Consider the following 72089-nt stretch of genomic DNA (forward strand, 5'->3'; position numbering starts at 1 on the left):
GCAGGAATTAGGTATGGCCAGTCTAGAGAAAAGATGGACCGGGGGGGGAACATAATAGCAATTTTCCAGTATTGGGGGGGCTGCCATAAAGAAGAGTAGGGGGGGTCAGTCTATTCTCCAAAGCACCAGAAGGCAGGACAAGAAGTAACAGGTGGAAACTCATCAAGGAAAGAAGCAACCTGGAACTAAGGAGGAATTTCCTAACAGTGAAAACAATTAACGGGTGGAACGGCTTCCTTTCAGAAATTGTTGCTGCACCATCACTGGAGGTTTCCAAGAAGGGACTGGACAGCTATTTGTCTGGAATTGTACAGGTAGGCCTTGACTTACGACCACAATTGAGCCCAGAATTCATGTTGCTAAGTGAAACATTTTGTTTGGCCCATTTTACAACCTTTCTTGCCCCATTTGTTAAGTGAATCATTGCAATTGTTAAGTTTGTCACACGGCTGTTAAGTGAATCTGGCTGCAAAAACATGACTCTGGGACACTACGGCCATCATAAATATTTATTTTATTTTTATTTATTTGTCAATCATATATAAGATAACAGATAAAAGTATAAACATAATTTGGATACATGAAAAGAGTAAGTAAAAAGGAATATTAGGACAGGGACGGTAGGCACACTTATGCACGCCCTTACAGACCTCTTAGGAATAGGGTGAGGTCAACAGTAGACAGTTTAAGCTTAAAGTTTTGGGGGTTTGGGGAAGAAACCACAGAGTCAGGTAGTGCATTCCAGGCATTGACCACTCTGTTACTGAAGTCATATTTTCTGCGATTGAGTTTGGAGCGGTTTACCTGAGTTTGTATCTATGATTTGCTCGTGTATTGTTGTGGTTGAAGCTGAAGTAGTCATTGACAGGTAGGACATTGTGGTAGATAATTTTATGTACTATGCTTAGGTCAGACTGAAGTCTGCGTATTCTATGTTGTCTAAGCCCAAAATTTGGAGTCTGGTGGCATAAGGTATTTTATTGCAAGCAGAGGAGTGGAGAAATTTCTTGTGAAATATCTCTGGACTCTCTCGATTGTATTTATGTCCGATATGCAGTGCGGGTTCCAGACAGATGAGCTGTATTCAAGAATTATTCTAGCAAATGTTTTGTATGCTCTAGTTAGTAGTACAATATTACCAGAGAAGAAGCTACACAAGATTCTGTATAACAACTCTTAGTGCCTTTTTATCGATGTTGTTACAGTGGGCTCTGACACTTAGATCTTTAGAAATGAGTACAAGGTCCTTGACAGAGTGAGGGTCATCTATAAGGTCATGTTCATCTAATTTGTATTTTATGTTTTGATTTTTTTTTGCCAATGTGCAAGACAGAGCATTTGTTGGTTGAGATTTGAAGTTGCACATAGTCGAGGTCTTTTTGATGGTAGTTGCATTGTCAATAGTGTTGAATAGTTTAACATCATCAGCGAAGAGAACACAGATGCTTTTAAGATGATTGCAAAAGTCATTTATGTAAAGTATGAAGAGTGTTGGACCTAAAACACTGCTTTGGGGAACATCGCTATTGACAGGTACAGGATTTGATAGAGCGCTTCCTATTTTGACCACTTGTTGCCTGTTTGAAAGGAAGGCAGCGATCCATTTATCTAGGAGTCCAGAAATTGCATAGGATTTTAGTTTCAGAAGTAATTTGTCATCTACCACTGAATCAAAAGCTTTACAGAAGTCTTTGTAAACTGCATCTATTGCTTTGCCCTGATCGAGATGTGTAGTCCATATGTTTTTGCAATGCAGTAGTTATAGATTACAGGATAATTTTTTTCAGAAATCAAATTGTTTGATAGAAAGTAGATTGTTTGTCTCTTGGTGGAGGGTAATAGGTTGGTTAATGATTGATTCCATGACTTTGCAGGTGACGCAACATAAAGAGATTGGGCTGTAATTTTCAACTAGGCTGGGGTTTCCCTTTTTGAAGATAGGGATGACCTTGGCTTGTGATCATTGCTAGGGGCTGGTCCTGGGGCTGGTCCTGAAAGATTTTTCAAAGATTATGCTTAGGGGTTCTGCAATTGCAGTGGAAAGCTTTTTTAAGAAGTATGCGCATAGTCCATCAGGTCCAATAGATAGAGGTGGTTTTAGATTGCGTAGAGCCTTTTCAACGTTGTTGAAAATGAGTTCGGTTGTCAAGCATCCCTCGTGACTGTGAGGCTGCTGCAACGGTAGTGAGTGTGAAAAATGGTTATGAGTCACTTTTGTCAGTGCCACTGTAACTTCGAATGGTCACTAAACGAACTCCTGTAAGTCAAGGACTAGCTGTGTAGGGTCTCCTGCTCGAGCGGAGGGTTGGACTAGAAGACCGCCAGGGTCCCTTCCAACTCTGTGATTCTGCTTTTGGGATATCCTGTCCAGGGTGGCCCAAAGCAGATTCCCAGGCCCAGAAGCAGAGCACAGTCCCCTTTGCAAGGCTCCTTCTGTTCCAGAAGGCTTGCAAAAGTCCCAAGTCTCGTATTTCAAGCCGTGACTGGAGGCGCCTTGTTCTGCTGGCTTTTTCCCTTCCTACCTTCCTGAAGGAGCTCCTTGGCTCCCTTTGTGGAGCTGGGTCCTGTCAGACTCACCGACTCCACTTCATCAACTCCGATAAAGCAGCGCTTTCTTAGGTAACAGCCTTAAGCGCGTCAGGGCGGCCGGTTGTTCCTGCATTAAAACAAACACACTTTCCCATCACTTTCCCTGGCTCACCTACTTCAGCGGCCAGGAAGCCAAGTGGCTGATTAGCTGGGAAACAAAGAGAGCATTGGGGAGGCCAGGAAGACCAAGCCAGACCTCCAGATAGAAGGGCCCAGGCACCTCCTTTGCAGGGTTGGTATATCTGATGATTTATTTCATGCCTTTTAGCCCTGTGCCACCAAAAAAAAAAAGAGAGAGAGAGAAGAGAAATGACTCTTTGCAGAGGTTTGCAGAGGTCAGTCGACTCAGCAATAAAGAGTCCCTTATGGCCTTGATGCTGAAGTCAAGGGAATAAATTCAAAGTGTGCGTGTGTGTGTGTGTGTGTGTGTGTGTGTGTGTGTGTGTGTGTGTGTACACCCCACATCCAAAACATCATGCTTGGATGGAGTGAAATGAGCTTGTGTCTTTTTCAACAGGCAGGAAAGGATCTCCCCACATCTCCGTGGTATTTTCATAGTATCATGTTTACTTGTTTGTTTTATTAATTCAGATTATATACGCTGCCCATCCCACTCACATATCACAGTTCATAGTTCTAGCATGTGTCATAGGGCTGGAAGGGACCTTGGAGGTCTTCTAGTCCAACCCCCTGCTCCAAGACAGGAGAGCTCAGGGCATCCCAGACAAAATGTCTGTTCAATCTTTTCTTGAAGACCTCCAGTAAATTAGCTCTTTTCTCCCTGTGGGTATCTAATTATTTGGCAGCCTGCAGAGCAGTTTAAATTAAAATTAGGGAGGGGAGAAGCAGCCAAGAAAAGATCAGGGAGCCTGTGACAAAAAGAGATCTATGTAGAAGCTGATACCGGCCACAGAGAAGGGTTGGGTTTCATGGACCTTCCAATGTGGTCAAACAGATCAGACTTTTTGAATGCCTGTAACAACAAAAACCAACGTCTTGGTGGTGAAGCACAATAACTCTCACGTCCTTAGAAGGTTTGCTGGGACAGGGTTGGATTGAAAACCGGCATTTGTGTCTTCCGGTGTGCAGAAATCAGGGTTGTCAGATGGAACTTCTTTTCTATCCTGCTCTACGGAGTGGAGAGTTGGTCTCTGACAGAAGCCACTTGAAGAGACTAGAAGCATTTGAAATGTGGATTTACAGGCTGCTGCTACGTATAAACTGGCTTGACAAAATCAGAAATGAGGAGGTGATAAGCCGCCTGGGAAAGCCCAGGGAAATCACCAAAACCATAAAAAAGCGAAAGTTAGAATATTATGGACATGGGATGCAACACCCAGAAAAATACGCCATACTTCACTTAATCCTCCAGGGAAAGATTGAAGGCAAATGAGGTCCAGGCAGAAGAAGAACATCATGGCTTCAAAATCTAAGGGACAAAACTCCAGCAGCACTTTTTTGTGCAGCTGTTGATAAAAATAGGATCACCAACATGATTGCCAATGCCCAATGATGGATATGGAAGAAGAAAGAGAAGGAGAAAGAGGAGAAGGAGAAGGAGGAGGAGGAGGAGAAGGAGAAGGAGAAGGAGAAGGAGAAGGAGAAGGAGAAGGAGAAGGAGAAGGAGAAGGAGAAGAGCAGTGCAAAGAGATGAGATTTTAAAAACATGGAATAAGGATGTCTAACTCCAGGCTGAGGATAAGGTGAGCTTGCATCGTGTGAATACAGGCGTATATGGAAACATATCAAGGAGACATGCATTCTAGAACTAAGGAGAAATTTCCGGATAGTCAGAACAATCGGTCAGCGGAAAGGCTTGCCTTCAGGAGTTGTGGGTGCTCCATCGCTGAAGGTTTTTAAGAAGAGATTGCACAACCGTTTTTCAGAAATGGGATCGAGTCTCCTGCTTGTGCAGAGGGTTAGAAGGACTAGAAGACCTCCAAAATCCCTTCCCAATCTCTTATGCTGTATTTTTGGTGCTACTCTGAGCTATCAGTGACTAGGGTGCAAAATCCAGAATAATTTCCATTCGTTTCCTATTGTTAGAGGGAGGCAGACTTGCCATCTGGAAACAACTCTCAGAAAATTAGCTGAACTGAAGTTTTCCCAGCTCAATATTCTGGTCAGATATGGCTGAGGAGTGCCTGCAAATGGCCACGTCCGTCAAGTCAGGTTTTTAGCCCACAGTGTTTGAAAAGTCAGGAGCGCTTCCCTCTTACAGGCAAATTTTGCCTTTGGTTCAGGGTGTGTTCAGTTGAGGTGGTTTACAGTGTAAAAATAAGAGCAAATGACCAAAATGTAATTTAACAAAAAAAAATCAAACGCATTAAAACCGAATTAAGCAATGCTCTGTTGTTTTCTATGCCTTAGTCCCTTTACAAAAGCATCCTGGGACAGTTTTATTGTTACGAATTTATGTCTTTCTTAACAAACACGGAGCTGTCAGGGAAGAGCCAAGACTTTTCATAAATTAAAAGACAGAAGTGCTTCTGAGCCACACAGACCTTTTTCCATATTTGCAAAAGCAGAAGAAAATCCGGATTTTAAGGGGAAGAAGAGATGAGGGTTTGAGAATCACACAATAGAGTTTGTGCTTGACTGACAAACCAATTGTTTAGTGACTGTTCAAAGGTAGAGCTAGGGTTAGGGTTCACATTACAACAGCCCTGGGAGGCAGTGTTTTGTTGGAGGAGAGTCTGCTCCCCTGTGGCCTTGAAAATTAATAATTGGGCAGCAGTGTTACTATCTACGGCCCATGAGCTTTCCTCAGGACCAAGAGCTCTAACTTTTTCATTGATCCTTTTGGCTACTTGGTGGTAAAGAGTGAGTGGGAACTTACCCTCACTCTTCCCTTTAGTAAGGTGGGTTTCTCAAATCCTAGAAGAGAACATTTGTAGCTCAATGTAGAACCATGTAGAACAGGGGTCTCCAATCTTGGTCCCCTTAAGACTTGTGGGCTTCAACTCCCAGCAAAGCTGGCTGAGGAACTCTGGGAGTTGAAGTCCACAAGTCTTAAAGGGACCAAGCTTGGAGACCCCTGATATAGAACCATGGGATCCTTGGGGCTCTCTGATCTTGTTTGCTTTCTTGAGGACATTTCATGACCCAACTAGGTAACATCATCAGTGCTAGATGTTGGGGGGAAATTAGTTTGATTCCTGCACGATTGAACTTCTTTGGGGTTCCATTTAACCCTCTCAGGACCGATTCAGTGAATCAGTTGGTGCATTTTAGCTGTTCCCACATTCTCTTCTTACTGAGCTAGTTTGATGCTGGAAGGCCTTCCTTACAGCTGGGAAGGAGCCCAGAGCTCAGCTAACAGGAAAAGCATTTAGTTTCTCTTTAACTATGCTGAATGCTGAACTCCAGAAGCCCTCAGGAAAATACATCTTGTTCCCAGTTCTTGGCTTGCCTTCCGGTGTGTAAATTTTCATGATCTAGAACAGCCCTACCCAATCCTTAAGAAAGACCCAGCATGTCAGAAACGGCTAATGTGAATTGACCTGCAGGGCATTCTTATCTGTTGAATGTAAAGGTCTTCCCTAGGGCTGGGGTAACTAGTGTAGGCTGAAAACTGTGAGTGAGTAACCAGATGGCAGCAGCCAAGATCTAAGGCTTCTCAGTGTTTGCAGCCCAGGCCTAGATTTTTAGACTCACTGACCATCGTCATTCGTGGTGCAATTTGTTTCTTAGAAAAAAGAAAGAAGCAAATATTTGAAAATAGAGATGTCTGCAAGCTTGGTTTGGAACAGGGTTCCAAAAATTGTACAGCACTGCAGTTTCAGCATAGGCACAAATAACAATTTATCTCACTCCAAATTAGAAAGCTGGGTTTACTGATTTCAGTCCAAATCAGAAAGGAGACCTGAGTAACGGTGGCAGCCTGCAAAACTACTGGTCATTTGCTCCTCAGAATCTGAGCCCTCCCCTTAATTCCCGGGGGCGGGGGGATCGTTTTACGAGGCAGGAGTGGTCCGCTCGGCGTCATCCGTCCTGAAGTTGATTTAGAGAAGCTGCTCTGTGTGTTTCAACAAGTTCAAAAGTGCAAAGCTCAGCTCGTCTGGACTGAATTCCTACCCCTGGAAAAGGCCCTGGAAGCCAAGCTGGTAACTAGGAAAACAAAACCAAAAACAGCGGTTGCTGACACCCAGAAGGACAATCGCTCCCTCCATGGATTGCGGCATCCAGTTTAGACCTAAGTGACAGAGGAATGGTGGGTAAATTAGCACTGTCTTCCTTTACGATATTATTATTTTTTTCATTACATATTTCATACATACATATCTGGCTTATCTACACTTGGAAGGGTTCCATATCTATCTATCTATCTATCTATCTATCTATCTATCTATCTATCTATCTATCTATCATCTCTCTCTCTCTCTCTCTCTCTCTCTCCATCTATCCATCCATATCTATCTATCTATCTATCTATCTATCTATCTATCTATCTATCTATCTATCTATCTCTATATGGCTGGCTCAGGAATTCTGGGAGTTGAAGTCCATAAGTCATACAAGGGCCATGGTTCCCAACCCCTGATGTAGAAGGACTAGAGCAGCAAAGAATGAAGGCACCCCATCAGGCAAGGTTGCAGACGATGGTGATGCAAAGGTGGCCTCAAGTCTTCTGAGCTTTGGTGCTCCAGGCTGAGGAATTCCTTCTTGATGTGGTCATCAACCTTCAGCAACGAACTGGCATTCATGAGCAAAGTTCTCCTCCAGGGTAAACCAACTTCTTCCCCGATTTCCAGGACTTCGGTGACTTAGACTGCCACTTAATAAACATCATCATTAGGAAATTCCACCTGTTCTAAAACTTATCCTAGTTTGCTCCTGTAATGAAATATCTGCAAGCAAAGAACCAAATTCAGAGAGTCCTAAGGTTCAACCCTGAGCTACAAATATTGTCTTCTATGAAAATTCCAGCTAGTTGTCCACTGAAGTTTTTTTTTTTTAATTTCATCCTTGTCTTACACTTCTGCTGGCTTCTCCTCCATGTAACATGCACATTGGAAGAGGAGGAGGAGGCAATTCCCACGGAGGAGGAACATAGGAGGAGGCAATTCCCACGGAGCCATGGATTACTAAAAAAACCAAACGACGGAAATGAAGGAAAAGAGGTAAACGATCTGGGATCTTAAACAGATTAAGAAGTCGCATTAAAACTCCTCTGCCTTCAATTTTCCTAACAAATATACGCTCACTTGCAAATAAGATGGATGAAATACTCCTCTTAAACAAATACTATTCTGATTTTCGCAATTCAGCAGTCCTATGCTTCTCTGAAACCTGGTTAAATGAATCAATTGAAAATAGCAGCCTGAACATTCCAGGATTTCAAATTGAACGATCAGACAGGATTCCAGAAACATCTGGTAAAAAGAAAGGAGGAGGCTTATGCCTATATATTAATTCAACCTGGTGTCAAGATTTTAACATAATTTACAAATTCTGTGACAACAATTTAGAGACTCTAATTATCAACTGCAAACCTTACTATTTGCCTCGTGAATTTTCCTCATTTCTTCTAATTGCTGTTTATGTCCCACCACAAGCCTGTGTAAACAAGGCATTATGAACTCTAGCTGACCAAATCATGGAGGCTGAAGCCAAACACCCTGATTCACTGGCCATTGTTTTGGGAGATCTAAACAAGGCAAACTTAAGGAAAGAACTACCAAAATACTTTCAGCATGTCAATTGTCCCACCAGAGGCAAGAATACTCTAGACCACTGCTACACAACACTAAAAGATGCCTATCGGTCTTTACCACGTGCAGCTGTAGGACACTCTGATCATTGCATGATTCACCTTGTACCTGCTTACAGGCAAAGACTTAAAGCCATAAAACCAATAATTAAATCAGTGAAAACCTGGACGGAGGAATCAGAATTAAAGCTACAGGCATGTTTTGACTGCACTGATTGGAATATTTTAAAGATACCTCTGCAGACCTGGATGAACTCACAGATACTGTAACATCATATGTCAGCTTCTGTGAAGACCTATGTGTACCTACAAGGAACTTGCGAATACACAGTAACAACAAACCTTGGTTTACACCTAAACTTAAGCAGCTACGACATTCCAAAGAGGAAGCCTACAGAAAAGGTGATAAAATGCTGTACAATCAGGCCAGAAATGCACTAACAAGGGAGATAAGAGCAGCAAAAGAAGCTACTCTGAAAAGCTAAAGAATCAATTTTCAGCAAATGAACCAGCAAACATGTGGAAAACTCTTAAAAATATCACCGGCTATGGCAAACCTCCTTCCCAGGCTGAAGGTAATCAACAACTGGCAGATGACCTGAATGAGTTTTACTGCAGGTTTGAAAGGAAACTACAGCCACCTATCTCCACAACCCCATCTCAGACACACCAACAACAGCCAAGCCTCCTACAACTGACCCCATTTCATTGGGTTCACAACCCTAGTGATCACAGAAAAGGAAGTGCAGGACCTATTTCACAGACAAAAGCCAGGAAAAGCTCCAGGCCCAGACAAGATAACTCCTTCTTGCTTAAAAGTCTGTGCTGACCAATTGGCCCCATCTTCACCCATATTTTCAATAAATCACTAGAGATGTGTTATGTTCCTTCTTGCTTCAAACGCCTACCATCATCCCAGTGCCAAGAAGCCCACCATCAAGGAACTGAATGACTACAGACCAGTTGCTTTAACATCTGTAGTCATGAAAACCTTTGAAAGGCTAGTGCTTTCCTACCTGAAAACCATCACGGATCCGCTGTTAGACCCCTTGCAATTTGCATACCGAGCAAATAGATCAACAGATGATGCTGTTAATATGGCTCTGCACTACATCCTACAACATCTTGAGTCTCCAAAGACCTATGCAAGGGTCCTTTTTGTAGACTTTAGTTCAGCATTCAATACCATCATTCCAGACATTCTTCTAACTAAGCTAAACCAGCTACAGGTACCGGAACAGGCTTGTAAGTGGATCACAAGCTTCCTAACAAACAGGAAGCAGCAGGTGAAGCTAAGCAAGATCACATCAAATACCTGTACAATTAGCACAGGGGGCCCCCAAGGCTGTGTGCTCTCCCCACTTCTCTTCTCTCTGTATACCAATGACTGCATCTCCAATGATCCATCAGTTAAGCTACTGAAGTTCGCAGATGACACAACAGTGATTGGTCTCATTCGAGACAATGACGAATCCACATATAGACGAGAGGTCAAACGACTAGCCTTGTGGTGCAACCAAAACAATCTGGAACTGAACACACTCAAAACCGTAGAAATGGTGGTAGACTTTAGGAAAAACCCTTCCATACTTCCACCTCTCACAATACTTGACAACACAGTATCAACAGTAGAAACCTTCAAATTTCTGGGTTCTATCATATCGCAAGATCTCAAATGGACAGCTAACATCAAAAACATCATTAAAAAAGGACAACAAAGAATGTTCTTTCTGCGCCAACTCAGTAAGCTCAAACTGCCCAAGGAGCTGCTGATCCAATTCTACAGAGGAATTATTGAGTCTGTCATTTGCACCTCTATAACAGTCTGGTTCGGTTCTGCAACCCAACAAGAAAGACACAGAGTTCAGAGGATAATTAGAACTGCAGAAAAAATAATTGCTACCAACTTGCCTTCCATTGAGGACCTGTATACTGCACGAATCAAGAAGAGGGCCATGAAAATATTTGCAGATCCCTCGCATCCTGGACAAAAACGACACTATAGAGCACTGCACACCAGAACAACTAGACACAAGAACAGTTTTTTCCCGAAGGCCATCACTCTGCTAAACAAATAATTCCCTCAACACTGTCAGACTATTTACTGAATCTGCACTACTATTAATCGTTTCATAGTTCCCATCGCCAATCTCTTTCCACTTATGACTGTATGACTATAACTTGTTGCTGGCAATCTTTATGATTTATATTGATATATTGATCATCAATTGTGTTGTAAATGTTGTACCTTGATGAATGTATCTTTTCTTTTATGTACACTGAGAGCATATGCACCAAGACAAATTCCTTGTGTGTCCAATCACACTTGGCCAATAAAAAATTCTATTCTATTCTATTCATTGCTTGGCCCTGGGGACACGGAGATGCTGAAGAAAGCAAGGTGTTGGCCTTGAGAAGCAACTCTACACTCCACTCTTCTTAGTTATGTTGGAAAGACCATCATCTCTTTGGAGAGAAGGTGGCAATTCTTCTCTCCATGGTTCCGCAACCTTCTCTGTGCAACAAATCAACAGCCTCCTTGATTCTTCTTTAATCTGAACATGCTTCCCTCTCCGTCTCATTATAGGTTTTTTTTTATTTGCATTTATATCCCGCCCTTCTCTGAAGACTCAGGGCGGCTTACACTATGTTAGCAATAGTCTTCATCCTATTTGTATATTTGTATGCAAAGTCAACTTATTGCCCCCAACAATCTGGGTCCTCATTTTACCTACCTTATAAAGGATGGAAGGCTGAGTCAACCTTGGGCCTGGTGGGACTAGAACCTGCAGTAATTGCAAGCAGCTGTGTTAATAACAGACTGTCTTACCAATCTGGCCACAGAGGCCCTAGTCTGCATTCCTTGCCACCTTTATCTTCTTCTGAGTTTCCTGTCTTCATCCCTACAGCTGCCCTACAGCTGCCCTTCATCCCTTGAGCTACCAATCGGCCCTCCTCCTCCTCCTCCTCCTCCTCCTCCTCAGTTATTCTCCTGCACCATTCCGTCAACATCTCCTTTTATGTCTCAGAGATGCTCGCTGAGCTTGTTTCCTTGCCGATGTTTCATTACCCAAACCAGGTACCATCATCACTACTAGTCAGAAAGTCTCTGCAGTTTCTTGCCAAATGTGGCTTTCCCTCTTCTAGTAACATCTTCTGGTGCCCTCTACATGAGTTGGATTCCAAGTCCCATAATCCCTCACCAGCACCGTTAGATTAAGGAAAACTAGAAATTATGAGAAGTGAATTATAACCTATCAAGAGGTTCCTAGATTGGAGGTTGCTGATAAGTCAGAAGACACAGATAGTACATAACAGAACAGCAACCTTTCTGGTCAACATCTCCTTCTCCCTGTCTGGTCTTGTTTTGTGGAGATTAGGTTCAGCTCACGGAAAGTGAAGCTCTGTTGCTGCACCTCTCCTCCCCACCCACCCCCAATCCCCCCCCCACTCCCAGCCCACCACCCCAGAGGGCAGCCACTGGCCGGAGAACGGAGGAGTGTTTGCAAAGCCGCATTTCAAAACCATGAGCTCAGTCTGTTTTCCATGGAGAGCACCAACTGACCCTTGAAACACAAACAGAAGCCACGGAATGGCTCTATAAGCAAACTGTAAAGAATGAATCAGTCAGCATTCCACATGAGGACTTGCTTTCAAAAGTGGGGAGGGGGAGAGAATGAAAGCATCCTGCTGATTCTGGGCCTGTGGTCTTTTTGCCCAAGTGCTGATCAAATCCTCTTTTCGTCTGGATGGCAAGAAGGCAACCAGCAGCAACCTAGAGGAAACAGGTCCACGGGCTATTAGATCCATTGGAAGCTGGTTGGTGCATTGGGATGGGAGACCATCAGGAATTTCCAGGACTATGGGTTGAGAAATTCAAAAATGATTAAGGATTTGATTAAGGATCAATGATTTATGGATCAGGCGGCATCAGGTTGGTGTCAACTTTTAATGAAAACATATGTAGATTTTCCCCACGAGGATCAGTTACCCACAATGGTCTTAAGTGTGAAAAATGATCAGAAGTCACTTTTTTTCAGTGGAACTTTGAATGGTCACTAAGTGAACGGTCATAAGTTGCTGCCTACCTGTCTAGCCATCTTGCTGCTATTCTTTCCTTCCCTCTTTCCTAGCATCAGTGACTTCTCAAGAGAGATAGTTCTTCACATAATGGGTCTGAATATGGTGATGATTTGAACTTGGGCAGTTGTGCCTCAAGGGATCAACTCTGGGGTTGGTGAAACCTTGTTTGTTCCCCTGGCTGTCCAAGGCATGACACGTGGACGGGTTGATATGTTGATTGATCATCAGGAATCAGGACACTGTTTGCTTTCACTGCCCAGGTTTGCACAGTGGGAAATTCAAGCCAGCTGCTACAAGCAGGATTTCTTTAGAGTGGTCTTCTCAACCTTGGCCTGTGAACTTCAACTGTTGCTCCTGGCCAGTTACCGCTGAGAATCCCTGTGGCCCTTTGAGTGGCTGGATAGATGTGACTTGGAAGAAGAGCAGCATTGCTAGAAGAGGTGGCAGACCAGGCTGTCTATCAAGCAACCTGGTGTAGACAGAAATGCCCCCAACATTTAAGAGGTGCTGTGAGGCGCTGCAGCTTCACTGAGATGATGGTCTACCTGCTATTCTTAGAGAAAGCAGCAGATGAGGACTGCTACAAGCGAGCTGCTTGTAAAACCCACAGGGCCCTAAAGTAGGGTGAACTGTGACAACAGAACCCATTGGACATTCGAGTATGTCTAGTTTAATGAAAAGAAGGACTAGGGGTGACATGATAGCAGTCTTCCAACATTTGAAGAGCTGTCCCAGAGAAGAACGGATCAACCTATTCTCCAAATCACCTGAAGGCAGGACAAAAAGTAAGAGATGGAAATTTATCAAGGAGAGATCCAATCTAGAAGTAAGGGGAAATCTCCCATCATTGATCACAATTAATCAATTGCCTCACTGGAGGTTTTGAAGAAGAGCCTGGACAGCCACTTGTCCAGAATGGTATAGAGTCTTCTGGCTTGAGCAGGGCTTCCACTAGATCTCCAAGGTCCCTTCCAGCCCTATGATTTTATTTTCTATGTACCGTGTTTCCCTGAAAATAAGACCTCCCCGGATAATAAGCCCTCCCTCGAAAATAAACCCTCCCCCAAAAATAAGGGCCCCCCCGAAAGTATTTAAACACATATGCAGCCGATCCCCACCATTTCCTCTGGTTGGGGTTAGGGAGACAGAGCTGGAAATCAGGTAAGACAGCAAGAGGAGCCCCATCTTGCTCCATGCACCCCAAAATAATAAGACCTCCCCAAAAATAAAGCCAAGCACTTATTTCGAGACTCAAAAAATATAAGACAGGGTCTTATTTTCGAGGAAACATGGTATGTATGTGTGTATTTATACATACAGACGTGTGTGTGTACTTCCTTCAGCCTGTTTTCACAAGATGGACCCACTCAAAGAAGAATCTGAGGTTTTAGTTCAGCTAAATGACATTCCTTCTCTACACCAATTACTATATTTTAACTGCGGGTTGGTAAGATTTGACTTTAAATCCTGACCAAATGCCTTAGTCCAGAAGATGCCTGGAGTAGACACAGCAGCCATCCAGGGACTTAGTGGTTGTGACCACAGATGACATTTATGGAAACTTAGGCAAGGAGCTTTCTTTAGCATCGATTTTTGGTTTGGGTTTTTTTATTTTCTTTGGGTTTTTTGCAGTCCTCTTGAAGAAAAATCTCTTACTGCACTGCTTGTTGACTGGGAAAACAATCACGGACAATTCAATGAATCCCAACCATCTTAAAATTGTCTGAACGCAGAGAGATCTAGTGCCTAATAGGCTGGCGACAATGGACGATTCCTTTGGACGAAGAAGACGCCTCTTTGCAGAACGGCATGCAAAGATGAACTTCACATATTTAATGTTAAAAACGATGTCATTTAAAATAAAAACATTTTTATAAGTATCTCTCAACCCAACCCTGTGCAGCGCTAATGTTTGCAAAACCGAAAGCTGTTGCTAAACCTTTGAGGCTTTGCGGCCTTTTCACCTTCTCCCTTTCTACCAAAGTTCCTCCACTGAGTAATGTACACACACACTCAGGTCTTCAACCCCCTTGTCGCCCTACCGACCAAGATCAACAAAGGTGTAAACTCCAATGGGGCCTTTTGCTCATGGGCTTCAAAAGTGGGGATGACGTCAAAACAGCCCACCAGGAGAAGGGGAAAAAATGCCCTAGGAATATTTTTTTCTGGAACATAAAAACAAAGTCCTATTTTAGAAAAAAGAAGAAAACTTGCAGGAAAGGATAAAAATATTGCAATAGATTTTCATTTTTTGTTCCTGGGGATCTGTTCTTTGGTCTCTCGTACGTATTGCTAAACACATGACAGAAGGACAGAATTGGGAGGGACCATGAAGGACTCATCCAATGCCCTGCTCATTGCAGGAGACTCTATACCAATTCAGACAAATGGCTGCCCAATCTCTTCTTGAAAACCTCCAGTGATGGACCAGCCATAGCTCCTGGTGGCAAGCCTTTCCGCCAATCAATTATTGTTGATTAATTAATTATTCCCACAGTCAGGAAATTTCTCCTTAGTTCTAGTTTGTTTCTCTCCTTGATTGGTTTCCATCCATTGCTTCTTGCCTTTCCTTCTGGTCCTTTGGAGAATAGGTGTATCTTTTCCTCTCTATGGAAGCCCCTCAAATATTGGAAGACTGCTATTTGGTTCTGCAACCCAACAAGAAAGACACAGACTTCAGAGGATAATTAGAACTGCAGAAAAAACAATGGCTACCAACCTGCCTTCCATTGAGGACCTGTATACTGCACAAGTCAAAAAGAAGGCTGGGAAAATATTTACAGACCCCTCACATCCTGGACATAAACTGTTTCAACTCCTATCCTCAAAACGACGCTATAGAGCACTGCACACCAGAACAACTAGATACAAGAACAACTTTTTCCCAAACGTCATCACTCTGCTAAACAAATAATTCCCTCAACGCTGTCAAACTATTTACTAAATCTGCACTACTATTAATCTTCTCATCATTCCCATTACCCATCTCTTTCCACTTATGACTGTATGACTTTAACTTTGTTGCTTGTATCCTTATGATTTATATTGATTATATTGTTTCCTGATTGCTTATTTGTAGCCTATGTCATTAAGTGTTGTATCATTAAGTGTTAAATTTGTTCCCTATGACTATCACTAAGAGTTGTACTTGATGAAGGTATCTTTTCTATTATGTACATTGAGAGCAGATGCACCAAGACAATTTTTTTTTTGTCACAGTATACCCAAACATCATCATACAAACAAGATATCATGAAAGAAATATATGTATATATAAGTAAAAACATGCAACAACTATGTTAATTTGATATAATGAAGGGAACAATAGGACAGGAGCGGTAGGCACTTTTGTGCTCTTATGCACGCCCCTTATAGTCCTCTTAGGAATGGAGTGAGGTCAATAGTAGACAGTTTTTGGTTGAAGATTTTGAGATTTTGAATAGAGACTATGGAGTCAGGTAATGAGTTCCAAGCGTTAACAACTCTGTTGCAGAAGTCATATTTTCTACAATCAAGTTTGAAACGGTTGACATTAAGTTTAAATCTATTGTTTGCTCTTGTATTATTGCAATTGAAGCTGAAGTAGTCTTTAACAGGAAGGATATTGCAGTAGATGATTTTGTGTGTTAAACACAGGTCAAGTCGAAGTCGGCGGAGTTCTAAGTTTTCTAGTCCCAGGATTTCTAGCCTGTTGGAATAAGGTATTTTGTTATTTTCAGAAGAGCGAAGAACTCTTCTAGTAAAATATTTCTGGACGTGTTCGATTGTATTAATTGTATTAATTTCTTGTGTTTCCAATCACACTTGGCCAATAAAGAATTCTATTCTATTCTGTCTCCCCTAGTCCACCAAGACATAATAAAAGAGTAGTAATACTTCACATGATCTTGATACAAACAAGTGGAGAGAGAGAGAGAGAGAGAACATGTACACATTTTGTTTCTCCACCACTCCCTACCCCCTCAGTTCTTGAAGCAACTGGAAAGCCAGTGGATGTGAAGATGTGGAGCCAGAAAGAATATTTCCTGGGTCGCCATGATCCAGACACCAAAACTACTGGATCCTTATTCCATCCAGTCAATCCCCACTCACACAGTTGTTGTTGCTCCTTGGAATTGGTGACCTGGACATGGAGCCCTTTGCTTGGCAGGTGGGTTTTGACAAAGAGCTCTTGGAAAGAGGGGCACCAAAGAAACAGAAAACAATGTGATTAAGCACCCTCCCCTATTTTGGTGGTCAACAAGGATAAATTGTTTCATTTCCATATGAAATGATTTATACGTAGCTATCCAGTTTTTGCAAATAAAAACTCTGGGCAGCTTACACAGGGCTTCAGAATGTAAAAATAGCAGACCCGATAGCGACAATCACAAAGGCCACCCCATTGTCATGGTTGGAGTCTGACCTTCCAGTCTGAAGATCTCCTCATCCTGCTTCCTTCCCACAAACAGGGCAAAACTAAGTCTGCAGTGTGTCTCCAACTCAACTTGGAGAGTCTGGCCAGGAGGATATTGAGCTCAAGGGCGCCCAAAGCTCCAGAGAGATCAGATGGCCAGTTTTTGTCCATTCCCCTGTCACTAAAGGTCATCCACAAAGTGAAGTTCTCCTCTGACAACATGAAGCTTGCATTGGTTCATAGATCTATATACTCCAAGATTTCCCACCAAGAGTTGCCTTTGGATCCTCAGGCAGATTAACAGCTGGATTCCCTTTTGACTTTAATCCTTAATAAGCACCGACCCTACTTTTACTTGTCCCAAAGTTGCTTTCTCAAGAGGCAACTGGACTTTTTTGTTTTTTTCTTTGAAGAAGTTTCGCTCCTCATCCAAGAAGCTTCTTCAAGCTCCGACTGGATGGTGCGTAAGGGAAGGATTTATATTCCTTGCAGACAGCTGGTCATTTGCATCCTTTTAGAGGGTCCTTGAGGCCACTTGGAGGTTTATCTGTGTCCTCTGGGTCACCTGAGTGGTGCAAATGGTTCCTTTAGTCTGCAATTTTTTCTCTGGAAATCCATTCCTACTCCCACACCAAAAACACAGACTTCAGAGGATAATTAGAACTGCAGAAAAAATAATTGCTACCAACCTGCCTTCCATTGAGGACCTGTATACTGCACGAATCAAGAAGAGGGCCGTGAAAATATTTACAGATCCCTCGCATCCAGGACATAAACTGTTTCAACTCCTACCCTCAAAACGACACTATAGAGCACTGCACCCCAGAACAACTAGACACAAGGGCAGTTTTTCCCTGTATGCCATCACCCTGCTAAACAAATAATTCCCTCAACACTGTCAGACTATTCACTAAATCTGAACTACTATTAATCTTCTCATCTTTCCCACCACCCATCTTCTTCCACTTATGACTGTATGACTGTAACTTCTTATGATTTATATTGATATATTGACCATCAATTGTGTTGTAAATGTTGTACCTTGATGAAGGTATCTTTTCTTTTATGTACACTGAGAGCATATGCACCAAGACAAATTCCTTGTGTGTCCAATCACACTTGGCCAATAAAAATTCTATTCTATTCTATTCTATTCTATTCTATTTGAAGGGTGTTCATCCCAAATTGTGTTGCTAAAAGTCTGTAGAGATTCAAAACTGTCATTAAATGAACCGTTGTAAGTCGAAAACTACCTGTAACTTGCTCATTTTTTAAAGCTCACAAATCTTTACATACTTCGAAATTCCTCCTCCTTTGAAGCTAAAGGCCTAGACAACAATCTGACCCATCAGCAGTCCAGTCTGTGCAGACCCCGTCCCTACGAAAGCTCTTCAGCCCAGACCCTAATGAACACCACCAGTTCTCTTGAGGTTCAAAGAGAAATTTTGCAGCCTCAGAGTTCAGCTCAGCCCCATATCATTCCTCTGATCCTCACCCGTTCCTGCCATCAACTCCATTTCCATTTCTAGGGAGATGGAACTGCAAGGAGGAATCCTGCTCCTTCTCCTCCTTGGGGGGCGAGATGGGGGGCCGGGGGGGTTGAGCCAGTGTCTCCTGGCCAAGACTCCTATTATCTCCCTTGGCCTAGCTGCAGGCTCCCTACAAGGACAGGACTACTCAATTGGAATTTAAATACTGGGCGATTGTTGTCTTGGAGAATGGAGAAGGCCGCGTTAAATAGAGTAAATGACAGCTGAGAAGTAAGCAGTTTAGAAAGAAGAATGAATGGACAGAGGAAGACATTCCAAGCCCTCGTCCAGATGATTCTCAAAGATTTCCCAATTACGGAAAGATCATAGAGATTGATTCTGTCCAGGACTTTATTGGCTGTATCAAGTTGACCTTTGACTAATTAATTGAGCTGATTAAGAGAAGTTTGGACCATTATGTGCAGGCACATTACTGGCCCCCCTCCTGGTTTAGAGAGTAATTATCCAAAGACATTGACTTGTGAGGGAGAAGCAGAAGAGACAGAATAAGTGAGGGATCCTGGCTGCTCTCTGAGCTTGCTTGTTTTCTTGCAGAGGTTTCATTACTTCAACTAGGTAACATCCTCAGTGCTAGAAGGGAGAGGGGTTTGCAGAGAGGAGGAGGAGGAGGAGGAGGAGGAGGAGGACTGTGGGATGCTGGGTGCTCTCTGGGCTTGGGTTTGCTTTCTTGCAGATGTTTCATTACCTAAACTAGGTAACATCCTCAGTGCGGGATGTGGTGGGAAATTAGTTTGATTCCCGCATGACTGAACTTCTTTGGGGTTACATTTAACCCCCTCGGGATCAAGTTACGAGTTCCCGAAATGGGTATTGCAAGGTAAACTACGAGATCCCAAAATCCTTTTTTTTTTTTTTTTTTGCATCACCCTGTCATCGCCCCATGTTCTTTGTGATGTCATCTCGATTACAAGTCCTGATAATGTACCCCACTGTCTCTACATGCTGGAACATTTTTCTAGGAGCCACCACCTCGTCTGTTACCGATGGAGGCTGGCCGTTCCCCCCCCCCCCCGCCCCCAGGCTTGACTGAAAACAAACCGCTGAGAACAATCCCTTCTTCCTGTAAATCTCAAGTTGCGTTTCTTGGCTTGTCCCACAACCCTTTAACCCCCATTGAGTTCAGTTGATTGTTTGTTAATAAAGCAAAGAATGGCAGCCTTCAGCATCTGCTCTGTGGGCTCTTTCCGTGGTGGAAGAACGCTTGCAGGCAGCTCCAGTTTAAAAGGCCTCTAAAAGCCGCCAGAGGAAGGCAGGAAGGGTGTGAATCCCCTTCTCAGAATCAAACGTGCCTGTTTTGGTTTCCTATCCTTCCCCTCCTGCACTGAGAATCTCTGCGCTTTGGGGAAAACCTGGTGTGATCATGCAAGGTTTAATCTGTTTACTAGAGTGTTAATAATGTCGTTTAAAAATATTATCACTGCTTTTATTCTCTTCTTCTTTTAATCCCAGATGGATTTGGTTCATCTTTTTCCTCCCTTTTTGAATCTCTGGAAAGAGGGCAGAGAAGAGCAACAAAGGTGACTAGGGGGCTGTAGGCTAAAATGTCTGATGAACGGTTGCAGGAATTGGGGGTGACTAGTTTAATGAAGAGAAGGGGTGACACATTTCTCTTGTTTGGGGCAGCACAAAGAACTCGACTAACATCTTAACACTCAACAACCGAAAAGGGTTAGATGCAGAGAAGGATTTTTGGCATTGTGCAGATCGGGTTGTGGTCCGTTCCTGCTAAAACTCCTGTACGTTTCAAAGCAAGCACCGCTGAGACATTTGTAGCTGACTCCGATTCACAAAGTCCTTTAAAGGATTGTTTTGACTCCCCTCCTTAATCTGACCGCTCTCCATTCTTGCCTTCTGATCCCTACGTTTAAGCTTAGAGATCTTCTGTAGATAAACCTAGAACACTCGTGTAATCCCTAGATTTTAGACTAGACAAATAAAGTCACTGGAAGTGATTTAAGGCTGCACATTCTTCTTCTTTTTGTAAGTCAGGGGTCTTTTTTCTTCTTCTTTTCTGTTTCCATCGACCCACATATGCTGCGGGAGACAGACGCCACTGTATTTTCATTTCTTACTCGAATGTCAGTCCATTTTAGACATAGCAAAAGCATTAATAACTTACCACACACACATGCACAGACCCATACTGGCAGACACACTTTCTGTAACTATGTGGAAATAGTCAAAATGGATTTCAAAGCCAGCCTTTTGCGACATCTGGCATGTGACATTAATATAATGTTGTTTTTGAGGCCATTCACTTTGCTGTTTGCTCTGCCTTTAATTCAAGAAGGAGGCTTTGCTAAACATCTGATTCCATGAAGTAGTGAATGTAATTCCTGCCACATCTGTCTTGGTTCTGCAACAGAAAACTGCATGTAGAAATTGCTGCCCTGAATGTGTCCCTTTGCTTGTAACCAGGAACACCAGTAGAGGATGGAGGCCAGCAGAGTTAGGTATTCAGCTGTGAGGCATCTCATAGTTCAGACTATGCTTTGGAGGGTATTTATTTATTTATTGTTTATTATTATTTTTATTGTTTATATTTATATACCGCCCTATCTCCCAAAGGACTCAGGGCGGTTTACAGGCATTTAAAAAACAAAAAATACAATAAATACAATTCTAAAAACAATTAAAAAACTTATTCAAAAGCCTTAATTAAAAATATAAAAATTAAAATTAAAACCCAAGATAAAAACCACAAACTAAAATCTAACTCAGTCCTGCGCAGTTAAATAGATATGTTTTAAGCTCGCGGCGGAAGGTCCGAAGGTCCGAAAGCTGACGAAGTCCTGGGGGCAGTTCATTCCAGAGGGTGGGAGCCCCCACAGAGAAGGCCCTTCCCCTGGGCGTCGCCAGACGACATTGCCTCGCTGACGGCACCCTGAGGAGTCCCTCTCTGTGAGAGCGCACGGGTCGGTGAGAGGTATTCGGTAGCAGCAGGCGGTCCCGTAGATAACCCGGCCCTATGCCATGGAGCGCTTTAAAGGTGGTCACCAAAACCTTGAAGCGCACCCGGAAGGCCACAGGCAGCCAGTGCAGTCTGCGCAGGATGGGTGTTATACGGGAGCCACGAGGGGCTCCATCTATCACCCGCGCAGCCGCATTCTGGACTAACTGCAGCCTCCGGATGCCCTTCAAGGGGAGCCCCATGTAGAGAGCATTGCAGTAATCCAGGCGAGACGTCACGAGTGCGTGGGTGACCGTGCATAGGGCATCCCGGTCCAGAAAGGGGCGCAACTGGCGTACCAGGCGAACCTGGTAGAACGCTCTCCTGGAGACGGCCGTCAAATGATCTTCTAGAGACAGCCGTTCATCCAGGAGGACGCCTAAGTTGCGAACCCTCTCCATCGGGGCCACTGACTCGCCACCGATGGTCAGCCGCGGATTTAGCTGACTGTACCGGGATGCCGGCATCCACAGCCACTCTGTCTTGGCGGGATTGAGCTTGAGCCTGTTTCTCCCCATCCAGACCCGTACGGCCTCCAGACACCGGGACAGCACTTCGATAACCGTTGGGGTGGTCCGGTGTGAAAAGTACAGCTGGGTGTCATCCGCATACAGCTGGTACTTCACACCGAAACCACTGATGATCTCACCCAGCGGCTTCATGTAGATGTTAAACAGTAGGGGCGAGAGGATCGACCCCTGCGGCACCCCACAAGTGAGGCGCCTCGGGGCCAACCTCTGCCCCCCTGTCAACACCGACTGCGACCGGTCGGAGAGATAGGAGGAGAACCACCGATAAACGGTGCCTCCCACTCCCAATCCCTCCAACCGGCGCAGCAGGATACCATGGTCGATGGTATCGAAAGCCGCTGAGAGGTCTAATAGGACCAGGGCAGAGGAACAACCCCTATCCCTGGCCCTCCAGAGATCTGGAGTAGGCTGAGAGGGTAGGCTGACCCTCTCGTCTTTGTAGGAGCCCCTCAAATATCAGAGGGCTGCTAGTCCTTCTGTTCATTAAACTAGAGGTGCCCAATTCCTGCAACTATTCTTTTGTGCGTTTTAGCCTCCAGCCCCCCCCCCCATCATCTTTGTTGCTCTTCCCTGCACTCTTTCCAGAGTGAAGATAATAGGTTTTCCATGAAGATAAATGACGGGCTCTTTTAGCTGCTGATAATCAACCAACCACAACTTCATACTCCTAGTTGAGAAAGAATGTGCTCTCCTTTGAGGGCCGCTATCTCCACAAAGCAATCGCTGGAGGTCAACACAGGTTCCCATCATGTTGCCCTGTTACCAGCACTCCTGGGGTGGGGGGAGGGAATACTAAGGCAGCAAATTTGTAGAATAAACTGGAATTCCAGCCAGAGTCAGAGTTTAGAGAGCTGACAAGCAGCCTCTAAAAGGCAGATAATGCTAAAGTTAAGAGAGACACATTCTTGCAGGGTGTGTTTTTAGGGCAGGGAAAGTGAACTCAGGGAAGGGAAAACAATGGTTATTCCTTCTTTCTAACAATTGCTGGCTTTCTGTATCCTGTTAGAGCAGCAGTTCTCAACTTGTGGGTCGGGACCCCGTTGTGGGTCAAATGACGATTTTCCAGGGGTCACCTAAGACCATCGGAAATATGGGAAGTATACTTGCGAGTCGAAGAATCACGCTCCAATGGTTGACTCCACAAGCCAGCTGCAACCACTCCCAATCCCTCCAACCGCGCAGCAGGATACCATGGTCGATGGTATCGAAAGCCGCTGAGAGGTCTAATAGGACCAGGGCAGAGGAACAACCCCTATCCCTGGCCCTCCAGAGATCTGGAGTAGGCTGAGAGGGTAGGCTGACCCTCTCGTCTTTGTAGGAGCCCCTCAAATATCAGAGGGCTGCTAGTCCTTCTGTTCATTAAACTAGAGGTGCCCAATTCCTGCAACTATTCTTTTATGCGTTTTAGCCTCCAGCCCCCCCCCCCCATCATCTTTGTTGCTCTTCTCTGCACTCTTTCCAGAGTGAAGATAATAGGTTTTCCATGAAGATAAATGACGGGCTCTTTTAGCTGCTGATAATCAACCAACCACAACTTCATACTCCTAGTTGAGAAAGAATGTGCTCTCCTTTGAGGGCCGCTATCTCCACAAAGCAATCGCTGGAGGTCAACACAGGTTCCCATCATGTTGCCCGTTACCAGCACTCCTGGGGGGGTGGGGAGGGAATACTAAGGCAGCAAATTTGTAGAATAAACTGGAATTCCAGCCAGAGTCAGAGTTTAGAGAGCTGACAAGCAGCCTTTAAAAGGCAGATAATGCTAAAGCTAAGAGAGACACATTCTTGCAGGGTGTGTTTTTAGGGCAGGGAAAGTGAACTCAGGGAAGGGAAAACAATGGTTATTCCTTCTTTCTAACAATTGCTGGCTTTCTGTATCCTGTTAGAGCAGCAGTTCTCAACTTGTGGGTCGGGACCCCGTTGCGGGTCAAATGACGATTTTCCAGGGATCGCCTAAGACCATCGGAAATATGGGAAGTATACTTGCGAGTCGAAGAATCGTGCTCCAATGGTTGACTCCACAAGCCAGCTGCAACCACTCCCAATCGCTAGCCTCATCTGCTTCAGGCGCGATAAATTCAAAATGAAAATTTACCATACCTGATATGTATTTGTATAAACCTTTTTTGACTAATAAAAACTTTTTGAATAAAAAAAAAAAAAAAAAAAAGAACTAAGGAGAAATTTCCTGACAAATAGAACAATTAACCAGTGGGACAACTTGCCTCCAGAAGCTATGAATGCTCCAACACTGGAAGTTTTTAAGAAGAGATTGGACAACCATTTGTCTGAAGTGGTGTAGGGTTTCCTGCCTAAGCAGGGGGCTGGACTAGAAGACCTCCAGGGTCCCTTCCAACTCTGTTATTCTGTTCCATTCTAAATGACGAGCATCCTAAGAGCTCTGGCCATTCAGAATGGCAGAATGCTTCATGTGCTCCTTCCCACAGAAGGAATAAAGAGGCAGGAACTTTGGTGGAATCTCCATTCAATTAAAGATGTTTATATGAGCCTTTCAGTATCATCAGTATCATCTTGTGCAAATCCAGCTGGAACTGAATCCAGAAATATAGTCCGTAACCTACAGGCTAGCAGAGCCATTGAAATCAGAGTTCTTCCATTTATTCATGAAACCCATTGATTAATGGAATCTGGGTGTGCTTTCCCAGGTGACTCCCTGCTTAATCGGTTTATACCTAAAATTTCAGATCATTTAACTGATTCCTTTTGCATTTGCTGGTGAAAAGGATTAATGAATGCCGCAAGAATAGAAATTTGTACTTCAAAATAAAATTAAGGCCAGTGGTTTTGCAAAGCAACTAAAATCCTTATATAACCAAAAAAAAATTTTTTTTAAAAAAATCAAAATACTAACAGATGAAAGACTGACTGCGTTAATTGATTAGGCCAGGGGTCCCCAACAACCTGGCCTGTGACCTGATATTGGGCTGCGGCCTTTCTGGAACCAGCTGGCAAGCAAGCACATGCAGGCGCATAGCTCCATTTGCGTGCATACATGTCTGCCACTCACACAGAACCATCCCCTCCCCCCCTTCCACCAGTCCGCCAAGCCGGAAAGGTTGGTGACGGCTGGATTAGGCCACATCTAGGCTGGGACCCCAACATGGAAGACTTAAAGTCTAACTCTTGCTGCCATCTGATGGTCATCTGGAGCTTTGCAAACCCATATTTGGTTACTCTAGTTCAGTGTTTCTCGAACTTGGCAACTTTTAAGACGTGCGGACCTCAGTTCCCAGAATTTCCCAGCCAGCATGCCAAGTTTGAGAAACAGTGCTTAAGCAACTGAAAAAAGAACCCCTCCGAAAGTGAAGGCTTAAAGAGGGGGTAAAAGCCACAGAGAAGATGACTGTTTATATTTCTTTCCAATATTTCATAAATAAAAAATGTCTCTTCTAAGACCAACCAGTAGAACAAACAGGTATCTAAGTGGGAGCTAAAAATAAAATACGTTTAGCAGCCTGGAGTTAAAAAGAGGCTCAGCAGCAAAACATGGAAGATTTTCCATTAGCCAGGAAGGCTTCAGCAGAAGGACCCACCATCCTCCACAGCCATAGAACATGAAAGGTTTTTTTTCCCTTAATTTATGATCAGGCATCTTGTAGGATATAGAATAGAATAGAATAGAATAGAATAGAATAGAATAGAATAGAATAGAATAGAATAGAATAGAATTTTATTGGCCAAGTGTGATTGGACACACAAGGAATTTGTCTTGGTGCATATGCTCTCAGTGTACATAAAAGAAACGATACGTTCATCAAGGTACAACATTTACAACACAATTGATGATCAATATATCAATATAAATCATAAGGATTGCCAGCAACAAGTTATAGTCATACAGTCTATAGCCTAAGATCACAACCCTTGGCCTTATTTCTGGCCATCAAAAAAGTTTGGAAAAAGCATAATGAGAAGGTGGTTTTTCTCTCCATAGGAGCCCATGTGGTCCATACCTCTTAGGAGAAGTTGGTGGCCCTTTCAGCCAAGGAGACTCTGCCATAAAACTGTAGCCATGAAGACTCCGAGAATAGCGCAGGGACTCTTCTGCCCTTCTCTTTTGGCCATTCCGATGGATTTGAAATCCTAAAATGGCCCTCCCCTCCTTTACAGGTTGGGAACTGGGTATGTCTAGTTTAATAAAAAGAAGGACTAGGGGAGACATGATAGCAGTCTTCCACTATCTCAGGGGCTGCCCCAAAGAAGAGGGAGTCAAGCTATTCTCCAAAGCACCTGAGGGCAGGACAAGAAGCAACGGATGGAAACTAATCAAGGAGAGAAGCAACTTAGAACTAAGGAGAAATTTCCTGACAGTTAGAACAACTAATAAGTGTAACAACTTGCCTGCAGAAGTTGTGAATGCTCCAACACTGGAAATTTTAAAGAAAATCTTGGATAACCATCTGTCTGAGATGGGGCAGGTTTTCTTGCCTGGGCAGGGGGTTGGACTAGAAGGCCTCCAAGGTCCCTTCCAACTCTGTTGTTGTTATTACTATTATTAAAAAGGAAAGCAAAGTAGAAGGGAAAGTAAGAGGAAGGATACAGAGTTGGAAGGGAGCTTGGAGATCTTCTAGTCCAATCCCTGCTCAAGCAGGAGACTCCAGACCATTCTGGAGAAATAGCTGTCCAGTTTCTTCTTGGAAACCTCCAGTGATGGAGCACCTACAACTTCTGGGGATAACGTTCCATGGATTAATTGTTCTCGCTTACAAGAAATGTCTCCTTAATTCTACGTTGGGTCTTTCTTTAAGGAGCTTCCACCAATTACTTCTTATTCTGCCCTCTTTCCGACTTTAGTAAGATTTTGGTAAAGCACCAGCCTTCCCAGTTGTCTGTTCTCCTTCAAAGGTTGTTTGTTTTATGTCTGGCAGGTTTATATACAGTCATGATTTGCTATATAATATCTGTCCGTCCAAACAAGCAAAACTATAGAAGTTGTAAACTGGTTCTGAGCTCAGCTCCACCAAGCGCTTCAACTTTCTACAGAAACAGTTGCAGCTTTCCCAGAATGTTCCAGGTATCACTAAACAGGCCTTTCTAAAAATGTTCGACATCTTTCTGATAAGGAAAATGTTTGCTGGGGGTTACTTTCGATGAAGTACAAATAATTATTTAATAAAGTGGTAACCTGATTAAATACATTAAGTTAAACAAGGATAAATGTCTTTTTATTGATGAGAAAGAGCAGAAGGAATATTCTCCTTATGCTAGAAATACAAAATTTCTTAGTTTCCTTCTTGCACTGAAAGGCTTGGGATGCAAATGACACGAATAACAGCCTCATATCACACAGGGACACCCTTTGTGTCCTTGGCATAATGATGTCATGTAATGGCCATTGCGGTGTTTACACGAGGCCTACTTTGATTGTAGCTTCTGGCTGCAAACGTGACAAGGATGAGATATGGCTAGTTGCTTTTTTTTTTGTTTCAGAACAACACAGCAAACTGAATTCTAACTCTTGGTCTTCACATTTCTCCCATTGTTCCTTCCTGAGGAACTTTTCTGATGATTGATGAGAAAATCATTTTTAATCAAAAGAGACTCCCAAGGTATTTGCCCAAGGGTACTTCTTGTTCTGTACAAATACCTCATCTTTAAACTGCACACCTTGAGTAGTGAGCTAAGCAGACCTTTAGACCTGTTTAGAAATTCACAGACGTGAATTTCTGGTCTTAAAAGGGGAGCTATCCCACCCATGCCTCAGGAGAAATGTTGCCACGGAAACAGTAGACCAGGGCTGTCCAACCTGGACAACTTTATGCCTTGTGGACTTCAACTCCCAGAAGGCCTCAGCCAGGAGAATTCTGGGAGTTGAAGTCCACAAGTCCTAAAGTTGCCACTCTTGGAGTAGATGGCCTGGGGTTTTCTCATTTTTTGTTTTAATTTCTCCACATGTGTGTTCTCCCATTGCACCTCAATGGATGGGATGGCATTTAGCGTGGGCTCGAGAGCACCAGGGGCGGATTTGCTTCAGTACTCAGGAGCTGAGCCCAAAGATGGTTATGAACTTGTAAGCTGAGGTAATTACTCTTCTCCTCAAGCCTTTGAAGTTCAGCCATTCTGCCAATTTTAATCACATCCTGCTTTCCCTGAGGTGAAATAGTTTTGGTGAAGAACAGTTGAGTTCCGTAGCCCTCTGAGGGAAATGCGTGCTGGAATCCAAAGAGATAAAGTGAGCCATATTCATGGCTCATCCACTGACTATATATAGCTATCTAAACAAAATATTGCCACTTAACCCCAGTGAAGGAGAAGAAAGCTTGGCATGGGGAACAGAAGACAAATGAGTCACCTGTCCCCAAGGAGGAGCAGTTTTGCAGTCATTAAAGATGGAAAGGTCATTTCTGACTACTATGGTCCAGGATCACGTAAGGCCAGGAACTTTCCCTGGGTGAATTAGTGCATCATTGGGCTTGACAGATCCGTAGGTGATGTCTATCTGCTAGAGTTCACTTGCAACATCCGGACAACTCTTAGATGGCAAAAAGAGATGCAGAAAACTCCAGTTCCATGCCAACTGAGAGGCTGTTGGTAGACTACTCTGTGCAGGAGCTCTAAATTGGTGTGTACATTTTGGATTGTGTAGTTGCCTGCCCTATTTTGCTGCATTTTAATGAGCATCTCATTAGAACATAATAATAGAGTTGGATAATAGAGTTGGAAGAGTCTTTGGGGTCTTCTAGTCCAACCCACCCCCCCGGAGCAGGAGACCCTATCCCACTGCAAGCAACTGTCCAATCTCTTCTTGAAAGCATCCAGTGATGGAGCACCAGCACCCATAACTTCTGAAGGCAAGTTGTTCCACTGATTAATTGTTCTCACCATTAGGAAATTTCTCCTTAGTTTTAGGTTGCTTCTCTCCTTGGTTACTTTCCATCCATTGCTTCTCATCTTGCCTTCTGGTGGTCTGGAAAATAGTTGGACCCCCCTCGTCCTTGCAGGAGCCCCTTAAATATTGGAACACTGCTATCATGTCTCTACTACACACTCATCTCATTGAGTATGTAGTCATTGCTAACATCTCCAAGCATCTCCTGGCTGATAAGCAGAATAAGGCCATATCCCCTGCTGAGCTCCTGTGGCACCATCTCCTGAGCATATGAACAGTGCCAACGTTCCCATCCATCATCTCCAAATGCAGAAGTTTAGTGCAAATTAGGTGATGTCACGAGGAGATCTGGGTTTCAAATCATCCAACTGACAGCCCAGGCAACTGCCATCTTTAGCTGCTTAATAGGACAGCTGAGGGCTCCGATCAGAAAGCCTTCGTCATTTATCTCCATTGGCCAAGGGCCGCGATTCCCAGTGGAGCCCCAGGTTCTTGGCTGAGGCGCCCATTCATGACAAAGCAGTCCTTAGTCTGCAGCCTCCTGTCTCGGTGACCATGTCACCACTGGAGCAGCGAGGTCTCCTGGTTCTCACATCCTACACTATGCACCGCAGCCTCCCCAATTAAATCAAACCATTGATTAAACAAACCAATGAGCATAATTGGCTTAATTAGATTCTCCCCCTATTGGCACCAGACCATTGTAGAAAGGGCCTTGCAGAATGAACCAAACATTTTCCCCGCTCTCTCTCTGGGATAATTAAGAATTGGCCGGTGCGATTTTAAAACCCACGACTCTGAATAGCGTCTAAGGGGAGGGGGCGAGGGGGGAGAGCAGGGGAAAGATGAATGGAGGGAGGAAGAGAGAGAGAGAATAGACCGTATCTCCAGCCAGTCAAGGGGCCGGGGCTTCCTTGGAGGCGTGGGCCACTCCTGTTGAAATGCCTGTCTCAAGTGCAGTTACTCAGCTTCCCTTGAAACGGAGCAGTTCCCTGGTCCCACCAATTTACACATGACCTTTTATTCAGGTGTAAATCCCATCCTGTTGAAGCAAACTCCAGGGCCTCAAAGCACAGCCAAGTTAAAAGGTTTTAAAAACTTCTACGGGGCTTCCTTGGGGGCTAAAAGCAATCAATCATGGCTGTAGGTGGTTTAGAAATAGAATTAATCAATCATACATACATACATACATACATACATACATACACATACATACATCAGCCACCCATACATGCATGGCCATGGCCATCTATCTGATGAAGACAAGGGGCATCTTGTGTGTCATGAACCTCTTCTCCAGAGCACCTGAGGCCAGGAGAAGAAGCAACAGATGGAAACTTATCAAAGAGAGAAGCAACCTGGAATTGAGAAGGAATTTCCTGACCATGAGAACCATTAATCAGTGGAACAGCTTCCCACCAGAAGTTGTGAATGCTCCATCACTGGAGGTAGAGGTTTTTAAGAAGAGATTGGACAGCCATTTGTCTGAAATGGTCTAGGGTCTCCGGCCTGAGCAGGGAGTTGGACTAGAAGACCTCCAAGGTCCCTTCCAACTCTGTTATTCTGTTCCATTCTAAATGACGAGCATCCTAAGAGCTCTGGCCATTCAGAATGGCAGAATGCTTCATGTGCTCCTTCCCACAGAAGGAATAAAGAGGCAGGAACTTTGGTGGAATCTCCATTCAATTAAAGATGTTTATATGAGCCTTTCAGTATCATCAGTATCATCTTGTGCAAATCCAGCTGGAACTGAATCCAGAAATATAGTCCGTAACCTACAGGCTAGCAGAGCCGGTTGTTGCTTGCACAGACAACGATCCCATGAGTGTGTAAAATAGTGCAGACAGCAAGGAGAATCTTTCCAATTTCTTTATTCTTATTACTAGGGATGAAATGATTGAGGGAGGGAGTGGAAGTTGTAGGAGCCTTGCGGGGAGTGACCGTGTCATACTAGAATTCATCATAACGCAGGTGCAGCTATCAGAACAAAACAAGACTGGTGTTTTAGACTTTAAGGAGTAATATTAAAGTAAAGTAATATTACTGACAGGCAGATCCAACCTGGAATTGAGAAGGAATTTCCTGACCATGAGAACCATTAATCAGTGGAACAGCTTCCCACCAGAAGTTGTGAATGCTCCATCACTGGAGGTAGAGGTTTTAAGAAGAGATTGGACAGCCATTTGTCTGAAATGGTCTAGGGTCTCCGCCTGAGCAGGAGTTGGACTAGAAGACCTCCAGGGTCCCTTCCAACTCTGTTATTCTGTTCCATTCTAAATGACGAGCATCCTAAGAGCTCTGGCCATTCAGAATGGCAGAATGCTTCATGTGCTCCTTCCCACAGAAGGAATAAAGAGGCAGGAACTTTGGTGGAATCTCCATTCAATTAAAGATGTTTATATGAGCCTTTCAGTATCATCAGTATCATCTTGTGCAAATCCAGCTGGAACTGAATCCAGAAATATAGTCCGTAACCTACAGGCTAGCAGAGCCGGTTGTTGCTTGCACAGACAACGATCCCATGAGTGTGTAAAATAGTGCAGACAGCAAGGAGAATCTTTCCAATTTCTTTATTCTTATTACTAGGGATGAAATGATTGAGGGAGGGAGTGGAAGTTGTAGGAGCCTTGCGGGGAGTGACCGTGTCATACTAGAATTCATCATAACGCAGGTGCAGCTATCAGAACAAAACAAGACTGGTGTTTTAGACTTTAAGGGAGTAATATTAAAGTAAAGTAATATTACTGACAGGCAGATCCAACCTAAAATTAAGGAGGAATTTCTTGACAATAAGAACAATTGATCAGTGGAACAGCTTGCCTCCAGAAGTTGTGGGTGCTCCATCACTGGAGGCTTTTAAGAAAAGATTGGACAACCATTTGCCCAAAGTCACCAGCTGGATGACTTTTGGCCAGTCAAAGCTGTAGGAAGAAGCGAATGGGAATCACTTCTCAACATGTTGCCAAGAAAACTGCAGGGACTTGTCCAGGCAGGTCAAGAGACAATAGTCAAGGCTGACTCAGAAGTAGTTGGAGCAATGGGGCACTGAGCCTGGGGCTAAGCAAGGGAGGCCCCACTCACCTCAGGTTGCCTCTTCTGGTTGCCTTCAAAATTCTGAGAGCCTCCTTTGATCTTATGAGTAATTGGTCTAGCAAGGAGGTTGCTGTGAGGCGTGAAGCTATGGAATCTTGGTATCTGTTCCACCCGTTGTCTGTGGACCTTTTGCTGAAGATCTGTGGATCCCATTCAAAGGTCTCCCAACTGGATCCCTTTCAGGTGCTGCTGCAGTTCGGCACCCAACTTTCCTTTTGTCCATCTCACAATGTGTGAAGAGGATGAGAGACTCCAGCTTGGCTTAAAAATGGGGAGTCTTTGATCTTGTCGAGCGGAGGATTAATCGCTTCTGCCCAAATCACCACAACTTAACTGCAAATGAATTTGTTGGTTTGTCTCCTCTGGGGCGGTTGAGTGGACAATAGCACCTTCTCACGCAGGAAAAGGGGCCCCGTAGATTACTTGCCCTAATGAGCAATTAGGGAAGTGTGTGGAGTGTTTCCTTTTATCCAATCCTGGCCCGTTCAAGAGGCAAAGCTTTTCTTCCTGGTTTCCTGTTTGTCAAATGAAGGCCCATTCTGGGCTATTCTTTCGGGAAGGTTGAAAGGACGGGAGAGGTTGGGTGAGGTGAAATGAATTAGTCAGCACTAAAGGAAGTCAGGAGGCACAAGGCGGGAGAAGAGCTACGGCTGTTGTCTAAAATATCTCCACATACCTGAATCCAACAGTCCAAGAGACTATTTTACACATGGACATCACCAGACGGTCAACACAGAAATCAGATTGACTTAATGCTCTGCAGCCAAAGATGGAGAAGCTCTATACAGTCAGTAAAAACTAGACCAGGAGCTGACTATGGCTCAGATCATGAGCTTCTCCTTGCAAAATTTAGGCTTAAATTGAAGAAAGTAGGGAAAAGCCCCAGGCTACTCAGGTATGAACTAAATCATATCCCTGATGAATATAAAGTAGAGGTGACAAATAGATTTAAGGAATTAGATCCGATAGACAAAGTGCCTGAAGAAGGTTCGCAACATTGTACAAGAGTTAGCAACTAAAACCATCCCAAAGAAAAAGAAATGCAAGAAAGCAAAATGGCTGTCTGAGGAAGCTTTGTAAATAGCTGAGGAAAGAAGGGAAGCGAAAGGCAAGGGAGAAAGAGAAAGATACACCCAATTGAATGCAGAATTCCAAATAATAGCTAGAAGAGATAAGAATGCATTCTTAAATAAACAGTGCAAAGAAATAGAAGAAAACAATAAAATAGAGAGTCCCAGAGATCTCTTCAAGAAAATGGGAGATATGAAGGGAACGTTTCATGCAAAGATGGGCATGATAAAGGACCAAAATGGCAGGGACTTAACAGAGGCAGAAGAGATTAAGAAGAGGGGGCAAAATTACACAGAAGAACTATACAAGAATGAATTTAACATCCCTGATAAATGGGGATGTTAAATGGGGTGGTCACTGACCTTGAGCCAGACATCCTAGAATGTGAAGTCAAAGGGCCTTAGGAAATCTGAGCAACAACAAAGCTAGTGGAGGTGATAGTATTCCAGCTGAACTATTAAAAATCTTAGAAGATGATGCAGTAAAAGTGCTACACTCAATTTGCCAGCAAATTTGGAAAACTCAACAGTGGCCACATGATTGGAAAATATCAGTTTACATTCCAATTCCAAAGAAAGGCAATGCCAAAGAATGTTCAAACTGTCGCACCATTGCACTCATATCATATGCTAGTAAAGTTATGCTCAAAATCCTACAAGCTAGGTTCCAGCAGTATGTGGACCCTATACTACCAGAAGTACAGGCAGGATTTCGAAGAGGAAGAGGAACTAGAGATCAAATTGCCAACAATTTGCTGGATCAAATTGCTGGATCATGGAGAAAGCTAGGGAGTTCCAGAAAAATATCTACTTCTGCTTCATTGACTATGCTAAAGCCTTTGATTGTGTGGATCAAAACAAATTGTGGCAAGTTCTTACCAGACCATCTTACTTGTCTCTTGAGAAACTTATATATGGATCAAGAAGCAACAGTGAGAACTGGATATGGAACCACTGATTGGTTCAAAATTGGGAAAGGAGTCCGCCAAGGCTGTATCCTGTCGCCCTGCCTATTTAACTTATATGCAGAGTACATCATGAGAAAGGCGGGGCTAGGGGAATCAAAAATTGGAATTAAGATTGTCGGGAGAAATATCAACAACCTCAAATATGCAGATGATTCCACTCTAATGGCAGAAAGCGAAGAGGAACTAAAAAGCCTCTTGATGCGGGTGAAGGAGGAGAGTGCAAAAGTGCATTTGAAACTCAACATTAAGAAAACTAAGATCATGGCATCTGGCCCTCTCAATCCCTGGAAAATAGATGGGGAAGAAATGGAGGTAGTGACAGATTTTACTTCCCTGGGCTTTTCAGATGCTTGCTCCTGGGGAGGAAAGCTATGGCAAATCTTGACAGCTTAGTAAAAAGCAGAGACATCACCCTGCCAATAAAAGTGCGTATAATCAAGGCTCTGGTTTTCCTAGTTGCAATGTATGGCTGTGAAGGTTGGACCATAAGAAAGGCTGAGCACCAAAGAATTGAGGCCTTTGAACTCTGGTGCTGGAGAAGACTCCTGTGAGCCCCTTGGACTGCAAGGCGAACCAACAAGTCAGTTCTAGAGGAGATCAACCCTGACTGCTCTTTAGAAGGCCAGATCCTGAAGATGAAACTGAAATACTTTGGCCACCTAATGAGAAGGAAGGACTCACTGGAGAAGAGCCTAATGCTGGGAAAGATTGAGGGCAAAAGAAGAAGGGGACGACAGAGAACGAGGTGGCTGGATGGAGTCACTGAAGCAGTAGGCATGAACTTAAATGGACTCCAGAGGATGGTAGAGGACAGGAAGGCCTGGAGGAACGTGGTCCATGGGGTCACGATGAGTCCGACATGACTTCGCAACTAACAACAACAACAACTTGAATCCACTTGGAATATGGTCTATTTGTCATGGCTGCACTCTCAGGAGAGGCTTCCCAAGGTGGACATGTGGTTAGTGCCAGAAGAATACAGAAAGTCACCTTGTTTGAAGAGTATTTTGGTCCATGTCAATTCAACGTTGAAGCAGACAGTACATTCTGGAAGGCAAAACTAGTCGTAACCCATGGGAGGCTAAAACACTCCTTCAGACCAGAGATCTGGGGGGGGGGGATGAATAACAGAATGACAGAGTTGGAAGGGACCTTGGAGGTCTTCTAGTCCAACCCCCTGCTCAAGCGGGAGACCCTATGTCATTCCCAACAAGTGGCTGCTCAGTTTCTTCTTAAAAGCCTCCAGTGATGGAGCACCCACGACTTCTGAAAGGCAGCTGTTCCACGGGTTGATTATTCTCACTGTTAGAAAATTTCTTCTTAATTCCAGGTTGCTTCTCTCTTTGATAAGTTTCCATCCATTGTTTCTTGTCTTTTGGTGCTTTGGAGAAGAGGTTGACTGATCCTCTTCTCTGTCACAATCCCTCAAATATTGGAAGACTGCTAACGTGTCAGCCTAGCCCTTCTGTTCATTAGACTGAAATACCCAATTCCTGCAACCATTCTTCATATGTTTTAGCTTCCAGGACCCTAATCATCATTCTTGCTCTTTTCCGCACTCTTTCTAGAGTCTCCACATCTTTTTCCTATCGTGGCGACCAAGTGTAGTTGAAGCCCTCCCCTGGCAGGTCTTTGGTCACGTGATCTTGGTTTCCATCTGGGCGTCATTGACTCCTCCACAGAGAGCCCCTTTTTCAAACAAGCAACATCCAAGTAACATCCAAGTCTTGATGGGAAGCTAGTAAATGTAGTTGGCTAGTAGGACTTACATTTTCTCATGGAAGTTGTTGCTCAACAAATATGGATTAAATAAGCACGTCCCTGTTCCTCTTTCTCCTGAAGAGAAAATTGTTTCTAAAGAAGGTGGGTTTCTGGACTGAAAGTCCACCAGAATCCACACCATGCCCGAAGACTGAGAAAAAGAAAATTCTACAGTTGAAAAACTGTGGTTTGTAAACATATTCTGTAAAGTTAAAAAAAAATACTGTGGGAATATTGAACTTAAAATGCTTTATTTTATCTTTAGGGACATATGAAAGTAAACGTCTTCCATAACTCATATTGTTTTCAGTTACAATATAACATTTATCCACTCAAACTTTCATTTAGGTGTCTATCTACTGTCGGACAATAGTTCTACATGATGCTAATTTTCCATTCTCCTCCCACCCCCACAAACACACACTTGCAGAATTGTTAAAATGTTTTATGACAACAATCCTTACCCACACCCTTGTGTGGGCAACTATGGTCTTTTTACAACCCCTGGTCTTCAACTCCCAGAATTCCTGAGCCACCCATTGTAATGTTATGATTGTTGTTTCTTTATGCTCCCCTAGTCTACTTCTAATTCCCCCAACATTATATAATATAATCTTCTTTTTATATATATTTATTCTTTTGGGGTTTTTTGCAAACTATTTTTAACTTCTCGATTTTTATACATTTTTAGCTTCTTAGCTTTAGACCTTGTATGGCTATTTATTGCTTCTTCCAGTGTTTGTGTCTTAAGCCCTCATGTGGGTCTACGCTAATGATTATTTGTTCTTAAAAGGTTTTGCCCACGAATATTAGAAAGGTTGTATGTTTGCTTCTCACCTTGTGTTCCTGCTTCACTGAAAACTAGACTGAGGTGAGTGGGAACTAGCTCCTAATTAATATTTTGCTTGTTTAAAATTACAGAAATACTGTTAAGGTGGCCTTTTTTAAAGTGGCACCTGGCTTTTGAGTGAGACACCATCTGCCAAGAAGACATGGAAAGAGAAAGGGGCAAAGCAGAACCAAACAGATGGATAGGATTTAATTTGAATTTAATGGATTAAGAATAATTAAGATGGTTACCTCCTTGGTTTACAATAAAATTGGTACTTTCAGAAGGAGCCTGAGGGTCTGAGATTATGTATAGAAAATACTGCACCAGGTTGAGGCATTAGAGAGCCGACTCACATGTAACGTCTTCCAAAAAGCCTCAAGTTCTGAACCGAACTGAGACAGTGAGCTGTTGAAGCAAGATTTTAATCCTCTTGGGTGATATTTCTTCTAATAAAAATTCCATCCAGGCTTTGATTCAGTAATGGAAAATGGCTCGGAGTAGGTAGCAGTTGGAGGAGCTAGAAAGAGAAAACATACAATCTTCTAGATGATGCGTGTTGTTGATTTGGGTCTCCTTCAAAGGCGTTTGAGATCAGATCACAGATACCCCCTGCGTGGAGGGTAGTAGGAACGCTAAAACCTGGATCCATTTCAAATTTCCAGTCAGCCATGAACTCCTTGGGGTCAACTAATCCTAAACTTCACTAAAACGCTAAACAACCTGACAGCATTGTGGTGCGGAGGGCTGGAGCAGAGTTTATGCGTGTTTGTGTCAAAGCATATACCATTGTTACTTCCTTAAAAAAAAGATGAAACATATATGAAATAATTAAACGTGCAACAAAGCGGGAGAAATAGATTTTGGCCAGGGTAATCTTTGGGAATCAATTTTGAATTAATGCCAAGGATTTTGTCAGAGCCCCACAGCAAAAATAGCCTGAGAAACGTGGTTTGAAAAGGTAGGATCAGGGTGGAAGGCGGGGTCAAGCAGGGAGCCAGTTTGGAATTGTTACAAGTGGCAGAAGCTTGATTTCCCTCAGGAACCATGAAGCCTTATCTGGCGATTCCCAGGGAAAGTCAAGCAATCTGGCGACATTCTTGTGACATAACTAGAAGACAATTAAGTTGCTCAGTGTAGCTATTTACGGTTTATTTCAGCTGGTGGCTCTAGTTGCTTGCGCGTGACAGGTAAGAACCAATTACAAATAACCTGGATGATGTAACCTATTTGGGCATCTGCTAATATTGATTCCTGAACAGTCACCTACAAGCAGAACTTCCTTAGCCTCCATTTCCAGCTATCTGCACATTTTCCTTTACAGCTTCAAAAGCTCAGATATACCCCTGATCCTACTTTCTCCTCTTCGTGGTGCCCATGTTGCTTTTGCATTTGGAACTTTTGGAATTATTTGGCAGTTTCCGTGTGTGTGTGTGTGTGTGTGTGTGTGTTTTAACAGCAAGAGAAGGTCAGGGATCTCAACTGGAGTCCCCACCACTACCATTTATATAAGCCCAGATTGCTTTAATGATGGAGTCTTAGAAGGGGAGGAATCCTGTCCCCCGAAGCAGCTGAGAACAGAGTTTGGTGGCTTGCATGTAGAAGATCACGTTACGCTTCTGCTACCCTCCAGCTTTTAAGACCCAGTCCCCAAATTCTTCTCTGGGAAGAGCTCCGGGCATCCTGACTCCAAGGGAAACCACAGTTTTCTTTGCTTATTGGTTGCAGTTGCCAAATTCTGGCTTTAACCTTCCCACGTACCTTGGTCGACAAAGGAGGGCGGCTTGGAGACCCCAGGCTTTCCAGTGCAAAAGCAGTTTGCAAAAGCTAATGATAGGTTGCTCTTGGTAAGCAAGAGCAAAAGGGAGCCCACCCACCCACCCCCAAGCAAGGCAGGCTGCTTCTGTTACACTTTCTTCTCTGTATGTAATTATTTAAAGAGAAAACATATCCTAACCGAAAAGCAGGCCCATCACGGGCTTTCAAAGGAGGAGAGTCTGCTGAAAACGTTGCAAAGTCCTTGGAGAGGGGCCAGAGCTTGCAAAATTGTAAGCACCCACCTATACGATGGTCCTCATTGTTACCCCTTCTAGGAGCAGATTGTGGTCGATTGTTTATGAAAGGGGTTAAAGAGATTTGTGTGGTTTTCACATTCCCACAATAAAACAAGGCCTGTGAGCACTTCCAATTCTCCACCGGAGGAAAATCCCACGTAGAGCTTACAAAAGAGAGCCTTTGTTGGCCTCTATCTGACCAACTGCTGCCCCCCAAATCTCATCCATTCACGGGCTCACGAGCATCCCCCACGGAGGTTTTAATTTTTCTTTTTCCCAACAAGACTGTGGGGAAGAACTTCGGAGCCATCTCAACATCTTCAGACGACAATAACAGCAAGAAGTTAATTTTAACCATAACAGTTAACTGAACTGAGCTAAAAACCATAACATGTATTTGAGGGCATTTTGCTCTCTCAGCCTTGGGGATCTCATTTGGGTTGATCTCATTCAGGGATCAGTATTAGTTTCAAGTGGGAAATCTAACATCTTCTGGATCACTCGGACCTAAACTCAGCAAGGCTAAATGTCTCTCAGGTGTCCCAATTGATTCAGCTTTGTGATTAGGCCTAACTATACACATTTTCTGAAGCGTAGAAGGCCTTCAAGAAAATAATTTTAAATTTTCTTATTACTCCTTGATTATTTACAATTTTGGAGATGAGGGTAAAGAGTGGGTCAGTTCTCAGTTTTAATTGTTTCATTAATTAATTTAATCCTTCTCAGCTTTGAGTTCATGGGCTGCCCTTCAGGTTGACAGTCTTCTTAATGCAATTCCTGACTGGGGTGCTTGAGCATCTCCATTAATCCAGGATGAGACCTTTTCTTGTCTTCCCAATTCTGCAAACACGCTGGGAGTTTTCCTCTTCCCTTCTGGCCTAATGCCACAGCTAATCCACCACATAGTAGTAGCCCAATTGAAGTACAAGACCACCTGGCTATTGCTGTCATTTTGCTCTCTCTGTGTTCCTCCCTCTTCTTATTGTCTAAGCTGGTGACCTGCTTTTGTTGACGAATTTGAGAAGAGGCAGCAAACTAACACAAGCTGTTGGACATCCGCCCATCCTTGGCCCTTATGAAGATGCAACCCTTCCAAATACTTGTTGTGCTGGACTTCATTTGAGCTAAAAATGTTTTTAATGTTTCATTGCTCTACATTTTTTTATTTCATCCTAGTGGGAAGCTGTGTACCACATTTAAACTGCATAGCTGAGCAACAATTGAAATGTTCAGAAATTAATGGAATATAACTCCAGCTTCCTTTATCTAGGACAGTGGTGGCTAACCTTTTCCAGACCGAGTGCCCAAAGCGCACGTCCACGCAAATGCACATGCCTGAACCCCCAAAATGCAATGCACATGTAGCCCCCATGCATGCGCCCTGCCCTGCCCACCATGCATGTGTGCACCCTCCACATGACCCCCCCACCCCCGTGCATCCGTGGCAGAGACCCAAAGAGCATCTGGCCAGTGGGAGGCACATGCGTATGTGCAGCAGAGCTGAACTGGGGCGACAGTTCATGTGCCATCAGAGAAGGAGCTACGTGCCACCTCTGGCACACACGTCGTAGGTTCGCCATCACGGATCTAGGAGGATGACTTGAAATGATCCATCTCCTTAAGCAACAGCCAGATGTGAAGTTTAATCTTATATGCGTCTCTCTAAGCTACCTACTATGGCTCCAATTATGGCAACTGTCCCAACGGTACTAAGAATGGTGAATCGTTTTGTTTAAAAGTTACCAAATTGATTTATATTGTTCATGGCTTGCATATTTCTCCAGCCTTCCAGTCCTTGTGGCCTTCCTTTAAGGAGAAGGAAAATAAATGAATGAAATAAGATCTAAATTGAAAACAGCCTCTCCTTTTCTCACATAGCATTCAATTTGAGAGCTTTATGCAGTATCCAAAAATAGTAATGAAACCTATCCCGCTAATAAGCATATGGTTAAAATATGCATTAGCCAGACCTTAATAGATTGAAAGAAAGCATTTGCATAAAGCCATGAAGTTGAACGGTTTCTGTAATAAGAGGAGCTTGACTCGATCTGATTTTATTGGGTAATTGCTATTTATTTGTGTGCCTGATTGGAACTATTTTCAAACAAATGTTCTTAGCACACACTGCTCTGAACCACAAAGCCGGTTTCGTCTCATCCTATTTAGGTAAATGGATTGGAAAATTTTTAGTAAGACGCATCGTGTGTGTGTGTGTGTGTGTGTGTGTGTGTGTGTGTGTGTGCGTGCGTGTGTGCGTGTGGCTCTGGAAAGAGATCATTGTGTTTTCAACCCATCAGCCCTACAGGAATGTGAAGCTTGGCTGGCTTTGAATAAGGGTTAGACCAATTCATAAAAGTCCCGGGGCTCTTAACGGTGCAGCGGCCTCTGGAGGACATCTGCTCCAGGAGACAAGGGGACCTCTTGAGGCAGCTGGTTGGCCAGGTGAGGACAGGCTGCGGGACTAGCTGGGCCACAAGTCCAATCCAGCCGGGCAGGGCAGGGCGTTCTTATGTGAATTGAGAGATACCTGTTCAATGTCTCTGGAGATTCTCTGCCATCCATGTCACGGTTGTCCCAAAGGTACTTTTTCAAGAGGCGACTGGACTTTCTTGGGGAAGACATTTTGCTTCTCATCCAAAAAAGCTTCTTCACTGAAAAAGAGTTCAGAGTTAATTTTCCTGGTTCCAATGTCCTTAACATAATTGTGTGTGGCTGCTATGTAGTTTCTCAAGGTATCTGTATGATTGCTTTTATATATGACTGAGTTATTTTGGTGCAAGCCAGTTTCAAAAGAGTGGAAACCTCTTTTTTGACCTAACTCACCTGCCAATCTCCTCTCTTGACTTCAGGCACTGGGAAAACCATTTGAAGGCAGAAAAATATCTTCCCCCCCCCTTTTTTTTTTTCACCACACACCTACATATTCTGCAGTTTCAAAAACCAGGTAACCCCACAACAAATTGGGTTTGGTCACAGATGGAGATGAACAACAATAATGTAATTGAATTCAGTGGGAGAAAATGAATTATAGTAATTCAGCTTTGCTTCGAGTTACCCAATTTAGGTAACAATCCCCCACAAGTTATAGGTGGCTAGTGAAATGGACTTGTAAAAAATAATAAACAGACAGCTACTTAATGTTTAACTTTTCCCATGATATCAACTTCTCTTCTTCTACTTTCAATTGCTGCACAGCACACAATTGCATTCTAAGCAGAGATCCCACAACAGTTGCACTTGTGATGTGGTGTAGGAATTTAGCACCCACCCCCCCTCCTAGAAGAATGAAATATTCTAGGAAATATTTTAAAAAGCAGAAGATTATACCTTCCTGGATGAGAAATGGAGAAACATATTTTAAAGACAAAGGAGCTCCCTGCAACTTCCTGACTCCCCCCCCACCTTTGTCAATGGGCCATTAAAAGCCTCAGCTAAGCTCACTCATTCTCCCCACCTTTGTCAATGGGCAATTAAGGCTTCAACCAAGCTCACTCAATCCCCCCATGATTTGCAACACAATACAACTGAAACTCACCACATGGCATGGCTCAAGCAAGCTTGAGAGACAGCCAGCAAGGCTAGCTAAGACTCCCACCCCCTGGGAGTCTGACAACCAATCAGGATACTCTTCCTGTGCCCCAGAAAGGTCAGAGCTCAGAAAAAGCATAAAACCAGGGAGCACACAGGATCTCGGCCCTTTTCTGTTCAGGAACTCAAGCCATGTGATCCTGACCACCATTAAACCATCTTTCCAAGCAGCCTCCATGTTTCCAGTGTCTTTGTCCCCACTTGGAACTGAACCCAGATGGATATTTCTTCCAACAATTGGCACCCCAGATGGGACTCCAAGCTAACCTAACCAATGGACCTGGCCCAGGTAAGCCTCCCTTGCTAGCAGCAGACCCATTGAGTCTGTGGGTAAGTTTTCCTGGACCTTGGCCATTTGGAACTAGGTTTTAAAGGGGTTTTGAGTTTGAGCTCAAAGACTGCTTGGAAAGAAGGTGAGTACCTCTAAATTTTAATTTTAAGCATGGAAAAGCATGGGAAATATGTGTATGCCTGCATGTGTGTGAATGAGAGAGCCCTTCTCCCAATCACAGCTGGATCTTGCATCTTCTGTGCATTTCCTAACCGCAGAAAGACCAAAAGTCTGGAGAGCATGGGGGTTTTGCCAGAGCACAGGACCTTCTGTTAGGGAAGGAAGAAGTGTGTGTGTGGGATTCCACCTGAGGAAACAATCTGATTCCACCTCTTTGAGCAATCTCTAGCCGCACCTCTACCTACTGCTAGCTCCACCGAGCCATGACCGGTAGGATAGAGAAAGCAAGGGGGGGAAGCCAAATGTGGAACTTTGTGTTTTCAAGGAACGGAAGCCGAGCAAAAGGAAAAGAAGTGTGAAGGGGGAAAAAAAGAAATATATAGGAACTATTGGTGTATCTAAAAAAGAAAGCAAAGCCTAAAGTGGAGCATGTGGAGTGAGAGGAGGTGCTCGTACCTGCTGTAGGGGCAGCAAGGTCCTCCGGGATCACTATTTTTTTTTATTGGTGATCTTCAAATAAGAGTTCCCTTAAGGAAGGGGCCCATACTTCGACAGAAGGGAGTCGGAGTCCTTCGGATACCTTTTTTTCCGAAACTGCGGGAGTGCCCGGCTATGACAAAGTGAGCCTCACATTCCGAGGATCATGGGAAGCGTAAGCTCGAGGGTAGAGGGAAATCCCCTGAGAGACATGCTTGGGGCCTGGGACGCCAGGCAGGTGCCAGTGTTGACTGGCATGCGAGAATAGAAATTGAAGAAATTGTGTAAAAAATGGGCTTTGCTAAGAGATAACACCAGGAAGACAAATTTGGCTAAATAAAGGTACTTAAAAGAAAAGGGAAATATATAAATAGGAATGTTTGGGTTTTTGTTTTGTTTGTTTGTTTGTTTGTCTCTTTCTCTGTCTTCTATGGAACCACGTGGTCTGTCTGTTAAGATTTGTGCCTTCCTAATTTAACTGAGATTTATGGCGGAATGATCAGTGTGTGTGTAAATCTCAGAGTTTTGTTTTCCTCTTTGTCCTCCTTGTTTTTTATGTGTGTATGTCTGTCTTTGTGGGCCCTTGAGGTAATTGTAACTGTAAAATGTATCTGATCTCTAGAGACAAGAATTTTAAATTGTTAGGGAAAAAGAAAAACAAAAGGTTGAAACAATGAAAATGGGGAAGAGAGAGAGAAAGAAAGAGCCTTTTTCCTGTCTTTGTCCGGCCAACAAAATAGTAAAAGGACTTTTCATCCTATTTTTTTTTTTCTCCTCTCTATCTTAAAGTAACAACTCAAGTTTATAAGGAAACATTTTAAGTTCACTTACAAGATAAGTTTATGAGGAAACGTTTTAAGTTCACTTACAAGAGAAAAAATATATATTCAGTCTTGCATTTACTGTGTGTTTAAATGATTTTACCTGTTCCTGAAGCATGTGAATCCAGTTTTTCTTTCTCATCAGTTGTTGAAACTGCATTTTGTTGAAACTGCATTATCTTTTAGTAACTGCAATATTGATGTGTTGTTTCTTTTCAAACTCTGCCTGCAAGATATCTACCCCCTTTAATCCTGTTACAATGCCTTTCCTGAGAAGATTACCCACAAAAGTGGGGAGGAGATCCTGTTCTAATGTCTTTCAGCCCTGAAAAGATGACTCTGCAACTGTGGAAGCAGAGCACATGGTTCCAGATGCTGCCCCCAGAGGAGACCTTCCATTTGTTGGAGTCAGGAATTGAGTTTGAATCCAGCCCCCACTGAAAGTCATCACAGCAACCAGATTGGAGCAGACCTTTCCAAACCTGACTGACCAACAAGCATGCCACCCAAAAGATATGAAAGAAAGGACTCTGAGATGTATAAGTAAAGACTAAAAGACTCTTTTCAATTCCTAGAAGACAACTGGAAAGACTATGGGGAAGGGTGGAAATTCCTTGTAAGGTTTTCTGTCTTGTCTCATTTACATTGTAATCAGTCTAAAGTACTCATGTAAGGATTGTATTTGAGTGGCTACCACAGCAAGTTCTGAACACCTTAGATTTCTGTCTAATGGTAGGGAAATTTGTCCAAAATGTTTGTATTGCCTGTATTGTAAAAGTAGCTGCATACACAGGCACACACAGAGAGACACACCATTCAGAATTAGTCTATTCCCTTCACTTACCTCCACACAAGACTTTTAGGTTGATTTTTGCTCTGTGGCACTAAAAGCCCAAGGAGTCAGATCTCCCTGCTAATTCCATAGGGGAGGGCATCCCCCTCAGGCAATTCCTCACTTGAAGAGATAGCAGAAAAAGTGATATCCAAAACCCAAGCCCTGACTATGACTCACAAATGATGCTGCCCAGTTGCCCAGTAAAGCAAGATATGTTGCACTGGTGGTCTCATGAGTAGAAGTCCCAGGGCTCATTGTGTGTAATTTGAAAAAAAAAAAGAAAGGAAAAGCCTGGATTGCACACTGATTAACCTCAATTTGGACTGGAAAAAATCTTGGATAGACTAAAGTAAGAGCTAGGCAGGTTCAGTAACCAACCCTTGAAATGGGCAGCCTGTAATTTAAAGGAAAACCATGGCTGTGAAAATTTTGGGATGTGTGCTTGCTTGACCTGACTGGAAGCTCTCAGAAAGTGATATCTAACAGCTGAAATTAATTGGCATAGAAAATTGGATACTGTAAAATTCTTACCAGAACTTTTCCCTGGCTGCTAGACCTTCATGGTTGAAAGCTTTTGGGAGCCACTGAAGGAATCTTTTTCTGTTGTCTCTATCAATGGCTTCCTTTGCATCAGGAAAATTAAAAGCACCCACTGATTTGATCAATTTTAATTTTTTAAGAGCATGTTTCAAAACTCACGTTTTGAAAAAAAAAAAAGTAGGGATTGTAGGAATTTAGCACCCACCCCTCCTAGAAGAATGAAATATTCTAGGAAATATTTTAAAAGCAGAATATTATACCTTCCTGGATGAGAAATGGAGAAACATATTTTAAAGACAAAGGAGCTCCTGCAACTTCCTGACTCCCCCACCTTTGTCAATGGGCCATTAAAAGCCTCAGCTAAGCTCACTCATTCTCCCCACCTTTGTCAATGGGCAATTAAGGCTTCAACCAAGCTCACTCAATCCCCCCATGATTTGCAACACAATACAACTGAAACTCACCACATGGCAAGGCTCAAGCAAGCTTGAGAGACAGCCAGCAAGGCTAGCTAAGACCCCCACCCCCTGGGAGTCTGACAACCAATCAGGATACTCTTCCTGTGCCCCAGAAAGGTCAAAGCTCAGAAAAAGCATAAAACCAGGGAGCACACAGGATCTCGGGCCCTTTTTCTGTTCAGGAACTCAAGCCATGTGATCCTGACCACCATTAAAACCATCTTTCCAAGCAGCCTCCATGTTTCCAGTGTCTTTGTCCCCACTTGGAACTGAACCCAGATGGATATTTCTTCCAACAGTGGTCAGTGGATTCTCAGAAGAGAAATGGGCTCCAGACGGTGCAGATACAACCTTAGGCTTTTGATTCAGGCCAAACACCCTTCCCCTCTTCCCTGGAGTCTGTCTGGAGCTGGCATTCTAGTAGTCAGCTCTTCTGGTCATCTCTTCTCTCTTCTTTTGGTCCCTTCCTCTTTGTGTTCCATGTTATGCAATTCTGGCTTCCTTCCCTCTTCCTCTTTTTGTAGACTCTTCTTTTTTTCCTCCCATTGTGAAATTCTTGCCTACTTTTCCCAATTCCTAAGAGGTGCTAGAGGTGACATAAAAAGGGGACAGTCCCACTCTGAGCAAAGAGCATCCATTCATGGTGGCTGCAGATGAACTCTTAAGCAGGACGTAGGGATATTTCAGGTGAAGAATGAAGGGTAGAGAAGAGCAGCAGACTGAGATCAATTCCAAGGCTGTCCCACCATTCCCCCTCTTATCTCCATGCCTGCCTTGCTTGTCTTCTACTCCTCTGTTGACTACTTCCCTCAAAGGAGATGAGTTGACTATAGATGAGTTGACTGTAACAGAATGATGTCTACCTTACTATGAGAATCCACCCAGAAGAATAAATATGGCTTGGGAAAGAAGGATGGGAAGAAATGCAGTATGTACACCAGGTGGAGATGAGTTGTCTGAATTCAGCTTCAGCTTCTTCTTTCATGATCAGTCCTGCACAACCTTAAGATACGCTGAGATCTTGCAGGTCACCAACCTTGAACTGGAAGAGAAGGCAAGAAGATAGTTGTGTCCCATCAGGATATTCATTAGCTCCAGAACTGAGATGCACCTTCCCAAGTAAGTTTATAATACTTTATAAATTGGAAACAAGGTAAGACCTTATGAAAGTTTCCAGGACAGTTTCCAAGGGATGGACACAAATTTCCCAATAACAGAACTGAAGAACCTTCTTGGCTGAGAAGCGAAGTGTTTCAAGGACAAAACCAAGGAAGTCCAGTGCCTTTTGGAAAAGCATCTTTGGGACAACCATGACCTGGATGATTGAAAAGCTCTGTAGACACTCTCCCAATAACACCTTCTGGAAACCTTTAGGCAGAAAAGAGTGAAACCCACTGTGACATGACATTGGCACCTCCAACTTACAACCCAAGGCATGACTCTTTATACTATCCTGGACAAATGGTTGTCCACTGAAAATCTCCGATGTTGGAGCACCCACAACTTCTGGAAGCAAGCTTTAGTTCTAGGCTGCTGCTCTCTTTAATGATCTTCCATCCATTACTTCTTGTCCTACTTTCGGGTGCTTTGGAGAATAAACCAATCCCCTCCTCCCTGTGACATCTATTGGAAGATGGCTATCAGGTCTCCCCCGAGTCTTCTCTTCCAGAAGAAGAGTCTCTGAAGTTCAGTTGATTATTTGGTATTATTCTGAAATACATTTAGTTTATGAATCTGATCTTTTTGCAAGGGATAAAACTCCCTCCTAAACCCCTCAGTGTTTTACCCAATCTGAGTTTGCTCTGGAGATTTTTGTGATGAGATTAAGTGCAAATTCCCCTCTTCAGAAGAGCATGACTTCTAACCTGCACAACCATGTAGAGGCCAGCATGTGTAAGTAGACTGTGTGTTTCTGCAAACCGTTTTGGGTACAAGAATGACACATCCTGTTATCAATTACCTTGGCTCTAAGTTTGTGGTTGCAAGCAAAGAAGTGTTATTTTCTCCATTTTTCAGGAGCAGAAATGGAAATATTGTTTATAGATGGTTAGTCTAAGGCCACCCAGAAATGTGGTAAGCCCTCCAGTGAAATCCTCTTTACATTTGAAACCCTCCACATCTTCCTCTTTCAGAAAGAGCCGCTAAGTGGACAGATCAAGTCAGACCAAACTTCAAGGAACTCAGGAATGTTTCAGGCTTCAATTCACCAGATGGTACCGAATCTAGTAGACGAGGGATGAGAAAACCTCCATCAAAATAACTTAAGAAAGAACCAGCCCCATGGATACATCCTCCCAGGTTAGGCACAAAGTTAAATGCAGGCAAAACAGACAGCCTTGCCTGGTCTCAGTTAAAATATTTTGGGTCCAGGTGGGGTCATTATTAATGCTGGTTTGAGAACTGAGAGAGAGAGGATGTAAAACTGTAAAACTGATCTAATGTTTGGAACACACTACCTGACTCTGTGGTCTCTTCTCAAACTCCCAAAAGCTTTAACCAAAAACTGTCTACCATTGACCTCACCCCATTCCTAAGAGGACTATAAGGGGCGTGCATAAGTGCACAAAAGTGCCTACCGTTCCTGTCCTATTGTTTTGTAGGAATTTAGCACCCACCCCCCTCCTAGAAGAATGACATATTCTAGGAAATATTTAAAAAAGCAGAATATTATACCTTCCTGGATGAGAAAAGGAGAAACATGCTCTTGGAAAGCGGCCCCCACCTTTGTTAATAGCCCCAGAAAGACAAAAGACATCTTATCTACAACACAGAAGACCTTCAGCTCCAGGGTGATGGGATTAAGACATGGCCCTCAGGACATGATAGGATTAGCCTCTACCCATTTCACCACATGGCACCTGGGAAGATTACATCAGCCAGCAAGACTCAGGCAAGCTTGAGGGACAACCTACATTGTTAGCTAAGACTCCCACCCCCTGGGAGTCTGACAGCCAATCAGGATACTCTTCCTGTGCCTCAGAAAGGTCAAAGCTCAGAAAAAGCATAAAGCCAGGGAGCACACAGGATCTTGGCCCTTTTCTGTTCAGGATCTCAAGCCATGTGATCCTGACCACCATTAAACCATCTTTCCAAGCAGCCTCCATGTTTCCAGTGTCTTTGTCCCCACTTGGAACTGAACCCAGATGGATATTTCTTCCAACAGTTTCCTTTCAATATATGCTCTTGTATATAATGTTGTGACAAAATTAAAACAAAAAACCAGGATTAGCTTAATAAAGTGTGAAAAAAAAGCACCCTGGACCCCTCATATAAAAATAAGCCACCATCTCAAGATTCATTGTATTATTAATAAACCCTGGCCAAGAGGCATCCACAAATTATAGTCAAAAAAGCCAAGATGGCCACAGTGGTGTGATCCATATAGATCCATTAAAAGAAACCTACAAATTTGCATCTACAATATTCCATATTCAATTCTTCTCCCCAAATTCAGTCTACATTTTTGCATCACCCACTGTTCAAAATTGTTGTGATTTGTCTATGATACTTTTTTCTTTTTTAAAAATGCTGTATCATAACCTTATATCAGATCATTTGTGCTGTTTATTAGTAATTGTGCACCATCCAAGTTAAAGCTGATAGCCATATTTTTTGATGATGATGATGATGATGGCGGCGGCGGCGGCAATGTGGCTGGTTAAGGAAAACGAGAAAGAGGGATGGTACCTGGTAGACTTTTTTTCCCCAGGCCAATCCTTCAAAAAACATTTTCAAATATTTGGATCAAATCAGCTTTTAAGACAGAGGTCTGCCATTTTTTTTTTTGCTTCCAAGAATAATATTTTTCTAAATGTCATCAGAGCTAGAAATTCATTCTTTTTTTCCAATGAAAGTTAGAATTCTAAAAATACCTTCCTGGAAAAATCCAACGGTTTGAGTGATTCTGCAATTATAGCCTTTTCAGATCTCTAGACCATATAAATTCTGCTGTGAACGCTTGGATATTTTTCAGTGTGTTAAAAGAGCTGAATTATAAATCAAAATAGATGGAAGTGCAAATAAACCTATTTTGTATGTATTCCATTCATTTATTTTATGAGTGTTTTTCCTAGGCTATTCTAACTGCTTGCTGTTTGGATTGAAAAACTGCCATGAAAATTTAGCTTTAAAGCTGAAAGCATAAGTTAGTTGGGAGGATATTAAATTGGTTGATTTCACAGTTCCTGCTGATATGAGCATCTGTCCGATTCGCCCTCCTTTCACCCCGCCTTCCAAGAATTTGTGCTATTATTTCAGTGCCTGGGTCTAAAAGCTCAAATAAGAGTGGCTCAAATAATCTGATAAGTAAGTGTGGGGGGGGGGTGTCAGGTGACGGAGATTGCTACATAAACCAATAGGGAGATAGGTAGGCATGTGATGGGTGAGGGGGACAGAGAGAAACAGGTAGGGGAAGAGAGAGCAAGAGAGAGAGAGAGAGAGAGACTGATCAATAGATAGGTAAACAGATAGCTATGGTAGATTGAAATGTCAGTAGACAGATAATTATATGAGAGAGAAATATACAGGAGAGAGAGAGAGAAAGAGAGATAGGAAGTAGAAGTAGAGAGAGATGACAGAATTAGATAGATAGATAGATAGATAGATAGATAGATAGATAGATGGATGGATGGATGGATGGATGGATGGATGGATGGATGGATGGATGGATGGATGGATGGATGGATAGACAGACAGACAGACCGACAGACAGACAAGTAGATAGGTTGGTAGGTAAATAGGTAAGTAGATAGACGGACAGACACAGCTATAAGGAGAAAGAGATTAATAGAGATAGTGATGATTGATAGATGATCTATTGAGACAGTGATAGACACACACGCATGCACTTTTACAGCCCAATAATAGAGAAATTACTTTCCTGGGCAATGTAAATGCAACACTCCCACCCACCCCAACCCCCATCCCAGTAGAGCACAGAAAAGTCCTCGTTTTATCTCCTGCCAAAGCAGGGATTAAGGTGCCGTCATTCAGAGACCTGAAGATTTCTTAGGGCAACTGAGAGAGACGAGATCTGCTCTAAAGAGCTGCCTGTTCTTCAGACGGAGCCAGCCTTTAATCCCACCCTTGAAGGCCACCCCCCACCCCCGGGTCTGCTCTGCTCTAGGTCTTGCACAACACCTACCCCCCCCCTTCCAGGAGACGCTTGGCGATCAGATGCGACCGACTGGCCGTGTCTTTTGAGAACTGGGGCCCTCTAATCAAGACCAATTTAATTACGGAAAGGTGAAGAAACCCTTCTGGACGTAAGATGTTGACTGAAATTTTCCTTTTGAAATTGAGATTAAATTCAGAAAGTGGTTCAATTCCTGATGACCAGACGGTGGTTCCATGGTTATGATAAAACTGCGCATCGTAAAAGGCTTCACCAATTGCAAATAATCCAGAGTATGGAACTACTTGGTTTGTGCCAAAAGTCTACATCCCTAAAATTTAAATAAATCTCTCTCTTGACTCTTGAGCCTTTGCTCCATTTAACATAATGTTTTTCCTCTTCTTTCCATGTTTTGAACTGATTTTTAACTAACGTTAGATCACAATGATCTAAAGAACTCTTTTTTTTTAATTGAAAAAGTTTTTAAAAAAACAAAGACATTTCCCCCCCCTTTTTCCCCCCTCCCTCCCAGAAAACCCCCTTCCCCCCTCCCTTCCCCCCCCCCCCGGCTTCCCGGGTCAATCACAAGGTATTGTTATACATAAACCAAACATAGAATAAAATTTTCCCTTCCAATCCAATTAACCTCATCCAAAACTTTTCATCTCCCAACCCCCTCCCCATTAGATAAAATAACTTTCTAATTATTCAAAGGCAATCTGATATTTCTTAATCTGATATCTGTTTTGTAGATAATCAATCCATTTTCTTTTTACCCTGCCATATAAATTTATTAATCCCAATCTGCCAATCTTCCAAATTTTTATCCTTTTTAATTATTGGTATCATCTGGAACAGAAACAAAAATCTAGGTAACACATTCATTTTAATAGCCGCAATCCTTCCCAATAGCGACAACTGCAATTTTTTCCAGACACTCATATCATTCTGAACTTTTTGCCATAGCAAGTCATAATTATTCTTATAAAGTTTCTTGTTCGATGAGCTAATATAAACCCCTAAGTATTTAACCTTTTTTACCACCTCAAATCCTGTCATTTCCTCTAGTTTTTGTTTCTGTTGTATAGACATATTTTTAATTATCACTTTTGTTTTATTCTGATTTATTTTAAATCCTGATACCTTTCCATATTTATCAATTACTTCCAACAAAAATCTACTTGAATTTATAGGATTTGTTAAGGTAACCACTACATCATCTGCAAAAGCTCTAACTTTGTACTCATATTGTCTAATCTTAATTCCCTCTATTTTCATTAATTCTCGTATTTTATCTAATAATGGTTCCAGAGTCAAAACAAACAATAGTGGTGATAAGGGACATCCCTGTCTCGTTCCTTTCGCAATCTTAATAACTTCTGTCAAAATCTAAAGAACTCTTCATAGCCATTAATTTACCATGATGCGTGTCTTCCATTAAATAAGAATGCAGAACAGGAGGCGGATTATCTTTTAAAGTTCGCCTTTGGAAACAGTATTTACAGAATGACAGAGTTAGAAGGGACCCTGGAGGTCTTCTAGTCCAACCCCCTGCTCAAGCAGGAGACCCTCTAAAATTTCAGGCATTTAATTTTCTTACATAAACGTTCAGTACAAGCAACAACATTTTAAAAACAACATTTTTATCTGATACTGTTTGATTCAAACAGAGTTACAGAATAATTGAATAATTGAGGGGGGTTAAGAAGAGACTGGACATTCATTTGTCTGAAAGAGTATAGGTTCTCCTGCTTGAGCAGGGGGTTGGACTAGAAGACCTCCAAGGTCCCTTCTAACACTGTCATTCTAATAATACAGTACAAATAGTTAAAATCTATTTTAGAATGGTATTGAAGGGGTGTGAAGTAAATCCTGCCCAGGAAAAAAAATAACTCTGACTGTTCTCTTTTAAAATGCTGAGAAAATCTCTTGGACCCATTTGTCTGTCATTTGGCAAGTTTCCATTGCTACTGTTTCCACAATCACGTCAAAGAGCCAGAGTCAGCAGGAATTTGGATTTTAAATCATAATTTAGATTTTGTCCTTGAGTTGTTTGGAGAATAGCATGGCTGACAGAGCCCTGAGATTCTGAGGGGAGGAATCCTTCCTTCCAACCTCGATTCCTATCCTGCTTTTCTTCACTGTTTCTACAACCGAGTTTACAAGAGTCAAATTTGAAGCCTTCCACACCTCCACGTCCCCAGAATAATATCCGTCGTAATTGGATATAGAATGGCAATTTTCATTATATTAATCTTATTTATATATCGCTAACTATATATATATATATTTATATATTGCTAACTAATGAGTTTCCTAAAGTAAAAAGGTAAAGGTAAAGGTTCCCCTCGCACATACCTGCTAGTCGTTGCCGATTCTAGGGGGCGGTGCTCATCTCCGTTTCAAAGCCAAAGAGCCAGCGCTGTCCGAAGACGTCTCCGTGGTCATGTGGCCGGCATGACTCAACGCCAAAGGCGCACGGAACGCTGTTCCTAAGTAGCAGCTGGTAATTTGGGGTCTTTTCTGACCTACAAATGTCATCAGATGTTGTGAGCTTTCATGAAATGAAGTAACTCTCAAACACCGAGGAAATCCTCGGCTGTTCGAAGGAGTATACAGATTTATTGCAAGCTTAAGCGCTCTACAAGAATCTGAGCTAGTAACAGTCAAGGGAAATGAGCGGGAGATAAGAGAGGCATTCAAAGTGGGCCCCACAGGGATTCATGACTAATGACATGTTTGACGCCGTCCTCAGGCTCAGCCTGGTCATTTCCAACAGTAAGTTGCAGCTCACAAAAGCCAATGACTTTTAATAACGTTTGCATTAATTTTTTCTACAACTTCATGTAGGAGATGCAAGTATCTTATATCTTTGTATAGAAACGTCTTTATTTTTTTTACCAAAAAAAAAAAAAGACTTCATATATAGAAAGTTTTGCTGCTTATGCTGAGGTTCTCCAATATCAGAAGTACAGAAGCTCTATGCTGCATCAAACTTTGGAGAATATTCATGAAGTAATTCGAGCGAGAGAAGGCAGAATCACACCCAACCTGATCTCATGAATAAACCTAAAATTATTCCAAAAGATAATCTCATGAGATATCAAGAAAGTATTTCTGGATCAAAGACCTGTTACCCAGCAGCTGTCCCATCAAAGAAGACGAATGAATTCTAACTCACTAACAAAATGTAGTTACACCCAATAATAAGACTGAACAAGTAGAAAAGAATTTGCAAGGAGTTAAGGAATCCCTGGAGGGGTATCGCCGAGTTTCAAATAGGCATTTGCATTTTGGAAAAATGCATTACTGTACAAGCAAATTAAGTTCTTGATGTGGAGAAACTCACTCTGTGAAGCTACTCCAGGGTTCTCAATGGCTCTGACACACTCTAGTGTTATATTAAGAAATGGCATGCAAGAGGAAGATGCAAAACGGAAAGCTGCAGAGCTTAGTATCTTGTTTATTTGTTTGTTTGTTTATGTTTCTGCCACCCTACAAGGTGAATCTGGGCTTGTAACTCTTATTGAGTTTCAAACCAGAAAGTAAATTGTCTCCCAGAAATGCTGGTCACACCAGGGAATTTTCAAAAGTGGCTGCCATCCATAATATATATATATATTTAAATCTCCATAGGTAGAAATCACGAGATCCACATAATTGGTTAGTGAGTTTATCCAGGTTTGACGTACATGCCATGTGGAGTTTATAGGAAGTTGGCTTACGGTGCTGGGTTTGTACATAATGGTGCTATTAATAGGTTTGAAATTATGTACCGTTGTGTAAGGTAGAATTTACTATTACTCCAAGCAAGACTAGCATTTGTACATCCCAATCATGATTTATTATTGAGCCTCCCATCGCAGGGCCGTTTCCTGGTTTGGCTTGTGTTTCTCGCTGGAAGGCCAGGCTACTGCTTGGCATCAGCCTCGCTCTTGGCACAAGGCGGCTTCCTCTGACTGTGTTCCTGAGGACTTGATGCCTTCCCCCTGGCAATCCAGGCACCTCCCTGCGCCTTCCAGCCATTCACAAATGAAAGCCGGGATTCTTCTGACGCTTCAGTGGGTGGCACCAGGAGCTTTCGGTGCCTTTCACTGGCTTCAGCTGCCCCGTCACAGGAGCTGCCAAGCCTTCCCTCCATAGCCAGGGCAGCCATCTCCCTTCTCTGGGTTCTCAGAGGACCTTCAAGAGCAGTTACACCTACGATGCAATTCACATTCAAACGCCAGACAGTTAGGACTGAATCATCTGGTGGAGTTCGCATTTCCAATAAAATCCCACGGAGGGCGTTTCCTTCTTGTGTCTAACCATTGCACAAACTTGTCCTGGCAGCATCGTTTTTCTCTGTGGCCCATGACGTGGCGTTCCTCCTGTCCCTGGCCCATGATGGAGATGGGCTTAAGTGAGTGTTTTTTCCTTCTGAAACCAAAAGTCTCTGCCCATAGCTGCAAAAGGTTTTAAACCTGTATTTCATGGCAACATATTGTAAGTGTTTAAGCCACCCTAGTGAAAGCTCTGTGTAGTTTACAGGGAGCTTTCTCAACACTTTCCTTAAGGTATAGATGCAAAAATAAAACAAATGCTCATCAAGTATTTAGGTTACACAAAACTGAGTGCCAGAATTCCACATAATGTTGTTGGATTAGATAAGCTTCTAGAAACCAAGAACAGCTGGACTTGCACGATCAGGGCTTTGCCATACAAATCTGAATGGCCGTCCTTCAAGTTTCAGCTGACTTTCTTTCAGGAGGGAAAAAACTCCATCCTTCAGCCTTCAGACCCCTGTAGGGCAGGTGTTGGGACCTCTTAGGGTCTGGGGATGCACATAGGTGGGGCCAAAGTCTATGAGAAAGCAGTGAGGCCGTATCCTACCCATGAACAAGACTGAGATTTCCTGAGATTGAGGATAGAGTGGGGTGTGTTTTTTTAATTCAACGTCTTTAGGATCATCCTAATTTTGTGTTGCATCATTTAGTAATATTGTCAGTTACTATCTTCGGAATGTTCTGGACAGCCCCCTGTCTGAAAGGATCTGGGGCCTCTTGCTTCAGCAGGGAGCTGGATTAGAAGACTCCCAAAGCCCCTTCCAGCTCTATTCTGATGGATTGTTCCGGGGTTCACAAAATAAGATGTAATATATTTTTCCACCCCTCTATGCATAACTAAATTTGCAGTCTTATTTATTGATTAAATTTATTTGATGCCCATCTCATATCAAAACAACTCGGGGGGTGGGAGGGGCTTCATCAGACCCAACACAGACAAAAATGGCAAGTTGAAGATGTGTGGACTTCAACTCCCAGAAATCTCCAGCCAGCTGGCTGGGTTGTCCAGGTTGAAAAACACAAATCCAGAACCTTCTACTTGTGATTATCTTAGCTTTTGAGGATGAAGGGATTATATGATGATGATGGCCAACTGAAGCCTTACCAGCCAGGGGAGACGTCCATAACGACTCACGAAGGAAACTTACTTAAGGGAAACTGCAAGCTAAAAAAGGCGAAATTGGTTCTTCTCACTGCCCTTTTCTTTCCCACTACCAATCACAAAAGCAGCTTTTCTTCATCTGGATAGGTTTTTAGGCGACAGTGCTACAGTGCTGCATTTACTGCAGGCATTAGCAAGTCTAAGCTTTAAAGAAACCACGACTGTAACTCTATTTACTTTCCAATTCAGTCCATTGAGAGGACTCTGTTTCTCTCTTTGGGCCGGCAGCCAGATTGAAGTGTTGCTTAATTCTGCCCTCTCTTTGCTTGACAAAGTACAAATGATCTCAGCAATAAATGCAGAGTTGGAAGAGGGAGATGGTTGTTCATCTTCCATTAAGCCCGATTGCCCGACCTTAAGTTCTATAGCTCTTTCATCCTTCCTTTACTTAAACAGATGCAGCCCTTCCTTGGCAACTCCAGGTACAATGTCATCTCTTGGGGCTGCGAAAAGGTTGTCCAACTAACTTTGAGGGCTATGTCCACCAAAGTTACTCTAGGTGTAGCCTGTTTTTGTTTTTTGTTTTTTTTAGACTTGTTCCCAAGTCCTGAGAGCAAATCCAAAGCTTAGATGTTTCACCCTCCCATTACTTAGCATAACAAAAACATAAACATTGTCTATGATTAAAAAACATCAGAAGGGCGCTCAGCATACAATAAAGATCGAGAACATTTCATAACGTTCATAAAGTCATCAAACTTCATAAAAATTGGTGTTGGATTTTAAGCTGTGCTTTTTTTAAAGTCTATTTTTATTCTTTTTCTATTATTCTAGTCTATTCTATTATTTTTTCTTCTTTGTTTTGTGATCCTGAGATGGAAACTGCAGTTCACAATACACATTGAACGCTACAAGATTTCATTCTGTGGGAATGTATTGGCGATACTATTGCTAGCTTGTTTTTTTGTTGCAGTATTTCAGCCTGGAAGAAAAGAAAAGCTAGACTGTTATTACCTCAGATATATAATATTTAGTTTAGACAGTACTCTGTTAAGCATGCAGGAGATAAAAGATCCTTTTTTAAAGGATACACAGCAAATCTTGTTCAACTTTGGAATTCAATTCTCAGAATTCGCTATCTGGAAATTGCAACGTCCACAAAACATGTCGGATTGGGAAGGATGCATATGGATATTATTCTTCATTTTAAAAATTTCAGACAGTCACCTGTATGTTTAAATTTAAAAACAATGCTTTCTTAAACTGCAGAAATTTGGTGAACCATCTACTATCTTGCTCTAAGCTTCCTGCTTTTTTCCTTGTCTCTGATTGCATTATATTGTAATATTGATATTATTAAATAATAATAACATTTTTTTCCTGATTGAGGTTTTGATGATGCAAACGCTATGAGGTTTCTTTACTGTATATCCATTGATTGCTAGGCCAGAAAACAATATGTTTTTTGGACAGAGATTTGAAAGGGATCAGAGACCCATATTCTTTGAGAATCTTGCAGTATCACACTAGAATGTTCTAGAAACATTTTGTATGTTATTTGGGCTGATTCTTATAAAAAGTGTTCAGGGGATGTGACCTGAATATTTGTGATGTGCTAAGTGACAATCATCATTCTTAAGCATCAACAGTTTTCATTTCAGCCTGTGAAAGCTTCTACTTGGCATCAGAAAACTACCAAACTTACACCCTTGATTAGCATCACGGATCTCCGTTTAAAGTCCTTGAAAAGCTCAAGGGAAAAATCAAATGTTTGGAATGACAGCTTGTATACTGAGAGTCAAAGCTTATCAAGGTCCAAGCAAAGCCGGCATTGATCAAACTGATCTTACAAACCCCAGAACTGTTATGGGTTCCCTTTGGGGGGGGTGGGGGGGCGGGGAATTCCTAGGAAGGCGTGAGAACAAGGGAGGGGTAGAGAATGTGGTACATCTTCATTCCAGATAAAGACTTAACATAACATAACATAACAACAGAGTTGGAAGGGACCTTGGAGATCTTCTAGTCCAACCCCCTGCCCAGGCAGGAAACCCTACACCATTTCAAACAAATGGTTATCCAACATTTTCTTAAAAACTTCCAGTGTTGGAGCATTCACAACTTCTGCAGGCAAGTCGTTCCACTTATTGATTGTTCTAACTGTCAGGAAATTTCTCCTTAGTTCTAAGTTGCTTCTCTCCTTGATTAGTTTCCACCCATTGCTTCTTGTTCTACCCTCAGGTGCTTTGGAGAATAGCTTGACTCCCTCTTCTTTGTGGCAACCCCTGAGATATTGGAAGACTTCTATCATGTCTCCCCTAGTCCTTCTTTTCATTAAACTAGACATTCCAAGTTCCTGCAACCGTTCTTCATATGTTTTAGCCTCCAGTCCCCTAATCATCTTTGTTGCTCTTCTCTGCACTCTTTCTAGAGTCTCCACATCTTTTTTACATCATGCCGACCAAAATTGAAGTTAACTGAAGGGCTTGACTTGACTGAAGGGCTGGGTGGAAAAGACAAGAAAATCTCTCTTCAGGAAGCGATTGCGTTTTCTACCAGTTTTCCTTGTTGGGACCTTTGCAGCAGAAGCTGGAAGTGTCAGGGAGGCAGATCCATGTAAAAATCCACCTCCCTCTGTATCTACCATCGGTTTCAGAGACTCTCCTTTAGAGGTATAAATTAACAGAATTAACATGTTGTCCACCAAGGGAGTAATGGACAACATAAGAGGTGTCCACTAGGATTCCAAGATCGTGGAGTCCTACTGGACAATCACTTAAACATGAGCCAGCCAATGCAATCCTCGGCTGCATCAATGCAGAAATAGAATCAAGATCGCATGAAGTGTTAGTACTGCTTTATAAGGCCTTGGTAAAACCTTGTTTAGAATGTTGCGTCCAGTTTTGGTCACCATATTATAAAAAAGATGTACAGACCAGAGCATGCAGAGAAGAGCAATGAAGATGATTAGGGGACTGAGGCTAAAATATATGAAGAAAGGTGGCAGGAACTCGGTGTGGTCTAGTCTGGTGAAAAGAAGAATTAGAGGGGACATGATAGCAGTCTTCCAATATCTCAGGGCTGCCCCAAAGAAGAGGGAGTTGAGCTATTCTCCAAAGCATCTGAAGCAGACAAGAAGCAATGGGTGGAAACTAATCCAGGAGAGAAGCAACCTGGAACTAAGGAGACATTTCCTGATAGTTGGAATAATTAACCAGTGGAATGGCCTGCTGTCAGAGGTTGTGGGTGTTCCAACACTGGAGGCTTTTAAGATGAGACTGGACAGCCACTTGTCCGGAGGTTGGACTAGAAGACCTCCAAGGTCCCTTTCAATTTTGTTATTCTGTTATTCTCTTAAGGGAGAATATTTGTTCCATGCATGCTTTTCTGCAAGATCAGCTAAGGGCAGAAAAAGGCCTTTGGAAAATGATGGGGGTGGGAATCTTATCTATCCATTGCCCCCAAACCATCCATTTATACAAACACCCAGAAAAGCGAACCTATATTTTTGGAAATATATGAAACTGATACCAAATAACCACATTCAGAGAAAATTATAGAGTGTCTGCTGGAAACCCTCTTCTTTATTTATATTTTCCCTTGGTTTTGGTTAATATTTCCAACATACTTTTTTTTTATTCATGGCAAAAGTTCAGTGTTTCTTGGTTAAGAGCAGAAAACCAGATTGTGCTCTGAAAAAACAGCCCCTGAGTGGTTTATGCAAAGCTATCATTTCACAGCTTTTCCCCAACAATTTGCTGAACAGTTTTGTGTATCAAAATCTGAACGGTGACTTCTAAGTCCAGGATGCCCTGAAATAACAAAATGAAGACCAGAATCTGGAGAAAACATCTCGATGCTTTCTGGCACTATTGTAAAATTTCCTGGCCAACATTAAACACAGCCACTCTGTAGCAGGTTACCTTTCTTAAATATGTTTATATTTCATTGGTAATGGAGTGGAGGACACTTGGGCATTGTAGTGATGTGGGCTGTGATAGGATGAGGAATTTCTGGGTTTGTGTGGATGAACTTCAACCTCTCAACAGGTTGCTGATGTTGTGAAGGCCATGTCAATCTGAACTCTACGGACACTGGAAGCCCTTGATGTTTCTTTAGAACAGGGGTTTCTTACTTTGGCCACTTTAAGACTTGTGGACTTCAATTCCCAGAATTCCACAGCCACCATGGAATTCTGGGAGTTGAAGTCCACAAGCCTTAAAGTGGCCAAGACTGGAGATGCCTGCTTTAGAATACTTTCCTTTCTACCTTTTAACGAAAGGATAAAACCTGATATAAATGTTTTTCATTGTGGGTCCAGTTTAATTTAACAAATGTGGTGAGGCTTCTTTGTTTCCGCTGAGGCATTGCAGGTAAGGGCAGACAGAATTATCACTATGGTAGGAACCGGGTGGGTGGGGGATTCTCTCAAAGAAGTTGCTCTCCATGCGTGACTCCAATTCTTCATCCCAGAGCCCTCTGCTCAGCTCCAGTGTACGGCCGTTGGGCTCTCAGCATCTCACAATTTCATTTTTCCTACTGAATGCCAGGTCCACGTACAAGGAGGCTTCCTCAGCCGTGAGTTAATTCAAATATTGGAATATTCTTTATTGGCCAAGTGTGACTGACAGACAAGGGATTTGTTTCTGGTGCAGAAGCTCTCCGTGTTCATACAACTAACAAAGTGATGAGCCATGGATCATCAATCATAAGATGCAAACAACAAGTGATAAATCATAAGGTACCAATAGGAGAGGGTATTAATAAAGATGAGAAGATGAGAAAGAAGGATAAAAGTAATACAGTCCTACTACGTGGTTAGGCATCCATAGGGCTGTGGGAATTATGTGTTTAGCAGAGTGATGGCATGGGGGTGGGGAAGACTTGTCTTTGTGTCTAGTTGATTTGCCATGCAATGCCCTGTAGCAGTGACCTGAGGGGAGACGTTGAAGCAGTTTAAGGTGTGAGGGGCCTGTAGAGGTTTTCCCAGCCCTCTTCCTGACCTCTGCAGCAAACAGGCCCTCAGTGGGAGGCAGGCTGGTTGCAATTGCTTTTTTCTGCAGTCCCAACTAGCCGTTGGAGTCTGTGCCTCTCCTGTTTGGTTGCTGTGCCAAACCAGACACTTACAAAAGTACAAATGACAAACACAATAATTCCTCTGTAGAAATCAGCAAATCCTTGGGCAATCGCCTTGAGTTGACACAGGAAGAACATTCTATTGTGCCTTCTAAGGACAGTTCTAATGTTAGGTGTCCATTTGAAGTCCATTTGGAGATTATAGAATCCCAAAACTTGAATGGGGTGGGAGTAGGAATGGATTCACGGAGAAAAAAATTGAAGACTACAGGAACCAGCAGCACCACTCAGGTGACCCTGAGGACAAAGATAAACCTCCCAGTGCTTAAAGGACCCTCTAAATGGATGCAAAGGACCAGCTGTCTGCAAGGAATATCAATCCTTCCCTTCCCCACTATCATGTCAGAGCTGAAGAAGCTTCTTGGATGAGAAGTGAAACATCTTCAAAAGAAAAAAACAGAAAGTCCAGTTGCCTCCTGAAAAAAGCACCTTTGGGACAGAAACCTGAAGGTCTCTACTGTTGATATTGTGTTGTCTAATATTGTAAGAATGATGAGAAGCCAAATCCGATACCTGTTAATGAGATCTCCCTGGGCGTGAGGACTCATCATGGACATGTGCTCACCTGGATTTTGAGTGTGGTGCCAGCTGTTTAATCATTCAAGTTACTGTCTCTAAATATCTGTCCATGTCCCACAATGTCCAGCCGCCTGGTAACATCTAGGTACTTTGAGTGAAGGAATCAGTGGGGTCCTAGTGGAATCAGGGACATGGGCCTCCCTTGTTGCAGACCCTTGCCCTGTAAAAGGACATTTTCCCCCTAAATTCCTATCCCCCCCCATCCTTTTTTGGTCTTTTGCAAGTCCTGCAAATGTTTTCATTTTTCCTTGAGACTGCTAGATGAACTGTTCAGAAGTGGAATGACTCAACAGGAATATGCTGTGGTTGGCCTTGGCTATATTGTCTTGGGTGTGTGTTGTTTGCACATTTTTGTTGCTAATGTCCTTTGTTTTTTAGACGTTTAACCATAGGGGAGCTGCTCCAAATGACTCCTGCCGCTAATTAACTCCTTATTGAAATTAATTATATAAATGAAATGTTAGGTTGTGTGGTTTAATTAAGGCAGTTGGTCAAAAACCATGAATATTATATACCACACTCAGATTATATTTGGAAATTCTGTTTAGGATAGGAGGCCCACAAATGTGCACACAAGCAAGCATATAAACAAGGAAGCAAAACAAAAAAAAAAGTCACGCCAAATATAATAAACACAGTTTGAAAAGCACCATGAATGGCTGCAGGATTCGTTCAAACCAGTTTTCTTGAGACTCTTTCAGAAGATTAAAGAAAAGAACCAAGATTTTTATTAATTCCTTCATAGGAGGCAGGTCAGAGCAGCTTCACCCAAAAGAACTTGGTGAAGACAGAAGCCTTCTTCTTTCCAAGCCCATCAAACAGACAGATCCGGCCTTACCGGTGGAGCCGTCCATACCAGAAACGGGTCAGAGGCAGCATTTGCAATTAACAAGGATCAAGTCAGGCCGATCATTTGTCTCTTAACAGAAGCAGGAGGTGAGAGTCCTTCGGAGTCACCTCTTTCAATTTTACTGAGCAAAAATTTCTCTCCATTTCCATTGTTAAGCCCTGGAGAATAGGATGAGCTGGCTCTTTCCCGGTCTGGGTCTATTTTAACACTCCGGTGTCAACCTCCTCTGGAAGCACCCCAATAAAGACGCAGGGAAGAGGGGACTAGGAGGCTGCTTCTTGGCTCTTTGGGGATCAGTGGCCCTGCCTTACTCACCAAACGGCTTTCCAACAGATGTGAACGAGGTCCTTCTCCTTTTCTAAATCTCCTGTTTCCCAAACTTTTCTTCTCTCTTTCTTTTTGGTTTCTTCGATGGGAAAACAGGATTTTTAAAAAGGAAAGTGTTATGTATTCATGTTTGTACCTTTAAATATTTGAGCGGGAAATCAGCACGTTGCTGATTGGACGAAGCCTCCAGCAGAACTGTATAAAAGGAGAGGTTTTTCCCCCAGCCTGTTGCTGGGTTCACCCTATATTAAAGAGCTGTTGTCACTACCCTGGTCTCCAGCCTCGTTACTTCCAGAACTTAACATTGGCGACGAAGGTGGGATATCGAGGCTAAGGAGAACCAGAACCGAGCTGAAGCACGATAGACCCGAACCCAGCAAACTCAGGGCAGAAGCGCGGAGATGGCCAGTTACACTCCGCCCGCACCGTTTGACCCGGCTAAAGAGAAATGGGGAATGTATATGACCCGTTTCGAAAGCTTTCTAGAAGCCAACGAACTGCAAGGAGTTCCAGATAACCGGAAAAGGGCTTATTTCTTAAGCCACTGTGGTCCGGAGGTCATCGATATCGCGGAAGCCCTGGCAGAGCCAACGCCGTTGCAGTCGGTGTCGTGGCCAACTCTACAGACTTTACTAAAAAACCACTTCGCACCAACGCCGTCCAAATACGTGCGGCGGTTTGAATTCGGAGAGCGAAGGCAGATGGAGGGCGAAACCATCGGTGACTACATGGCCGCCCTAAGAAAAGCGTCAAGGACTGCGGATACGCGACCTAGACGAGGTGCTCCTCGAGCAACTCATCCGAGGCGTCAAAGACATCCGTTTGCGGCGACGGCTGCTAGCAAAGAGCAACCTAACGCTGGCCCCCCCTCTGGGCGAAGGCAGGGCACATGAAAAGTCCCCCCAAGCGGCGGGGGCACTGCAGAAGCCTGTCCCACCAAAGGCGGCGAAGGCAACCCCGTGCACCAGGAGGAGGTTCAGACCGAATCCGACGGTGAAGATGAGGAAGGGTCTGCCGAACCGAGACACGCGACAAAGGGGACAGAGACGAATGCGGAAGCTGCGGTGGTCAACACCAGCGGCAACGCTGCAAGTTTAAAGACGCGACATGTCGGCGGTGTGGGAAGAAAGGGCACCTAGCTCAAGTTTGTCGAGCGGCCCAGCCTTCCCGCCGAAAATTCAAATCGGCCAATCAGAGCGCGGAATCGGCAAGGCGACCCGCGATTGGCTCGAACAAAAAAGGCGCGGATTCCAACCAAACAACTGTGGTCATAGGCCGCGCCTCGACCCGAGTGGAGAAGAAGATCTTCACCAAACCTAAAATCGAGGGAGTACGGTGCCGGCTCGAAGTAGACACGGGGTCAGCGATCACCATTATGTCCTGGGACACGTTGGCAAAGTCGCTGCCGTCCGTCGCGGAACGCCACCTGCAAGCACAACGGCTACGAGTCCACGACTACCAAGGGAATCGCATCCCTGTTCGAGGGACCACCTCCGTCCGAGTCGAGTACGGTCCACACAAGAAGACCCTGCCCATCACGATCGTTGAAGGAACCCTGCCCAGCCTGTTGGGACTAGACTGGTTCCGTGCCCTGGGCATGGGAGTGACTGGCATCTACAGAAGTGACTGTAACCTGAAAGACATTCTCTTTAACGAGTTCGAAGATGTCTTCAAGGACTGCCTGGGCAAGTACAAGGGGACCCCTATTTCCTTCAACTTAGACCCCCAGGTAGCCCCCATTAGGCTTAAGGCGAGGAGAGTCCCTTTTGCCCTAAAACCAAAAATCGATAAGGAGCTAGATAAGCTCATTAATCAGGGGATTTTGGTGCCAGTCGATCACGCAAAGTGGGAGACGCCAATCGTCACCCCAATAAAGCCGGACGGGTCAATTAGAATTTGCGCTGACTACAAGGCGACGCTTAACAAAGCCTTACAGAAAAGCGCTTACCGGTTCCGTGGTGCAACACTTATTGCACTCTTTGGGGCAAGGGCAAGTCTTTGCAAAGTTAGACTTGGCCCAAGCCTACCAACAACTGCCCGTGAGCGCCCGCACAGCGAAGCCCAAACGATTGTAACGCACAGGGGGCCTTCAAGTGCACCGATTGCAATTTGGGGTCAGTGTGGCACCAGGGCTGTTCCAAAACCTAATGGAACGACTACTGCAGGGGCTCCCAGGGTAGTTCCCTACTTGATGATGTCCTAATTTCAGGGAAAACATAGAGGAATTGGGGAGCGGTTAAGAAAGGTGTTGGGCATTTTCCGGACAGCGGATTAAAAGTCAAGGCAAACAAATGCCAGATAGGGGTCGAATCCGTCGATTTCTTGGGCTACGGATAGACAAGAAAGAATTCACCCTACTGAGAGCAAGGTCAAGGCAATTAGGAAGGCTCCAGCGCCCAAAAACAAAGCAGAGCTGCAGGCATTCCTGGGGTTGGTGAATTTTTACGCGGTCTTTTAAAGAACAAAGCAACCGTTCTTGGAACCGCTGCATAGGCTCTTAGGAAAAATACTGTTTGGTCTTGGGGAAAGTCAGAAAATAGGGCTTTTGAAGCAGTAAAGAACCTGCTCTCAAGTGATAGCCTGCTCATCCAATATCACAACTCATTACCCTAGTGCTGGTTTGCGATGCCTCCCTTATGGGGTGGGGCTGTACTCAGCCATAGACTTCCAAATGGCACAGAAGCCCCTATAGCTTTTACTCTAGAACAATGTCCTCCCAGAGAAACTACAGCCAGTTAGATAAAGAAGCACTAGCCATTGTGTCAGGGGTTAAAAAATTCCACGAATATGTTTTTGGGCGGGATTTTGAAATCGTGACTGACCACAGACCACTACTAGGAATACTGGCTGGCGACCGCCCAACGCCTGTGGCACTTTCGCCACGCCTGACCCGATGGACTATATTCTTAGCCGCTTATTCGTACAAGCTGCAGCATCGACCAGGAAAAGAAGTGGGGCATGCAGACGCGTTAAGCCGATGCCCACTACCAGGGGCGACCGAAGACCCCACTCCGGGGACGCCCATCCTACTTATTGACTCTTTGGACTCTGGCCCAGTCACGTCTAAGGAAGTGGCTCGGGCATCATACCGGGACATTGTATTAAGGACTGTACTCGGTTGGGTACAGAGGGTGGCCGCTGCGGGCGAGCAGTTCAAGAATTTGTTAAAAACGCGATGAGCTCTCGGCTCAAGGGGTGCCTGTTATGGGGTGATCGTGTAATAATTCCTGATAAATTAAGGGAAAGGTATTGGACCTCCTCCACGAGGTCACCCAGGGATCGTAAGGATGAAGGGTTAGCTAGAAGCTATGTGTGGTGGCCACTCATGGACGCAGAGATTGCTGAGAGGGTAGGGAAATGCCAGGCTTGCCAAGAGTCCAGACCTCTACCCCAACGGCCCCAGTCAGGAATGGGAAAAGCCCCAAGGGCCCTGGTCAAGAATCCACATTGATTTTGCTGGCCCTTTCCACGGCCAAACGTTCCTAGTGGTTGTTGATGCATTCTCTAAATGGTTGGAGATCATACTCATGAAATCCACTACGGCCGAGCAGTAATCGCAGCCCTCGCCACCTATTCGCAACTCACGGGTTGCGGACACTCTGGTGTCCGACAATGAGCCCAATTCACGGCAGCCCAGTTTGAAGAATACCTGGCAGAGGAGGGCATCCGACATGCCCTCTCTGCGCCTTTCCACCCTGCGTCGAATGGCCTTGCAGGCGTTCCGTCCGGGCGCTAAGGAGGCGTGTCAGGCTCAAGCCAGGTGACTGGCAAACAAAGATAGATTTCTTTCTGGCCGTTCAGCACAGAACCCCAAGCACGGCTACAGGCAGAAGCCCAGCCGAATTGTTGATGGGACGGAAACTCCGGTGCCCACTTGACCGTTTGAATCCCCATTACACACCAGAGGGTTACAAGGGGGAACTAGAAAAAACAAGGGAAATGGGAATAGGCGACCGGGTGTGGGCCCGAAACTATGGGGACGGCCCTAGTTGGCTCGCAGGACAAATCATAAAGACAACCGGCCCAAAATCGTATTTGGTAGAGCTACAAGACAACCGAGTATGGAGGCGCCACATAGATCAGATAAGGAAACGAATAACTGATCAAACCGAACCAAACGAGACAGATAGTGACCAATCCTTATTTGAACCCACAGCTGACCATAACCCGGAGGCGCAAGACTTAGCTGAGGTCCCGGAGGTCCAGCGACGCCATCAGGTTCCCGAGGGAATCTGCAAGGAAAATCAAGTAATCCAAGGCCGGATGGCCAAGAAAAAGAGTCTGCAAATAATCCAGGGCCCGTTGGCCTAGAGAAAGAGCTGGGAGGAGAAAACAGCCCCTCCGACCAGCTCAAAACACCACCCAGAACTGAACCGCGCAGGTCTGAAAGAACTAGGAGACGCCCAGGTTATTTGCGTGACTACGTCGAATAAGGACATGTAAATAAAATGTAAATAGAGGCAAAGTGTTTTCTGGGAGGGGAGGAGTGTTATGTATTCATGTTTGTACCTTTAAATATTTGAGCGGGAAATCAGCACGTTGCTGATTGGACGAAGCCTCCAGCAGAACTGTATAAAAGGAGAGGTTTTTCCCCCAGCCTGTTGCTGGGTTCACCCTATATTAAAGAGCTGTTGTCACTACCCTGGTCTCCAGCCTCGTTACTTCCCGAACTTAACAGAAAGACAAAGCAGCTTTGCGGTGTGCTATTTTAGCTACAGGTAGTCCTCATCTTACAACAATTAATTTAGTGACTCTTCGAAGTTACAACGGCACTGAAAAAGTAACTTAGAATAATAATAATAATAATAATAATAATAATGATGATGATGATGATGATGATGATGATGATGATACTGCGTTGATACGGCAGCAACCCCTATCAATGGTATTTATGATGCATTTTTGAATGTTTACTTAACTGAATTTCATGTTTAAGGAATAAAGTAAACAATAATAAAGATACTGGGCTGATACCTAGGATGCTGGCAGCAACCCCATATCAACCATTGGCGCCAGTCAATGATATTTGTGATACATTTTTGAATGTTTAGTTGACTGAGTTTCATCTTTAATGAATAAAAGTTAAAAAGAAATAATGCACTACCCAGAGCATCTCTTTGAGGGATAGTTTGGAAATATTGAATATAAATGAACAAATGAACAAATAATCCTTGTGTAAAAAAATGGCCAGAGCTTCATTTGCACCCCTGTGGTCCAGTCTTGACTTTTTTCACTAAGCACCCTTCAGGTCTCCCTGCTTTTAGAAATGGCCCCCTAAAACACTAAGTGTCCAGACTCTCTTTCTTGGGGTGGGATTCCCCTTCTGCAGCTCTGGAGATCTTTGGGCTTAGAGGGAGGATTACTTGCCTCCAGAGGTTGTGGGGGCTCCGTCACTGGAGGTTTTCAAGAAGAGACTGGAGTGGTGCAGGGTCTCCTGCTTGAGCAGGGGGTTGGTCTAGAAGACCTCTGAGGTCTCTTATTCTGAGACCTCCCCCCCACCCCATGCCCCCAGCAGGATGGACGTCCTTCTTAAGCAGAAGAGATACTTCTTCTGCGCATGCGCGTTATGGCGGCTTCCTGAAATCTTGTGGAGTCGGCGGCTGGAAATCCTTGGCCACGATGCCGTTCAGCCGCTCGCCCAGCTGCTTGTCTTCGGGCTCCGGTCTTGTCATCTTCTCGCCACTGAGCGAGGTCCTCGGGCCTCTTTGAACTCTCGGCTGCCGAGTACGGAGCCGGAGTTTGTTTTCCGGCAGCGAACGGCGAACGGCGGCGGCCATGTTGGGGGGGGTTGAACAGCGGCTGGAAGTCCTCGGCTACGATGCCATTTAGCCGCTCACCCAGCTGCTTGTCTTCGGGCCCCGGTCTTGTCATCCTCTCGGCCACCGAGAGCGAGGTCTTCGGGCCTCATTGAACTCTCGGCTGCCGGGCACGGAGCCGGAGTTTGCCTTTAGGCAGCGAACGGCGGCGGCCATGTTGGGGGGGGCCTGCGGAGACGCCCGGCATGAATCAGCAGCTTTCGGGCCGTTGTGGTCACAGATACCAATTGGATACCAACAAAGGACACTAACAATGGCTGAGGCGCCCGAACACCGACGGAGGATGTTAATGGTGGTATGCTGGACACCGGGTGTTCGGGTTGCTATTAAGTTTTGGTGCTGGGACGGGACTCGTATGGGCATGAACAACGCCCCCTCCCCCCCCTCCCTCCCCCCCCTTCATGGTCATGGACTGGAACATCGTTTTCTCCCCTACTCTGACTTTTGTTATGGCCTGCCAACATTCCGCAACCGTCATCAGCGGTTCACCTCTCTTTGAGCTATTTTTTTCCATCAGCGATGGAGAGGTGGTTGGCTTGGACAGTTTTTTACAGCAGCAGAGCGGCATGTGGGGCCATATTGGGTCCAGAGGATAATCTGCCGACTTAGGGGTGGAGGCATGAACGGCGTACATCTTGACGGCTAAGGATGGACATTTTGCCATGATTTTTGGGCCTATCTCTCCATGAGATATTCATTTGCCGATCTACTACGACTGCGAGGTTCCCCCGCCTCGCAGGAATGGCCCTCCAAGCTATCGAGGGCTTACCTTAATGAAGGGTCTTGGGACCCAGAGAGGTGGCATACGGCTAAGAAGAATTTGTGGGGTTTTTTAAATAGTTTTTTAAATAAGGGTTTTTTAAGGGGAGGATTTGACGGGTAGGGGAGGACCCGTCGGGAGGATCCAGCCCTGTGCTAGTTCGCGACATTACGCCATCTTGTCTGAAGGCAGGGGAGGACGTTCCAGGTTTAGAGGGCTGTTCGATCTGTACGGTAAGTGGAGAGGCAGATATGGCGGGGAGGGCCGTGTCGAGTTATGGGGGCACGTGCTCGATGTCTGAGAGCGATCACGTGCTCCGGCCCCTCAGTCCCTCCCCGTTCCTTGGGTGGCCATGATCCTCAGAGCTTGGACCTTCGGCTGATGTTATGTAATGCCCGGTCCGTGGTTAATAAGGCTCCCCTGATTTGTGACCTTATTCAGGGGGTCCATGGACCTCATGGGCATTACGGAGACCTGGTTGGGCCCTGAGGGGGTCCCCTTGTTGAGATGTGCCTCCAGGCTTCCGAGCATTTCATCAGCCGAGAGTCCAAGGTAGGTGGGGGTGGCGGTTGTTATTAAGGAAGATCTAGAGCCGAGGAGACCACTGTTCCTCAGATTGCTGGCTGCGAATCCTCTGTGTGCGCTGGGGCTATAGGAATCAGTTGGGCTTGGTGATCGCGACCTGGCTCCTTGCTGCGTGACCACAGCCCTGCCCGAGCTGTTGGAGGTACTGGCTGCTGTGGCGGTTGAGACCCCCAAACTTATAGTTATGGGGGATTTCAACTTGCCATCGGTTGGCCTGTCATCGACGGCAGCTCGGGAGTTCCAGGCTTCCATGACGGCCTTGGACCTGATTCGAGTAAATGATGGCCCTACGCACACAGGGGGAGGCATGCTAGATCTGATTTATATCTCTGGACAGTGGTTAAATGATCTGGTATTAGATGATTTAGTAACAGAACCAATGTCATGGTCGGATCATTTTCTCCTTCGTCTAGACTTCCGAACCGCTATTCACCACCGCAGGGAGACGGAACCTATACGGTGGTTCCGTCCCAGGCGCCTGATGGACCCTGAGAGGTTCCAGACGGAGCTTGGGCCATTCCCTGAGGATCTGGCCCACGGCACGACTGAGGAACTGGTCGTGGCCTGGGAGCAGGCCGCAGCCGGGGCCCTGGATCGTGTCGCGCCTTTGCGGCCTCTGACCTGGCGTAGATCTCGTCCGGCCCCTTGGTTCTCCGAGGGGCTGAGGGAGATGAAACGCCGGAGAAGACGCCTAGAGAGCACCTGGAGGTCCAGTCGCTCCGAAGCTGATCGGACACTAGTTAGGACCTATACTAGGACCTACCTAGTGGCAATGAGGGAAGCGAGGCGCTCCTACACCTCCACCCTCATTGCGTCGGCAGATAACCGCCCGGCCGCCCTGTTTCGGGTGACCCGCTCTCTCCTACATCAGGAGGTGCGGGATGACCCTTTGCAGGGACGAGCCGAGGAGTTTAGTGGTTATCTATACGATAAAATCGCTCAGCTGAGGGACGGTCTGGACCGAATTTGGGATGATCCAAGCGAGGGAGAGGAGGCACGTCTTGTTGAGCACATTTGGGATGAGTTTGACCCTGTGGCTCCCGAGGACGTGGACAGGTTGTTGTTGGGGAGGCTTCACGGCACGACATGTTTACTGGACCCGTGCCCTTCCTGGCTGGTACTGGCCACTCAGGCGGTGACACGAGGCTGGCTCCAGAGGATTATCAACGCTTCTTTGTTGGATGGGGTTTTCCCTGCCGCCTTGAAAGAGGCGGTGGTGAGACCCCTCCTTAAGAAGCCCTCTTTGGACCCAGCTATTTTGGCTAATTATTGTCCAGTCTCCAACCTTCGCTTTGTTGCGAAGGTTGTAGAGAGTGGCGTGGCGCGACAGCTGCCCCAACACCTGGATGAAGATGTCTATCTAGACCCGTTCCAGTCCGGCTTCCGACCCGGATACAGCACAGAGACAGCTTTGGTCGCATTGGTGGATGATCTCTGGAGGGCCAGGGACAGGGGATATTCCTCTGCCCTGGTCCTATTAGACCTCTCAGCAGCATTCGATACCATCGATCATGGTATCCTGCTGCGCCGGTTGGGGGGATTGGGAGTGGGAGGCACCGGTGGTTCTCCTCCTATCTCTCCGACCGGTCGCAGACGGTGTTGACAGGGGGGCAGAGGTCGACCGCGAGGCCTCACTTGTGGGGTCCCACAGGGGTCGATTCTCTCGCCCCTGCTGTTCAACATCTACATGAAGCCGTTGGGTGAGATCATCAGTGGTTTCGGGGTGAGATACCAGCAGTACGCTGATGACACCCAGCTGTACTTTTCCACCCCGGACCACCCCAATGAAGTTGTTGAAGTGCTGTCCCGGTGTTTGGAGGCTGTACGGGTCTGGATGGGGAGAAACAGGCTCAAGCTTAATCCCTCCAAGACGGAGTGGCTGTGGATGCCGGCACC

The 72089-nt window shown here is 44.2% G+C and overlaps 1 long non-coding RNA gene across 1 annotated transcript; it reads right to left on the bottom strand.

Moving 5' to 3' along the window:
• Positions 1 to 35746: 35746 nt before the first annotated feature.
• Positions 35747 to 53684, bottom strand: LOC131200225 (uncharacterized). Its single transcript, XR_009155548.1, has 3 exons — positions 53075 to 53684; positions 40961 to 41084; positions 35747 to 36899 (listed from the first exon to the last, which is right to left on the bottom strand). It is a non-coding gene; the product is annotated as an uncharacterized LOC131200225 (long non-coding RNA).
• Positions 53685 to 72089: the final 18405 nt, after the last annotated feature.

Source organism: Ahaetulla prasina, chromosome 5 (genome assembly GCF_028640845.1).
Source record: "Ahaetulla prasina isolate Xishuangbanna chromosome 5, ASM2864084v1, whole genome shotgun sequence".
Lineage (NCBI taxonomy): Eukaryota > Metazoa > Chordata > Lepidosauria > Squamata > Colubridae > Ahaetulla > Ahaetulla prasina.